Here is a 59852-nt window from a genome sequence, read left to right as displayed (position 1 = left end):
TACTTTTTTTTGTGGAAAAAATAAAACGTGTGTGGTTGATAATTCCCTTGGAGCGCTTGGAGGAATCAACGGTGGGAGCAAAAAATCACCCGTTTTGGGATGTGTTTGTTCAGTGCTAACGTACAACTTATTTAAGCTACTTGTAATTGCATGTTAACTATACCATCTTCTTACCATTTAGCATGGAAATCATAAAGTAGTAGAAAATTTTTAAACAACATGATTTTATTTATTAGAAAAAACAAAATCATTTCTTTTGGTTAAATATTCACCCTTTTTTTGCTGGGTATAATTTCAAGGGATAATATAGATATATGAATAATAAACTACTGCCCGATATTCATGTTAATGAAGTATAAACAATAAAATGTGTTATTTATAAACCACTGATCAAATATTCTTATTATTAACATTAAAGACTAGATTGATATTTGTTTATGGGCCACCAAAAGTACCCAAAGAAAATATGGGGATCAACTCCAACTTGCAACATCTCTTGAACTCTTGAAGAACACAAAAACTGGCATATAATACTTACAAACTGAATATAATAGCATGACTACCTGTCTCAATTCAAATTCGTAAAATTCCATTACCATCATGATTACTTCATTCTCTTTTCTCCAATTTACGAAGAAAAAACTCAATCAATGTCCTAAATTGCATTGAAATCAGTAAACAAACATTGACAAACTTAAAGAGATGCACACAAAATAATAATAATATGAATTAGCTAGAGTACATATGAATTAAGCATATGGTAGTAACATTGATGCAAATATAAAAACGTGCATATTAGTTTGGTTGTCACCACCTTCAATTTCAATCAAAGCATTACAATTCAACTAATTAATTGATGGTGGTGGTTGTTGTGGAATAAGCATTACAATTCAACTAATTTTAAACATCACATGTTTCATAAGTTTGTAAAAAGTAATGCTTATTCGACAACAACCACCACCATCAATTGAAATTACCAAAAACTCACCCATTTACTTAACCGAGATTAATCGGCCTATCTATAGGCTTTTCGAGAGACTCTGATTAAAACTATGTGCTAAAGGACGATAGCAAGCATGTGATTTTAGCACGCTATATTACCATATTAACAGGGAAACTCAAGTCTAGGATGTGGAACCAATCAATGGTAAGGACTAAAGACTAAAGGAGACTAAGGTACCACGAATGAACTGGCAGAAGGGAGCTGATCTCGAACACGAGACCACATGTGGTGTCTTCTCCAACGAAGCTTGGATTGGATCACTGTATAGATCGACTGTGTTGTAGGTCTGTATTCCATTATTCCGTAGTGTAACTACTCAAAAACCAACACGGCCCATAGGGCCGGCCCTGGGCCTATGCAGTCTAAGCCCTTTCATTGGCCCAATGAAACCCAAAATTGAGGGCCCAATTCATCTTAAAAAATGCACACTACCATGTTAAAAAAATAACAAAAACAGCGGACCAATATAAAAACCCATTTCATAAAATAGAAAAGGCCCAATTTTAGAGAGTTTGAATTGGGCCTTTTAAAAGTTAGGGCCGCCCATGAAAAACTATGGTTGGTGGGTCTGAAATTCTGAATAACGTGATCATGTTTACTATATTATTATGGTCAACGAAGTAATCCCAAAGATTCGTAGGCCCAAATAGAATTCCAAGTCAACACTTTTGCATAAAAGAAATATTAAGACTAAAATGCCCTTTCCCCACTACCACACAAGTGACATAATCCCATCTGAGAGATCTTGGAGTAAAGGGTGGAAAAGTAAATTCATTAAGGTAGGCGACCCAGTGTGCAGGTGTGCCAATAAATGCCTTTGGTGTTCAGCATTGATAGGCGAGAGCGCGAGAGAAAAAAAATGCAACAGCAACTTTGAAGTTTGAACATGTTTTAAAAGCTGTGCCTGCTCTGAAAGAAAGCACAGAGGGACAAGATGCAGATTCAATTAGAGAACATAGTGGAATCGATCAAATCGAAGGTGAGATCGTTAAAGAAATCGAAGAAACCATACGTGAAAATGGATAAAAGCTCAAGCGTAAGAGTGGAGATTCGAAGCAGAAAAGCTAAGAAACTCATTGACAAAACCATGAAAGTCGCTGATCGTCCTGGAAAAAAAAGCATAACTTGATATCCATCTTCTTCACTACAGATATTTATTTAAGGTCTTTCGCTATCTCTCTGTTCAAATTATAGATAAAAAGTAGTTCGATCTTGTACTGAATATTTAGTTCATTTGTAAACATCAGTGACCTCTATCCGGTACTCACCGCTGGCATTCAACAGGTCAAAAACCTTGAACAACCGGCAGGTGTTACCCACAAACTGAACAGGCGCTAAGCCACAGCGGTTTAAGAACTCACAAACCAACTTTGAGAACGGTATCGTCATGTACGCCTTCAGCTGCCCCTCACAGATTATCACCCCATGATTCGGTGGGATGTACCTATCGCTATAGAGCGTTCTGGTCGCTCACGGATCTCCAGACCGCTCACGGTTATCCCATATTTCTCTCTTAGATATGGGAACGCGTTCAAAGCATGTCTGTTCACAGCCCTAGGCGGCAGCCCGCTAGAAGACGACCTCTCGCAGCGACCTGAGGTGCTAGCCTCAGCATCTACAGACGCAGATCGAGCCGCATTTTCCTCACTTCCAACCTCCTCAACCGCCTCATCTTCATCATCACCCTCACCCACCCCACACACAGACTCATCTTTCTCTTCCTCTTCGTCATCCCAACCAAGAGAAACTTCGCGAACCTCATCAGATCGCGTGTCATCTGAGTCCGACATCTTTCCTCTAACCCTAACAATTCTAGCCACTAGTAACTAACCGATTATCCTAACAGCTCTAGAACATAAACAAAGCACGAAGCAAGAAGCAGGAGTTCAACAATGACAGAAAACTAACCTGAAGGATGTGGCGGTAGTGAAGTGGTTTCTACCAGACAAAGCAGCCAAATGACGTTTCAAAAGAGCAAGTGAAATTTTTGAACGACCGCCCCTCCAACTTCTAAGGCATCATGATTACACCCCAACCCTAACGGCACACGACTTCCAACCAACTGTCCTGTCTTTTCACATCCCGAAAAATGGGCAAAGACATTTTTCTCTGCGAATCGCGGATTCTCCCCGCGGCCGGTCGCGTGTCAAACATCTACGCCCACCAGCTCACAGGGTACCACAGATCGTTCTCTCCAGCTCGTCGGATATCTCCACCCCTAGCATCACCCACAGCGCCTTAATGTTTTCTCTCGCAAGCGGCTCCCTCGACCAATCCGGACCCTATCATGGAGGGTGGTAAGGGGAGTGATATCCCCTTTTAGGAATATCCGGCCCGTACTCAACACGGTGGAACTATCACACCGACCTGTGGAACTAGATCGCACCTACAAGCTAAGAGAATGTTCTAGCACAGTTCGCACCAGTACGCGAACCAGGCTATAACGTGATTCAACTTGCCTTCTAGAAGCAATCATGAGCAAAGGAGCATATGCGAATCATCGCCACTTCATTTCGACGACCCTTTGCCGCAAGCTACTTGCCCAGACTACTAATCTCCATCATCACAGCAGACCTATAAAGACAGGACTCACACGCCTCCTTGATCTAGACCCCACGTTGGTGATGCACTTTACACGTGGCGGGCAAGGATTCATTCCAAACACCTATAAATACCCCTCCTATGAACTACGCCAGACCTGATTCTTCTCTACCCCCAAACAACCGAGAGCAAGATACGTAGGCAGTTCGCACCCAAAACGAACTCGGTCCTTTCAATAATCCATTCCAGTTCGCACTCAACAGTGTATGTAAAGGAAAGTTAAATCACACCTTTACACTGGTGATGATGCCCAAACACTCATTTGGGAGTTGTCAACTGTTGCTGGTCCCAATGGGATTGATCCCATGCTGGCCTACTCTGCCGACTCCGAAATTAACCTGCTGCAGTGGTCAGTGCTCCAACCAGATTGGATTGCCATTGCATTTTCCTCAAAGATGCAGCTCTTGAAAATCTAAAGGTGCACCCAACAACTTCTTCTATTACTGCACTACAATTTTACATCTATTTTAACCTTCCCAGTTCTATGTCAAATGTGTGCTTAAACAAAATTAATGTTTTCTATGTCTCAGGAGAACTTAATGTATCTAAGAAAGCAGTTTTACTTGCGTATCTAAGATTCTAACACTGTTGATCCTCACATTTTCTGAGCACACTATATATTGTAGTAGAGTTTGTAGGCAGTTAATTAAGCTCAACATTTATCAAGATGTAGTCCTGTAGACATTTGGATGACACACTAACGTACTAAGGTTAATTGGTTGGTTAGATCCATAGATCTTTTCTGTCACCTCTTATTAGGTTGACAGTGGCAATTCAACCACAAGAGTATTCTTGATGGTGAGTCCAATACTCATACATTCATGCATAATGAAAAGAAATTGCTTTTGGAGCCACTCTATCCACCCATACTGAAAAATGTGGCATGTGCTACTTTATTAGCCGAAGAAGCATGGGACTTGGGCTCATCTTTTTATAGCACACCACTTTGAAAGTCAATATATATTTGTTTATACTAATTACTACCTACAAATATTATGTACCAAATATATAATACATTTGTGCTTTGGAAGGTTTCAAGAAGCTATGGGTATTTGCAAAATGATGGAGCGAGCTAACTTAAAAAAGGATGTGGTGACTCATAATGCGCTTATAGGCAATGCCCATGCATAATTTTTGTGTGTTCTGAGATTTGATTAAGTACATACACAATGTCATCTGACTTCAGAGTCGAGTATTCCCTTCGCTTTACATAGAATTGTTAATTGAAATATGGTTTTATTTTGTATGTTGTGTTAGTCGATTGAAAGGTTAACCGGACGATTACCTGGTTCTATTGGATATGGAGTGAGAAGTTTTCATTAAGTCAAGTGGAAGATGTGGTAGATGGACATGTTGCTGCTATGATAAAGGTGGAGCTAGTAAACGATTTTTACTGACGGTAGAAAATGTGACGTCTAACCATGTCTTTGTTGTTGCTGCTATTATTACTGGAATAAGAAATCATTTGTTTAATATTTAGATGGGGTTGCTGAGGGCTTCAGGCTAATGGATGGGTGTCGGTTCTTTTTGCTTGAGTTACATGGATACCATCCACTATTAGTCCTCCGGTATCCATAGCTTGAGAATGTAGTTTCTTCGCTTACACTACTGCCGGTTAGTGACTCAATATCATATAAGCTTGAGTACTACTATAAGTTATACTACATCTTTTACAAACAAAATATTTTATTACAAAATTAGGTGATGCTATGTACTTGAAATGCAAGTTTGGGTTTAATGTGGTTTTTATTTTCTCTTTTTTTCTTAACGGACTGCTTTAAGACAGAATAAGGTTTCCATGGAGTAAGACAGCTGAAGATGCTAGATGCTCAAAAGCTCTTACTACTCTTGCACTAGGTGTCAAGGTATTTGTTTCTAACCCTTTAGATTTCAATTTCATATCTATTCGTGTCGCTTACATACTTTTGATAGTTACTTTAATCTAAGGTAGTGGATCGGAGCTTAATGCCTTTTGCTACTGATCCAAACATCGGGTATATGGAGTTTTCAGTTTTCGTCGGAAATTTTCAATACATTCAAGTTGGCATATCATTATTTTGTAATTCACTTAGTCCTGTTTATAAATTTCATTTATCATAGATAGATGTTAAAATGTACGTTTACGTATTCCATGTAATATAAGTTGTTCATGGTTATAGTCTTATGGAACATAGTAAACAGGTGCATAAAATGTACCTCATTCCCTTTGGTTTGTTTCTTCACTTAGCTCCCATTGTTAATTTTTCCTGACACTATACACTCTTTATTCATAAAATTTAATATTTTATGTTTTGTAAGTTTTTTTTGGTTCTTGATATGGATGTTGAGATCAGTGTTTATTGTTTAATGCTTGAAGAAGGTTGTAGTAAGATTTGGCTTGAAAAAAGGATGTAATAAGAAGCTTAGAGTCACAATACGTAGCTAAGCGTAACCTGAGAAGCCAAAAAAATTACGGATAAAAAGAGAATGTTTTTGGAGGAGGTATTGTAAGCATCCTGTTGGATTGAAAGCTTTCAAGGTTTTGATTTCTTATTCAAATGATATATACTTTAAAACTGTGATAAATCAAAATGAATGTATTGCAATTCATCATAAAGTTTTGGAATTGTACCTTTTAAGGGTGTGATTATTTAACGCAGTTAATACATCCATCCATCTCTATTTTTCTTAGTTGGAATAGAATCCTTTTTGTATTCATAATTCTATCATTCTTTTTCATAGTATTCATGTCTTACTATTAAAAAGTTTATGAACATATTCTTCCCAAATTAAGAATTCATATCTTACTATTTTTCATCTTATTTATCAATTATCCATTACATTACTTAGTCTACTCAACACCTAACATACTTTTTCTACTTTTTTTTTTCCTTTTTTTGCTAACAGGTGTGAAACATGGTTAGTCGTTGCCCTAAACAGACCCATTCGATCCATCTCCATTTCACAGGTTCGAACCTATACAAAGTCTTGCATTGTGCTTCCTTGACCGCTTCAGCCATTCCACAAGCCTATATGTGGTGAGTCACAACCAATCTAGATTCCATATCTACTATATAGTATATACCAATACCCGATAACTTGGATTATGCATACACATGCAATAAGAATAAACCATGCCCAATTTTCATTTGTGCTGGATTCTGAATAGTATTTGGATGTTTGACATGTTTTGTAGCAGTTAAGATACCATTTATATGAATGTCTTGGTGGCTATAATTGGTTTGATAACATTACCTGTCACATTTGATTATCCATGTTTCATATGGATTGCTATTAGGGATTAGGAAACCAGAAAGATTTAGTGCATTGGATTAATTTAACTTGATACTTGAGAGTTTAGGGGTGGTTATTGGTATTTCAATTTTTGCTGGATGCATTAAGAGTGAAATACACACCGTGACACTTTTCTTCAAGCCTTAGTAAGGTTCAAGCATAGTGTAGAAAGGAGATCGATTATAAATTATGTAAACTTTTGTATTAAAAATATACATTGCTTTATTATTTACCTGTGAAATTTGCTCTGACATTTGCATTGTTTTGTTTGCAAGGTCCCAGGCGTGGAACTGCAGTTTAGAGCTTCAAGTGTAATCTATTTTTGTTCCCTCTTACTTTTTTAAGTTTGAATGGATAATGTCTTCTTGATGTTGCGAACAACTATGGCTTCTTATGTCAATGTAAAAATTGAATTTCTGACGTTTGTTTGCCTATTGTTCATGTGTGTCTTTTGTTGGCTTCCTATCTTTATTTGGTTATGTCATATATCCAATTTCAATTCCAGGGTTGAATTATTTCTGGGTGTCTCATTCGATGATTTTGATTGTGAGATGAGAAAAGGAATATAGGACTTTTTTTTTCTTTGGAAATTTTATGGTAGAGTGATGTATTGTTAAGACGTGCAACGCACGGGCATGATGCTAGTTAAGACTAAAATGCCCTTTTCCCACTACCACATAAGTGACATAACCCCATCTGGGAGATCTCAATAACATTTGTGGATATATCATATACCACTCAATAACATTTGTGGATAACATTTGTGGATAAGTCAGAGATCGATATACCACTCAATAAATCACAACACAAACACAATAAATAATCTATATATATATATATAAAAGCTCGCGCACATTCTCTCTCCTCACCATATCGTTCCATTTTGCACTTCCAGCAATATGATTGGATCCTAAAAAAAAGGATGGCTAAATAATTAGAGACACCTCCCTAGATTTGTTAATTTCTCCTTTGTTTATTTTCAAATTATAATAACCTCCCCAAAATCTAATTTTCTTAAAAAGAGATAAAAAATGTGAAAGAAAAAGAAACCCCAACTTAACGCCTACGTAGAATTGAAAGAGTTTTTTTTTTAAAGAATGGAAAATCATCAGAACTCAAAGAATTCACCACGAACAAAAACTATTAATGGTATATAATTTTCGGTATATAATAAAAGTCCAGGTCTCTCTAGGTTCCAACCGTGAAGAACAGTCAAAACATGACTGCATGAACTGCTAAGAAATGCACACTGTGTTGCATCATTATCAACAATGACCAAACAGGGAAGAGGGTGAATTTTGACTTTAGCAGAAAAATCTGAGAGATTACAAACCACTAGGTATTATTCCAAATGAGAAACAAGGAAATCAAAAATTAAACTGAACTATGGCAATGCAAGGTTATTCCAAGTTCCAAATGAGATCTACATATATAATAACACTTGACCATAGTTGTAGTAAAGTTACTGCATATTTCCACCAAATCTGTCGTAGGTTCACAGGAGTGAATAGAAGATAATGCAAGATTTGAATTGTGCATGGCAAACCCAAGTCCGACCCCAAAAAGAAAACGGTAATTTTGCTTTTGAACTTTATTTTGTTCACTGAAAGCCACTAAAGATCGCCTATTATTGTTTCCAATACCGTGAACTCCGCCTCTCATTTAGCTATTTTTAAGTCGTGAGGAACTCCAACTTCAGTCACTGCCACAAGAAATTTGGAAATAGAACTTAAATTAAAGCACATCGTCAACTGAGCATAAGAGCATATAGAAACAAGGATATAGGTAAAATCAAGCTAAAAAGTATTTGGTTTGACACTACTGAATGGGAAATAAGTCGAAATTTGAACTTCACATGACACTGTGTTTGCTGCCAAACATAAAGTTCTACTCATATGTTGCTTCCACAGTTCCACTCGCATTAACTCAGTTACCTTTAGTTTACGGATGACAAGATTCCTAAAGTACAATTTAGACCACATTGTGATTTAACAGTCACATGAAATGGCGAACCAAATACCTTTGTACAATTATGAAATCCACAGACATTGTCCTAATGAAGTTTGCAAAACAATTCAAATATACATAAAAACAACTGAACTTAAGAATTGTAGTTACAAGAGGATCAAAATTTATAAGCCGAATAGTATTTATAAGCACTCAGGGGCTTACATCGGGAAAGGGAAGAGACTCATAATTAAACATGTCAAAAGTAAACTACCATTTGCCAATCATTTTAAAGATTCATACACATCCTCAGAACACTCTCAGATGGAACAAGATATAAGGGTTATCATATGGATTGAGGTCTCTGGAAGGGACTCTCAAGAGATACCAAATCAAAATGAATCAAGACTAGAAAATTCTTCCCATGACCAGTGGTCCATTGGCAAGACCTTGGTAATTGTTTAGCTGCGGTAAGTCTTCAGCACTTTGAAGAGCAGACACTGCTACAAGAAGCTTGCAACCTAGACCCTGAAATACAACTTAAAGCAGATTATGACTTTGCATAAAAAAAACATTTATTATATCGTTAACTCCATGTACAACCGTCAGAATTTATTTGATACTAGGGTTTGCCCGTACCGTACGGCACTTAATCTCTCTTTCTCAAAATTGATTTTACTTCGTTGTTAGCTTTGTTCTCATCAGTTAAATAGAGTTTGCCGCGTTGGCAATTGATTGACAATATTGCAGCTTTGGAGTTCTTTTGGGGTTTGGGGTATTCTTATTTGCTGCAAATTCTGATCGATTATTTGCTTGAATTTCAGGTAGTAGCAGTCTTACACATTTATTCTGCAATACTAAGTTCATATAACCTTTAATTAATGATTGATTGTCTGTACACTCTGGAATCAGTAAAATGTACAATATTATACTAATTTTGAAACCAAGGAATATGCAAAGCTACCCTCTAGCATTGCTTGCTGATTGTACTAATTTTTCGTGGGTTTATATATTATTATGCACCTTGAAATAGTTTTTAAATTGAACCACGTACCTGGATGCAAAACAGGTTTGTTTGCATTAGAAATTAATTTTCTCTATAGGTTATTTAATGATAGTGGACCTTCATTAAATTTACATAGGGTGATGTCAATGATATATGGCGTAACAACTTCAAATGTTGATTTCAAGAGGAGCTTAAATGATTTTGAACCGGAATTTTTAGGAGGTGCTACTTCTTTTCCTGTACATGATTATATAGGTTTCCTTAGTTCAGGCCAAATTAATACCCCGACCGAGTTTTTTATATAATGAGATTACTGTATTTCTATTCCATGAACAATAGTAAGCTTCCTTTTACGACTTAATCATTTGATCAGTGCAGACCTCTTTGTTTACTACCTAAAAGTTAGTGGGTTCTGACATTATTTCTTATAATTTGGTTCTTCTGCGTGGACTTGGAATTGGTTAGTTTAAGAACCTGATAAAGTCTAGGAGAACCTCTCCAGCTTGGGACAATTGAATTTGAAGCTTGCTAAGGATTTAACTATTTGTTGCTCTCTGCACCGTTGTACTTTGATCATCGATATGCTTTATACACCAATTTGCATTGAGCTTTATGTGCCATATTAAATTGTCAATTTGGCATCATAAGCTTCATCGAATTATTTATTTGTATCCCAGGGCTTAATATAAAGACTCTTTATGTCTCTGTGTGGCGAAGGACTTTTAGGAGCTCAAGCTTTTAGTTTCTCTTTTACTCAAAAGTCAAAACCCAAATAAATTCCCTTCTCTAATTACCCAGATTACCCGATCATATCAGGTATGACTCCTCTACTTTCTTTATACTCTTCTTCTTCAGTTCATTTTTACGCGGATAGTCGTCTTTCTCAGTTTCAAGTTGATTACCTTGAACACTATCCTATGTAACTCCTCATGTTCCAAAAAAACAACATATAATTTTTTATTGGAACTTTTGTGTGTGTTTCATTTTGTTTTTCCTTTGTGGCTATGGGATGCAGTTTTCCTAATGATATTTTTCGTGTGAAAACATGCAGGCTTTAGTCCCACCTGTTACTCTACATCCATACACTATGGCAATGGTCAAATGTGTTTTGTTAAGCTTTTATGGTTTTTGCACTAATAAATTCTTGCTAATTAATTTTTCTCTGAACAACAAGATGCAATGAAATTGGTATTCTATAAAAATTTGGGAGGTTTTCAGTTTAATTTTCAAGTGTTGATTAAGCTAATTAGAAATGTAGCTTTGTAGAATTGTGGGTATATTGATTTAAAATATATTGTTCATGTTATGGAATACTTGCAGGTTACTTATTGCTTACTGTTCATTGGTTTAATAGTATGTTACTGTCATTAACTAATGTGTATCTCTGTTGCTTATGTTAAGAAGACAACACGTGTGAAGAAAAGTGAGTGAATGTTATGGTGTGTTGTGTGATCCAAATTACCAAGGAAGGTATGGAAAGTGAGCTGGAAACCACTGCGATAGCCGTGTAGTAGAACCATAGTGAGATCTACTCAGCAAATGGTTAAATGAATTGGATGTAGGGAGTTTTGAACATTGTTGATACTCAAGTTTTTCGTAATTATAAATTAGAGCACCATCTACGAGATTTTCCTTGGTATCTCCATTGCCATATGATTCTCCAGCGTGATAAGGTATGATTATATTGATTTAAGAATGATACTTCTATCCTTAAGTGAAGTTGATTTATTAGCATCTTAAAATGGTAGACTACAACTCCCATATCTAATGTTACATGGTATTTGCTTGAGATCATAAAATGTGCTAGCTATACAAATATCAATGGAGAGATTTGGTTTAATATATTATATTGATGGTTTTAAATGAAGATAAATGGCCGGAGAATTGGAATTTTTAATTTGAGGAATAATTATATTGCTTTTTTAAAATCTGAAATATAGATTATATTGATATGACAAAAGGGACATACTTCTCTGTTAATTTACGGTGATATGTATAAGATAAAACTTATATATACGTTAAGTCATACTGAAAGAGTCCTAGAGCATTTTAGTAGACAATAGATATTCATTTAAATTTACGATATCAATGCCTAAGTTTTTTTGATATTTTCAAGAGATACCTAGAACACAAAGAGATTCAAGGTTCCTCCTTAGACTGTGCTTTTCATTTCATTTGGAAATGTATGGAACCCCTAAACAATATGTAGTCTTCTATATTCAAATGAATTTCCATGAAATTTTTTAGACGACTTCTCATTTCCTAGGCAAATACAACTATTCCAATCGTTGTCACTGCACGTGGATGACACCCCTACTAAATTGGAACTTAGATTCTTTCATGTCAGGTGGGATTCGAGGTTCCTCCTTAGATTGTGTTTTTAATTTCATTTAAAAATGTATGCCACCCCTGTCTGACATTATGTAATATTTTATTTTCAAATGAATTTCCTTGAAAATTTTCAGGCGGATTCTAATTTCCTGACAAATACAACTAATCCAACATTAAATTCCTTTAAATCTACGATAGTCATAGACCTATAGGTTATATATACGTTATCTATTGTAGGTTAAATTCCCCTACAGCAAATGGTTATATATATGTTAAGTCATACTGAAAGAGTCCTAGAGCATTTTAGTAGACAATAGATATTCCTTTAAATTTACGATATCGATGCCTAAGTTTTTTTTATATTTTCAGGAGATACCTAGAACACAAAGAGATTCAAGGTTCCTCCTTAGATTGTGTTTTTCATTTCATTTGGAAATGTATGGAACCCCTAAGCAATATGTAGTCTTCTATATTCAAATGAATTTCCATGAAATTTTTTAGACGACTTCTCATTTCCTAGGCAAATACAACTATTCCAATCGTTGTCACGTGGATGACACCCCTACTAAATTGGAACTTAGATTCTTTCATGTCAGGTGGGATTCGAGGTTCCTCTTTAGATTGTGTATTTAATTTCATTTAAAAATGTATGCCACCCCTGTCTGACTATGTAATATTTTATTTTCAAATGAATTTCCTTGAAAATTTTCAGGTGGATTCTAATTTCCTGACAAATACAACTAATCCAACATTAAAATTATTGTTTCAAGTCATGTGCCCGTGCCAACCAATTATTTTGAATTTAGCCTTATCGTTCTGTTAAAACATATTCTCCTCAGTTTCACAAGTAAATTTATTCTTTAATTTTGAGGCTTATATATCCTCCAATTCTTGGATATATTGTTTGTTGTTGTGGTTGACATTGGTGTTTGACCGAATATATGTATAAATTTTTTCTACTCTCTTGAAATCTGTTTGTGTTCCCTAAAATATTGCAATATTTATGCTTTTGTAAAAGGATGACAAAGTGAAGGATTTTCTTTTAGCTACTACAATGCTATCAGGGATTTTGACTAATCCTCAATTAAACGTATCTATTATATTTTGTAATTTCTATCGTGGAAGATGCTTGCTTAGTGATGGTGTCATTCTTCTTTTAGAAGTTGATTATTAGTTTATTTGGTTTTAAAATTGTTCATTCATCAAATGGCTAAATAGCTATTATATTTTCATCCAAATAAATTAGCTGGAAGGCTCTCTCATTTGCTTGATGATAGCAGTGTGCTTTCTTTTAGTGGTTTTCATGATTTATATGGTAGATAATTGTCTTTTTTATGGTGAACAAGTTGTTTGTTCTTCTAGGTCATCTACTGAAAATATTATCAACAATAGGGTAGTAGACGTGATTTTTATTTTATTTTTCTATGTAGGCTAGACAAAAGGACAATAATTCAGGCACGTAGACTTCTCTTTCAATTAACGCTATAAATACCGAAAGACTTCTCCCTAATTGTCTCTCCCCGAATCTCTGAATATTTGTAATTTCATTCGAGTCATCTCTTTCTGATGGAGTTATATCTAAAATCAATCTCAGCTCCTCTCTCAATGTTATTAATATGGTCAAAATTTTATGTTCATTTTTTTTCTTCTTATTTAAGGCTTCATATTCTACAAGTTAAAGTTTGGAATCTCCATTCAAATGAAGGCGTAGATGTGTAGTTTGATTTTGATTTTGATTTTTCTTTTTCACTTCTCATGATATTATTTTGTGTGTATTGATTAGGACCAAAAATTGGGATCCTTTTTCTAATATACCAAAATTGTTTTGATGTCAATATACCATGTGTTGCCTTTGTTTGGTTGTAGTCTCTTAGTTTCTTCAAGTCATATCCGGCAATCAAGAATAACATACTATATGGGAAGTCCACACATGAATTTCATATAAGATTTCCCAAGAAATCTACACGCAGATTCATTCTTCTTTTCTTCATGAGAGAACGAGAAATTAAAGTTATACCACTCCATAAACCCATAGTGTCACTAGAAATACTTGCTAAAAATTGGGATCCTTTTTCTTATATATCAACATTGTTTTGATGTCAATTTACTCTGCATTTTTCTGCTTTGATTAGTGCTCATGGTGGCAGTGCATGTTTTCTATTGTGTATGATTTTAGTGCTGCAATGCATATTTTTGTTTATATGCTTTTGCATATTTTTATTTATCTGCTTACATGTGCTTTATTATAATGCCAATCAAATGTTTGTCATATATATATGACAATCATGCTGCCTTTTCTAATGCTCGGTTGGTTTGATGAGAGGCACTTTGACAATCTATGAATTCAGTTGTTTGTCCATCTAGATATACTTGCTGAATTTTATCCACAACACAATTATTAACTGTTATTGTCTCCCTGTTCTTTGTATATCCAGTTTTTTGTTTTAAAACTCACACATTTTTGGTGAACTGCATACGTTTTGCATAACTATTTGGAATTGGTGTGCATATGATCCCTTAAAAAGTTAGAAGCTCATAATATTCTTTCTATTTTAGTTATGATGAAAGGATTGCGGCGAGTTTTTGAGGATAGGCAGTATAAACTAACATATTATCTATAAGTTGTCCTATTATTTCTTGATACTTAGAAATTATGGTTTGTGCTTGAATTTCTGCAGTGGACATATTGTACACCATTTTGAATAATAGAAATGGGAATTAGTGGATGAAGAAGGGACATCTATGAACATGTAGTCTCTTAGATTGTGAAGACCTTAGGGCTCTGCTTTCAAACTTTATTACAGGTATATGAACATGTTGTTAGGATCATCTATGACCTCTTAAAGTTTTGCAAATGGCTCCCTTAGACAGTAAAATACATATAAGTTCACTGGGAAAGGGTGATGTTCAATCATCTATGTCTCTAGCATGCATCCTTTCCAACACTAGATAACATTAATTCATGCATAAAATCTCATTTTTACTTTATTTTGGCCTACAAATTTTCTTAATATTTGTTTTTGGTACTACCAGCCATGTCATGCCCATTGTTTTTTCTTTATGAAACATTAGTAATTTGGTTTTGATAACATGTCTTTAAGTCTGCCTATATATTTCGTATATTTCTCAGGAAATATCTTCACAACTCAAAAACACTTTGTGCATTGCCATCTTTACATTCCAATTAGGACCATATATAACTTTTGCATTAGGTTGAGATTTATCAAAGGTTGTGTACTCCATAACATGGATTATTTTGGTAATCAATGCTTGCAAAGTTTGTTTTGAACATTCCGACTAGATGTCTATAAGGAACGGTGCCCAAAGGATGTTAAGATATTTCCCTAGGTAATGTATAAGATGTAGATATTTTTTAGTTCTTTTTGTATGCTATATGTATAGGCTAGGATTGAATTGGTTTCCATACTACATCAAATTATTTAATAAGTTTGGAGTTAAAAAAAAAAAAGCTTAAAACAATAAAGTGTAGCAGCTATATAAGAATAGTATAAGGCATAGGTTGTAATTAGGAGAAGTCATGAAAAATTAATACGAAGTTGATTCATTTAACAACATCGATCACTTGAGTCCTCACTGATTGATGTTTGTAAGTTCTTAGACCCTTATCTATAACAAGTTAAGGTAGGTAGGGTCTGTGCCATCTATGCATATAAAAAGGTTTGTTCCTTAATGATATATATCTTCTGTTTGGTTTATTGCTACACAGTACAACATGATGTCAGTTGAGTTATGTGCAATTTTTTTTGAAATTACTAATGACTGCTAAACAAAAGAAGAAAAGGAATGTAAGAGATATTTTTTGGCTTTTCAGGTTATTTGGAAGAGAATATAAGTATTTCTCGATTGCGTACGGCTTATGATTAATTGGTACTGATTACTCTGTATGCCCATTCTTGATGCATAAAATGATGTTAGCAGTAGGATCATTGTCGCTTTCTTCTATGTCCTTCTGTATTAAATACTTAGATGTGGAATTTTGTGGTTGCAGAATGAAAGTAATGGTACCATACACATGTGGAAATTGATGAGTGATCGATATCTCAGTTTTAACTTATATGTAGGTAGAAATATCACCATTAACATATGTTTTCTCATTCATTTATACATACTCTTGGTTGCAGACTAATCTTGGGTTCTTAAGATCTCACACTCCAGAGACTACCGGAGGAGCAAAAAAAGGAGGTAAAGTATCAAACTTCGGTTGTATGTACCCGGTTGTAATTATCAGTAATTGTTTTTGGTTCAACTATATAATTTCATTTCTAATCCCACCTATCTGAACCAAATTATGATTGATCAACTGGCCCTCATTTGTACACAAGAACCAAGTATGCAACAAAGGTTGGATCAATAAAGAGGTCGATTCAGTGTACTTCGTAAACAATTTCAAAAGCCAGGAAAAGTTCTCACTGAATGGCTATGATTCCAGCTATTAGGATATGCTCCATAATTTCCACTAAGATTCTATACAATTCTCCCCCAAGTTTTTTTGCTTATCAAATCCACAGTCTTTGTAATTGATTCAAGAAATCAATCTTCTCTCTCATAATTTTGAAGGTAATGCAACGTGCTCTAATCTCCTATCTTTCCTCTCATCCAAGTCTGCCACTGAATTGAAGAGAATTTTTTGAAAAGCTAATGAAAAGCTTCCTATCCCATTTCTTGATTCAAGAGATCGTAGAATGCATCGGGTGATATTGGCGGGGATACCATAGGGGTAAAAAAACTTATACATGGAGGCTTTGTGGGGTTTGACTGCCTCTGTTGGCCTTCTCAGACTACTGGTGTTCTATATTGACATAGGGTGCAATGTAGAGATAACAACATCATCATCATCTACAAAGTACTGTTTTCCCCTTACTTTTCTTTTGTCTGAGGGAGTGGAGCTTCAGAGGAAGCTATGTTATTTGAACTATGTATTGGTTTATAGATGAAGAACTTATTCATAGTATTTCTTTTTTGATGCAGGAGGTTTAAAGGGTATACATAGAGGCAGTGCAATCGTGTAAGCTTGAAACAATAATGGCAAGTACACCTAAATGATTGAGAATATATACTCACATTGATTGTAGAGATAATAAAGCAACTGATGGTACATATGAGAATTGTAATTGGGGATGTACTATTAGGGCATCGCTAATGAGAATTGTAATTGTAACTGTTAACTCAAATATTTTAGTAGCATAGTATGTATGGAATCCATTAAGTTTTACCGAATACAGATGTATTGTTATTTATTTTGTGGGAAGAGGTTAGCTAGATGGATATATTTGACATCGTGAACAATAGGTTTTTTTTATCCAATATTTTGTTCTTTTACGTAACTACATTTTTAATAGTTACAGTTCTGATAGAAAATGTTAAGTATGTATTTTTAATTGGTAAAAGAGACTTTGATGTGCTGACAATGATTGTTGGTGCTTGGGTTGCAATTGGGGATCTTCTACACACTGCCTGTATAATTAAAAAAAAACTTTTCTAAAGTCTTTACCTTCCAAAACTTACTATTTGTGGATTCACAAATGATAAGGGTTAGGAATCATGGCCTATTAATGATGTTTGATGAATTAAGTTTCAAGAAAAGCTCTTTGAAGTTAGGAATCATAGCCTATAGTGGCAAGGATGTGAATTTCATATTATTTTTTTATGACAATTTTTGTAGAAACATTGCAGAAGGATCAATAGAAGTGGCTATTACATACCTCAAAGCACACAATGGCCTTAATACATACGGAAAATGTCTTAATATCTTGACAAGTATAGTTATGCATTTGAAATGGTGTTAGCCACTTTTCGTCTAATCAAAATGCATTCCTACGTAGTTTTTGGACATGTCTTTTGGTAGAAGGTTGCAACGAACCATCATTTTGCTTGGTTACAAGTTGGTGATTTTTTTCCGAATGTTATCGGTTGACACTTCGGCAATTTTGAAGTTTTAGAACGCCACTTACAAGCGTTTGAGCTTATTCTATCCAATTAATAACTTGCTTAACAAACAATTTAAATGGCAACTACGATTATAGCATTTATCAATTGATGATTATAAAGTTATTGATAGCACAAACTCATCTTACAGAGCAATGTACTTTGACATCAAAATTTCACCATGATCACTTTACAATTATAGCATATCTTAGTTTAGTACCTGTTTCACACAGTCCCTACTAGAAGTTGGATTTATGGTAAGTTGGAAGAAATTTATGTACGAGCAAATGGTCGTTTATAGCACTATCGTAGCCAAGTAAAATACAATTTTTTTGAGGTTGTACGTTGCACTCTTCAAGTTGTTTATGGTATGTTCTTTAGGCACAATTATCATGTCACACTATGATGAAAGAGATGTTTCAGCACCTCGAGTTGGACCCTGGGGTGGCCTTGCTTGGGAATGATAATGGGGATAGCCTTAATGAGATGGAAACCCCCAAAACTTCTCCATGGGAAAAACCCTCGAAAAATCCTTTGTTCACGTCCATTCTATATAACCATCTTTTGATGATATTGAATATCTCCTTGTCTTTATTCTTCTCATATGCTAGCTTTGAACACTTGAGACATACACAATAGTTCTCTTTTTTATTTTTTTTAAATAAGGGAAAAATGAACGCTTTGATTATCTGACCTAAATTAAAACCGGTTGCAGCTTCTCATTTGTGAAAATATCATTTTAATGTCGGGTTCAAGTATAAGCGGAAGCAAAAAAGAGGTATAATTAATTGCTTTCTTTATCCGGGTTTCTTTCTATATCTTTGTTTAATCGATTTTGATGCATAAGCTCTACTAGCTACATGTAATATTTCAACAACATTTTGTTTTGTGTTTAATTTTATTTGACGATATGAGTATTCTGAGGTTAAATACTAAAAAATAAGTATTCTAAGGTTGGTTCTCTTTTGTAATTTTTTGGAATAAGAAAAAAACAAACTTAGATTGAACCTTTAGATTAAAACCAATTGTGGTTTCTCATGCATATATTAAAATCTCATTTTAATATGTCGTTTACAAGTATAAGTAGAAGCAAAAAGGTATAATTAATTGCTTTCTTTAGTGGGTCCAAATGTTGCAGTTATTGGGGGTTAGAAGCAAGTGTTATAAGGAAATGCCAGTGGAGCTCTTTCGTGTCAGTCTTCTCCACACTGATGACCAACAGCGCAAGTTTTTATTTTTTAATAGATTTTGTTTAGCACTCTATGTTTGTAACTTTGTTTAATAGCCATAACAAATTATTGGCACTGGGAACTTTGATTAATTAATTTACTTAATTTACTGTATGAGTTTCAATATAGTTTGGAAGTAAAAAATTTTATACATAATAATAAAATGAAAAAATTATATAAAAACAGTTCCCGTTCATTGAACGGGTCTAAAAATCTAGTTAAATTAATAATAAACTCATGCTGAAAAGGGGGTAAGACAAATTCAGCACTGCTGCAAAGTTGGCTCAACCCAAATGGGCGGTGGAAATATCATGTCACCATCCATTTGGTAATGAGGTTCAATAGTCCCATCTTCCAAACTGAAAACTCCCAAGTCGTGAGGTCCAACTCCATCGGGCAGACCATTCATGTACACCTCTACGTAATCGTCTGTAAAGTATATGCAATCTGGTTTGCATCCAGGAAACTCTAAAGCTGGAAGAGACAGAGGAGAATTTGCACCTAGAAACACAGAGCGACCACCTAAACTTTTCACCTCAATCCATTTAACCCCAAGTTGATCGAGCTTGAAAACGAGGAATCGATGAGTGAGGTAATGATCCGATTCACCTACGAAATCCCTCACTCTTTTTATCAGTAGCAAGTCACCAGATAATTCTACAAGATACCTCTCGTCAATCACGTCACCTACACCATAAGAATCTGGGGCAGCAGCCACCACTGATAACTTAGGATGGGGATGATTGAGATCACAATTAAAAACAGTTCCGTCGATATTCAAAACGAAAAACTGATTTTGAAAATAAATAACGCTGGACATCAGTCTGTGCATCTGATCTAATCCGGTCCATTCCTTGTCTCCAGGCTTGCAGAATGCTAACCTACCAAATTGACCATATACTGCCATAGCAACAAAATCGCGATTCGATGATGGGTTTGATGACAAAGCAACCCTTTGCAGGTAATGGACACCGAAAATCTCATCTCCCTCATTAAGAGCTTCAAGTGTTTTTAAAGAAGGAAGATGGATCTCATTATCCACAGACAAGAATGGGTTAAAAAGACAAACATCATAATTCTCAGAAACTGTTACCAACCATCCATATATAGAACCAGCGCAATACCTGTCGTGAGGCAGTTGTACTTGGAAATTGCAAACTCTTTCCTCACTGAGGCTGTGAAAACTGCGAGTCTTGCCATCACTGTTGAGTTCAGTAGTAAGCATCAGCATGGGAACTTGGCGGTTGACTACGTAGCTTCTATTTTCTTCGATATAAACAGATCGCCATAACTTAGAAACAGCACCGAAACGTATGAAATCGTTGATGTGGATCAATTTACATGCTATTAAAGCAAGAACGTCTTTTGGAAGTTCTGACCACTCAACCAATCTACCATGATCGAAACCTGAACAAACTTCTGGAGTGTCTGTATACCCTAATAACTTATTATTCTTATAATGTACTAAGATATAGAGAGAATTACGGAAAAACCATACCAATAATTTGATTAGGTCAAATAATAATTTGATCATGTAGACAAGATACTCGAAAAAAAACAGCAAATTGATGGCCATAAAGCAACAATAACTTAAACACTTTTTGATTGCCATGAAACAAAAATAGTTTAAACAACAATAATTTAAAAAAGCAAAATGGCTAGGATGATCAGAGAAAAGTAGACAGAAAAGACGCTGGAAAAGAAAAGAAAAACATTCAACATAATTCAATCTCTAAAAAGGGAATCAGAGCTCAATTAAATCTCTGATTTCCTTACTCCTTAGAAAATAACAAAGAAACAAATTAAAAATATAAAACTTAGAACTTTGATTTCCAATCAAATACCAATAACGAATAGGCTAAGGTATAAATAGTAAACAGAATGAAGGAAAAATAGAGATATATAAAGAGCATGTCTTCAGTGCGCAGGCCCCAAGACCATACCCCCCCCCTGTGTGTGAGTAGACCATACCCCCTGTGTGTGAGTGGTCCAGATTCTCTACACCCTGCGCACCATAAATTTATATCACACATCTGATAAAGTATCACTATCACTATCACTATCACTATCTGATAGAAGTATAGAACTATACAAAACCGGAATACGAAAGGGGGATAACAACAACGTGAGTGGCAAGGGCAACGTTTTGATTTTATATGGATTTTATTTTAAACATTTTGCAATATAGCCCCTGTGAAACTGAATAATTATATACAAGCCCGTGCCACAATTTTTCGTTTTGTAACACCACCCTTCAAAATTGACCAATCCGGAACCTGTTTCTTTTAAAACTTACTAGTATGTGTGGACGATCGATGATCATTTTAGCACTAATGATACACTAACCTACTAATTTGATCTACTTAACGGACCTACTAATGATAATCATTGATTTACCTCCACATGTGTCCATGTGTATTTCAATGCAAACCAACGTTATCCAAATAGTAGGTCCGCATAGTTAAGTGTGGAATTCGAGCTAATCAATCGGAGCTTCACTATTCTCAAGCTTGGCTCACTTATTAAGCGAGCTTTGAAAAAAGCTCACGCTTGGCTCATATAAATATGAACTAGCCCGAGTAGTTTGCTTATCGAGCCGAGCCCGAGTAATTTGCTTATTGAGCCGAGCTTCATCAAGTTCGTTTGTTACACAAGTTATAATATAAGCTCAAACTTGGCTCATGGAAACACTATGGAAAGGAAAGGAAAGGAAAATAAGAGTGGTCCACATTTTTCATAGTTTTTAAGGCGTTTGTTTACCATGGAAAGGAAATGGGCTTTTCCATATGAAAACAAATGGAAAAGGTTTTGTGTCCTTAGCTAACCCCTGAAAATTTTGTGGAAAGAAAAGAAAAGGAAATAGATAGATATGGACTTACTACTAATACACCCATAACCCAACAATACAATTATTCATTTCCATAGCTTTTGCAAACAAACATGATTATTCTTTTCCCCAGTTTTTACTTTCCTTTTCCCAGTTTACCAAACACATACCATTTAAAATTATTTCCTTTCCATTCCATTCTATAGTGGACCACCATGCCCTAAATGAACGAGTTTGAGCCGAGCTAAACGAGCCGATCCCGAGCCGCTCGGCTCAAATTCCACCCTTACGCATAGTTTTAGTTACTCTTGTTCATGCTTGGGGTAAATTTCTCCAAAATAGATTAATTATTCAAATTTATACACTTTCTTTCCCCACAAATAATCAGGGGGTGAGAGAAACGCTTACACAAATATCATCATAAAGGATATAGTAAGCTGAGAAACTATCAATTTAGACACTTAATCCTGCAGAACAATGCCTACTCTTGTTTGTCGCGATCCTGGGCACATTCATCATTCTCAGCTGGATTGGATTCCCTAATACTAGCTTTGGCCTCAACGAGAAAAGTACGTGTGAATTAAGCATGGCAGTAACATTGATGCAAATATAAAAATGTGCATATTAGTTTGGTTATCGCCACCTTTACTTTCAATCAAAGCATTACAATTCAACTAATTTTAAACATCACATGTTTTATAAGTTTGTAAAAAGTAATGCTTATTTGACAACAACCTCCACCAGTGGTGGAGCCAGGAATTTATTCCAGGGTGAGCCGATTAGCACTATAAATTTTCAACGCATCTCAATTAGAGGGTACACATGTTTATCTTGTTTTTCTCTTTAGTTTAATATTTGATAGTCTCTCACTTTTTTAAAATGCAAACAAACAATTGTTAGTTTATTTTGTCAATTTTTAAAATCAAATCATATTATAGTTTAGGTAACGAATTTTTTTTAATTTGAAAGAACGATCATATATAACTCACACCTATTGTAATTCATAGGAGTAAACAAGATTATGAATTGCAAAGGTTAGTTCATTAATTTGTTTGTTTTGTTAATTGATAATTTCCGTAGTTAAGGTGCATCTAATTGTCTATACTCCCTATTTTTTTTTTATCATTTTTGTTTTTCTTTTGTCAGGCTATAGATCATATTCTGAACAAACTTACAGAACTACACCATCTTCAGTTGAAGCGCACGTGTGTGCAATCATAACCTATGTGCACTTGTGTTTTCAAAGCTAACTAATAAATTAAAGTACAAAATTACTTTTAGACCCTTAGCAAATCTAATTAGAGAGTAAAGACACTTGCTCTATTTTCCTTTTTATAGGTAAAGTTGACAATACAAAGAATAATAATATACTCAAGCCCTCAGGGAATGGGAAATTTCCCCGTTTTACCAAGAGTCAAGAGTGGGAAGGGTGTGGTTATTCAATTTCTTGTATTGTCACCTGTTGTCCAACCATTGGTTAGTTATTCAAAAGTGTGAGTACTGACTAATTTCTTTTTGTACCAAAACTCAGAGTGAGCCAGGGTGTACCCTGGACCCCCCTGGCTCCGCCACTGACTACCACCTATAGCTAGTAAATTCGTGGACGGTAAAAGTTCGATACAGAAATTATTCGCCTAAGATTCAAAATGTTTAACAATAATACTTTTAAATATTCGGTCCAATAAAACGCTAACGGCAAAAATATGATATATGTGTTTTAAACGGGTATAATACAAATGCACTCTTTTAAAATTCGGTTATATATTTTACATTTAAAACTTTAAAATATAAGTATATACGTTTTTATTTTTATTTTTACAATTTTATTCATGAAAAAATAATACAAATGTCAAATGTTTTGTTCTACTTACTATTACTAACATAAACAAAATTAAAAACGTACAACCAACACATCCATTCTGGTAAACAAGATTGTTTTTGAGTTTTGATCTTCAAAGCTATGGCTTCAAGAACTAAAAAATGGTGGAATCTGTTTTCTAGCTATATGGCTTAAAACCTTCAAGAACTAAACACATGTTTTTCTTATTCTTTAGTCTAAGCATTTAGGGATTCTTTTATCTTTGAGTTTTTCCGAGTATTAAAGTATATGAGTTTTCATTTCCAGTTTTCAATAAATGCCCTGTTGTTTTTTTTTTTTCAATAATTCGAACATTATTATTCGGCAATAATAAGCCCAACCCAAGAAATTCCCGTATTAAACCGCATTTTTCAAATATTCGCCGTCTTGCTCGTTTTATACAAGAATCCTTATAATACGTGAATAATTCGCAAATTAAACAGTAAATTACTAGTTATGCCACCACCATCAATTGAGATTACCAAAAACTCACCCATTTACTTAATCGAGATTAATTGGTCTATCTATAGGCTTTTTAAGAGACTCTGATTAAAACTATATGCTAAAGGACAATAGCAAGCATGTGATTTTAGCACACTATATTATGTTGTGTAAATATGTTCGTACAACTTATTTAAGCTACTTGTAATTGCATGCTAACTATACCATCTTCTTACCATTTAGCATGGAAATCATAAAGTAGTAGAAATTTTTAAAACAACATGATTTTATTTATTAGAAAAAACAAAATCATTTCTTTTGGTTAAATATTCACCCTTTTTTTGCTGGGTATAATTTCAAGGGATAATATAGATATATGAATAATAAACTACTGCCCGATATTCATGTTAATGAAGTATAAACAATAAAATGTGTTATTTATAAACCACTGATCAAATATTCTTATTATTAACATTAAAGACTAGATTGATATTTGTTTATGGGCCACCAAAAGTACCCAAAGAAAATATGGGGATCAACTCCAACTTGCAACATCTCTTGAACTCTTGAAGAACACAAAAACTGGCATATAATACTTACAAACTGAATATAATAGCATGACTACCTGTCTCAATTCAAATTCGTAAAATTCCATTACCATCATGATTACTTCATTCTCTTTTCTCCAATTTACGAAGAAAAAACTCAATCAATGTCCTAAATTGCATTGAAATCAGTAAACAAACATTGACAAACTTAAAGAGATGCACACAAAATAATAATAATAATAATAATAATATGAATTAGCTAGAGTACGTATGAATTAAGCATATGGTAGTAACATTGATGCAAATATAAAAACGTGCATATTAGTTTGGTTGTCACCACCTTCACTTTCAATCAAAGCATTACAATTCAACTAATTAATTGATGGTGGTGGTTGTTGTGGAATAAGCATTACAATTCAACTAATTTTAAACATCACATGTTTCATAAGTTTGTAAAAAGTAATGCTTATTCGACAACAACCACCACCATCAATTGAAATTACCAAAACTCACCCATTTACTTAACCGAGATTAATCGGCCTATCTATAGGCTTTTCGAGAGACTCTGATTAAAACTATGTGCTAAAGGACGATAGCAAGCATGTGATTTTAGCACGCTATATTACCATATTAACAGGGAAACTCAAGTCTAGGATGTGGAACCAATCAATGGTAAGGACTAAAGACTAAAGGAGACGAAGGTACCACGAATGAACTGGCAGAAGGGAGGGATCTCGAACACGAGACCACATGTGGTGTCTTCTCCAACGAAGCTTGGATTGGATCACTGTATAGATCGACTGTGTTGTAGGTCTGTATTCCATTATTCAGTAGTGTAACTACTCAAACACCAACACGGCCCATAGGGCCGGCCCTGGGTTGTCTATGCCTTTTCATTGGCCCAATGAAACCCCAAAATTGAGGGCCCAATTCATCTTAAAAAATGCACACTACCATGTTAAAAAAATAACAAAAACAGCGGACCAATATAAAAACCCATTTCATAAAATAGAAAAGGCCCAATTTTAGAGAGTTTGAATTGGGCCTTTTAAAAGTTAGGGCCGCCCATGAAAAACTATGGTTGGTGGGTCTGAAATTCTGAATAACGTGATCATGTTTACTATATTATTATGGTCAACGAAGTAATCCCAAAGATTCGTAGGCCCAAATAGAATTCCAAGTCAACACTTTTGCATAAAAGAAATATTAAGACTAAAATGCCCTTTCCCCACTACCACACAAGTGACATAATCCCATCTGAGAGATCTTGGAGTAAAGGGTGGAAAAGTAAATTCATTAAGGTAGGCGACCCAATGTGCAGGTGTGCCAATAAATGCCTTTGGTGTTGACCATTGATAGGCGAGAGCGCGAGAGAAAAAAATGCAACAGCAACTTTGAAAGTTTGAACGTGTTTTAAAAGCTGTGCCTGCTCTGAAAGAAAGCACAGAGGGACAAGATGCAGATTCAATTAGAGAACATAGTGGAATCGATCAAATCGAAGGTGAGATCGTTAAAGAAATCGAAGAAACCATACGTGAAAATGGATAAAAGCTCAAGCGTAAGAGTGGAGATTCGAAGCAGAAAAGCTAAGAAACTCATTGACAAAACCATGAAAGTCGCTGATCGTCCTGGAAAAAAAAGCATAACTTGATATCCATCTTCTTCACAACAGATATTTATTTAAGGTCTTTCGCTATCTCTCTGTTCAAATTATAGATAAAAAGTAGTTCGATCATGTTGTACTGAATATTTAGTTCATTTGTTAACATCAAAGTTTGATATATGTGATATGTCAACCGTAATAATTGGAATAAACCGTTATTATGAGTTGTTTCTGAATTTGTCAAGATGCTATGTTATTGCTTCTTTGATTGGAAATATTTCTTATTTGAATGTTTATATTATGTATTTACTCTTTTGGAGTTTTGGATGCATTTCTAAGATATGTAAATATTTCAGATGAAACTAAATTCGATTATATTTGCAATATAAATGTACAATTTTTAAGAATTTGAAAAAATTCGTTCAGTTTGTAAGGTAAGTGAGGTCCACTGATGAAATGTACTATGGTCTATGGTAGTGTGTTTAGAAAGTCAAAAGTCAATAATTAGAAGAGTGAATTGGCATGAATGGTCGAGGATCCAGTCAACTACTTTTAGAAAGTCAAAACACACCAAGGCCCAAAATTTCGATATCGGTTAATATAGATAAAAAAGCTGAGATATAGGATATTTAGGATATCTCGGTTTTGGTGGTTCAAAGTTTCTAAAATATCGATATCTCACCGATATATTCGGATATTCGCCGATATATATCGGATATTTCGGATATTTGAAATTTCAATATTAAGTTATTAACAATTGGTCAAAAAATTCCGATATATATCGATTATCTTGGAAATATCGATTATACGATATAAACTTTCATATCGGAAATTCGATATATATCGAAAAAAAAGGGTTCGATTATATTGGATATATATCGGAAATATCGCCATCGGTGTACCAAATTGAGATATAGAGAGATGATATCTCGAAATTTTGGGCCATGAAACACACCACCTTGAAGGAGATAAGAGAGAAGGAAAAGTGGACAACAACAACATTTTTTTCAGGGAGTTGAAATGGCGTCAAAAAGAAGTCTGACGACTTGCTGCTAGTGTGCCACCCAAATAGTAAGATGATCTCGGAAACTTGGAACAACATTAAGAATATTCCCAATGCAAGTCACTTTGAAGGGAAATAACAATTTATCACTCTAATGAACCAAAAACAATGACCCAATGCAAGGATGACACTGAGGATAGTTTTTCACTAAATAACAATGAGGTTGCATTTGTTACGAAGATAGCTGTTGAGTTGTGAACTTCGGACGTAATTATTATTATTATTATTATTATTTTATTTTTAAAATGGAAATTATATTGATAATGATAACGAATTTTATAAATAATTAGGACAAGCGTACAATACGAAAGTCCTTTCTGAATAGCAAATTCTATCCTTCTAAAAACAAACTCATTAGAACCAGTTGTCATAATGTTAATGTCCATAACTTTTTGAAGTCTCTTGAAGAGCTCAACATATTGTTGTTCTAAAAAACCAAAAGTGTCGAAACTAAACGGAATGAAACAATGCTGGTTAGCCCTGTAAGCTTCCTCATGCTTCTCCATCTTTTGTTGTTGTTGATCTTTTTTATTTTTATTTTTTGATTGATAAGTCTGTTTTAAATGAGATTAATAACTCTTTGATGCTAGCGGGGTTCGAGCCCTAGACCTCTGGTATCATCACGTAAAGGTTTTACCGACTTTGATAGTCGACACCTGCTTTCTTAGCTGCTTCTCCTACCTCAAAGTCACCATTCCCCAACCCTACCAACGGAGAAACTCCAGTTACATCAACACATGCATGTTTTCCCTCAGACCAACTATAAATCAAGACATTCGCAGGCTGAAGTGTCAATCTGCCTTCATTCGGATCAGTGAGAAAATTAACAGGAGTTTCTTTCTTCACTTATACTCTAGCCCTCCAAAATGCATCACACAAAATGTCTATAACATGATCATGCCGGTATTTAAAACCCGAAAAATATCTACAATGTGCTGCATGGTCTCCATAAGCATTTAATCTACTCATTTTGTATATAAGGCAAAGACCACCATCAAAGTACAGAGGAATCATAAGATGGTATCGGAGAATGGCACGATACTCCGATCCACCTGTGACATACGCTATCTAAGTCCCTCCATCGGAATAGCAAATAGAAAATCTTTTGCATATTCCGACTGCAAGTATCCCATGACTGCTTTCTGACGAGCAGATAACTCAAACTCCATCTCAATTTTTATTTTTTTAATACATAGAAATTTTATTGATAATGATAATGAGTTTTACAAATAATTAGGACGAACGTGCAACAAGTTGCGTTGCAAATTCTTTCTGAATGACAAATCATATCCTCCTAAATATAAACTCGTTAGAATTAGCTGTCATTACGTTGCAGTCCATAACTTTACGCAATCTCTTAAGGAGCTCAATAGCCTGTTGTGTCAATAAACCAAAAGTGTCAAAATTGAACGGAATGAAACAATGCTGGTTAACCCTACAATTTTTCTCGTGTTTGTCAATCTTCCCTGCTGCTCTATTAGTTGCTTCTCCCTTCTCCCAACTCAAAGACTCCATTCCCAAGTCATACCAATGAAGAGGCAGGCTCCAGTTACATCAACACAATGCCTCCCCTCCCCTCATTCACAACCCCTACCAATAGAGAGTTCTCAGTTGTTGTTGTTGTTGTTGTTTTTTTTTTTCCTTCTTCGTACGAGATATTTCATTTCATCCGTCATTTTTTTTTTTTTTTTTTTTTAACTTGGGATAATCAAGAGGGGATAGTTATATGTAATGTTAATGGTTGTTTTTCATGAGTAAGAAGATGTCTACGTATCTAGCACTGTGTTAGTGGGACTAGAATCAAACCACACGTAGCTCTGAAGGGTGGCTTTTATAGTTATTGAAAGTGAGTATCGGGCGCAACACGTGTACTGAAGAGTATTGATGTGCAGTCGAGATGGATCGAGATGTGTATGTGGGAGGCACGTGGATTGGCAGTTGTAGGTCTATCTGAGTTGGCATTGGGTATAATGATGGTGTTCTCTGTAATGATGATGTATGGCTGTAATGGTGCATGAATTACGACAGAAAAAACGTTTAAGGATATATTGGTAATGATGACAGTAGTAAGTGATGATGTCACGAGAAGTTGAGTGACGAGTCACTGATCTACTGAGTTATGCAAGTGTCCTGATCATATAGTGAGTGTGATGCGTGTTCGTATGTCAGGGGGTCCGCATTATGTTGAGAGAGTCGATGTGCGTGCACATCACGTGACTGATGGGATGTCCGTTATAACCAGCATCCGGATAACCTAAATTATTTATCTCATTTAAAGCAGACTTACGACTTACCAATCAAAAATAAGAATAAACAAATAAATAAATATATGTAAAAATCATCTTATAAACATTTTTTTTAGGTGAAGGTGCCCAAGTGTTATTTAACAAATTCATACTCAAATATCCTTAACAACTTTAATGTCCTATATCTTGTCATGTGCATTGGGCACTATCGCAACTGTGAGGCTTTCATTAGTTAATTCAACATTAAGACAAAGTCAGCTGGGCATACATGATATGATGATATTGCTTCATTTAAAATTGAGAAGTTCATGAATATTCAATCAGTTATTACGTACTTTATGCAAAATCATCCAAGCATAACGCCATAATGCCTACAAAACTATATAAAATAATCGCCAGAATTTATTTTTATTAAATTTTTTCAAAAAAAATTGTGTACAAAAAAGAGTGTACGAACCTATTTTTACAAGAAAATCAGTTTCAATGAAGCAGGTGGGAAATAAAGATTGAAGTATGTAGGTTGTAGGACTTGTAGGAGCCCACATTCTTTTTCATACCGGAATGGGATAGACACACAGCCTACTCTTAGACAAGTGGGCTCAAACCTACACTAAGAATAGTCCAACAGCATACCAAGAAGCCCATATAACCCAGGATCTCCTTTGTTTCCTATCTGGGCTACACGATGCTGACGTTTTCCTGCCAAACTTAACAAAAAGACGAAAACCACCATACACATTACAGGGAAAGACAACTGTGTCCCAAAGAAGGGGAAGAATCTGTCTGAACCCACGTGGTAAAACTACCTCGGACAAAAATAAAACAATAACAAACGGACACGTGGAGTCTAGCTTTTTGACGTGGCAACTGCTTAAAAGGTTGCATCACACATCGAACACAAAAGAGAGAGTGAGTGAGTCCTGCTTGTTACCTCGATTGTTATTGACTCGGGCGTTTTTTTCGCGGTTCCTTTCTTCTTCCCCGTGTTTCTCTTCTCTCTCTCCCTCTTGCAAAAACTCTCCATTTTTCTCTGTCTTTCTCTTAACTATTTCGTCGTCCTCGTTGTTGTTGTTGTTGTTGTTGTTGGGCTTTAATTATGTTCCTTCTTTCTCTTCAATATGTACGTGTGGTTAAGCCAGACTATCTTTTGGATGCGTTGATATATACCATGTGAATTACCAGTAAAACTGGTTTTTCTTTCCATATAAAGGTAAACTTTCATATCTTCTTGTAAGCTAAATGTTTTTAAGAAATCACAATGAACTTTAGCCTAAAACAATTATTCTTTCTTAACTTGTTTTAATACATGGACAAGAAGTTTAAGATTGGTTGCTGAGATGTTTTTTTTTTCTCTCCGCTTGGTTTAGTTGTGTTATTTTTTTTTTTTAAAAGTTTGCCGAGATAGATTCCTGTTTAGTTTCCAAGGAAAAAGCCGAAGGGCCTAGAACCATTTCATATTTCGATTTATTCAAGAAAATGTTTCTTGATTGAAAAATCAACTAATTGCATGTCCATGAAGAAAAATGATTATTTAATTGCTAATGGCATGAGACGGTTTAGTTTATTTTAAGTTTTAACGGTTCTTACTTCTTAGGGCTGTGATTTCTTATCCAGTAGTCTAGTACTCTAATCATCATTTTTGTTTTTCTGATGATGTCTAACAAAAATATTTGATGCCGACTTTTAAAGTACCTGAAGGGCCGGGATGTCACATGGTCGGTGAAAGTAGCTTGTACTTATTTCAGTTTCATCGTAGGAGAGGTGGGCCATACAGGGCCCAATGTAAATCTATGATTCTAAGTTTCTATCTTGGATTCTGTCCAGATTTCGTGCTATCAACATATTTTGGTAACTTTGAACATATGAAGTTGTGAAACTTATTATAATGAAATTCCTGAAAGTTGAAAATGAATTCTCCGCACCTGGGAGCTGAATTCTTACACACTCAGTTTTTTCCCTCCAAATCTTTGGCAGCCTCATACTTAGTTTGCGCAACTACTCCACAACAGCTTGAAAATTGCGGATTATGGCCTTTTGTTTCCCTCTTTTTCCTGCAAGGATTAGAAATCCTGTATGTTTGTAAAATTGTAGGTTGCAATTGAGCAAATTAAGTTAACTACTATATATGCAGCTCCAAATAGCTGAGCCTTTTCTCTTTTGCGTTTGAATGTGAGTAGAGCCGTAGAGGGGCAGTGTGTTGAGGGTGGTTGTAGGTAAGAGAGTTTTTGTATTTTTCAAAACTTTTTAGCAGATTTTGGTAAGCAACTTTATGGTATATCGTTCATGTCGATATTTTATTCAGACGAAATTTAAGTGATTTGCATGAAGTGTGAAGCCGCCCCCTATAGATTTGACCACGTGATACTATTTTGTGGTATTTAGCACGTGGGAGTAGCGTGAAAGTCTCAACTTGAACAAAAAAAATAGGGAATTTATGTTAATCGTCTTTCTTGTTTTAAAATCAGGATTCGTCTTTCTTGTTTTAAAAGAAAGTGGACATGTCGTTCTGTAATCCCTTTAGGTTCAAGGAAACCAACACGGAGGGGATAATAAAACCTTGCTGTCAATTCCCTATATTTTTGTTTATTGTTTCTTGTTGCTGGAAACTATTTGCATTTTCTCTTCCATGTATAACTGGTCTTTCTGTGTGCATAGTTCTTATGTATTGAATTTAGCTCTAGCTAAAATCAGTAAGTGTTACAGAAACAATGATGAACAGTGGGTACAAACCGTACTTAAATGCCGAATTTGAAGCACTCATTGAAAGAATCCATCCTCCTAGGTATTTTCTTCTGAATGTTAAACATATTAGTAATGCACTAATGCTGCAGCGTTTGTATTCCCTTCCTTATCTACTTGTCCCTTGGGTACACCATTTTAATATTTGCAATGCCTGCAGCGTTTCTATTGACAACGAGACGTGTAAAGAGTGCACTCTTGTAAAGGTACTATTCTTTTGTCTAATCTATTTATTGTTTTGTTTGTACTATTTATATGTATGTGAATTGTGAAGGTTCTTAAAAGAACAATTTGTTGTTTAATTATTTATATTTAAAACCTTAATGGATGCCAATCTAGTTATGGATAATTCATGTAGATAAGCAGAGCACTAATGAAATAGAAATAGTGTTAGGGGAAGTGGTGATTGAGTCAGAGATTTTCTATGGTTGATAAAGAAAGGTGAGTTGTCCTTTTCAGAAAAAAGTTGAACAAACTTCATTTTCATGGGTGCTAAAAGAAAGGAGATAGAAAACCAAACAAAAAGGTGGGGTGGGATGAATTGAAGGATTTTAGAAGCTGATGGTGGTGATCTTTGTAGGCTTTAGAGATCTGATTCCTGTCTTAGGGTACTAAAGAAAAAGACCGACCTAATTATATTATTTAGTTGCGAGCAGAACTGCATATTGACCCTAGCCTGCTAGGCTGCTATTGTTTTTTGCATTGTCCTTGCATGTGGGCTCCCACTTGTGTTCTTTTTTCCTGCTCCATTCATCCATGGTATCTGCCTAAGTTGTGCTTTCTTCATACCTACTCAGTACTCGTGACTCCCAAAGTCCCAATATATTTTAGATAATTCGACACAACGGAAAAGAAAATAGTTAAATCCAAATTCAGGAATATCGTTAGGAAGTATTGTTAGATCAGTCTGAACATGCAATTTGTGTATGATACACATCATTCTAGTTTTATCGAATGATTGCCACAAGAGTGTTGAAAATTTAAAACACATTTATTTTTCTCCATTGATGGAAGTTTTGGGTTCTTACTTCCCTACAAATTATCACAATCAATCAGTTAGTCGCTCCGTTTGTATTGTCTCCGCCAGTTCCAAGCACACACACATCATATCATACTCCATGTGCATTATTTGACATTTGAGTATACTGTGCTTTCGTTGTCCAACTGACCTCTATACTCCATGTGCATTATGTGACATTTGAGTATACTGTGCTTTCGTTGTCCAACTGACCTCTAACCAAAGCTCATCAACAACAATATGGTGAACGATTGATATAAAATGATGTGTTTGTGTAGGTTGATAGCGCCAACAGACATGGAATTTTGCTGGAGATGGTTCAGGTTCTAACAGATCTTGACCTTATTATCTCCAAATCCTATATTTGCTCTGATGGTGGATGGTTCATGGATGGTAAGTCTCTCTCTTATTCCATCAAAATGAAAAACTAAGATGCTATAAACCCAATTTGAAAAATGCGTATAGATCAGTCCACTTAAATATCACAAACAATAACAATAGAACAATATCTCTAGTAGGTCATGTCAAATATTATACATTTATTTATGCCAGTGTTCATCTACCTATTTCTTGAAAACTACTTTTCTCCAATTATTAAATTGTACTCACCAGAGCTGACGGCAAATTACTTTTGGCTTCCACTTACTGCTATCAGTTCAACTTAAAGTTAAAAATGTACGCTCCCTTACATAAGCAAAGTTGCAAACAACTTGCACGGTTTGACTCACGTCATTGAAGCCGAGTCACAAACCCCTTTGCAAGTTCCTCATATCCATCAGTTCATCAGTGCTGAAAAGCTTCAGTGACACAGAGCTAACTTTTACTTACTTTGTAACTGACATGACTTATTCATGACGTGCTTCTTATTGTCGCCTATGGGCTTTCCCCCTTTACTTTGGTGCTCAGTGTTTCACGTGACGGACCAACTTGGGAACAAACTAACTGACGAGCATCTAATCCATTACATCCAACAGGTGAATATTTATGTATTTCTTTAAACACTTTTACATGTACTGTAATACTTTTGCTCCGTGCCTTGAGTTTTTTGCTCTTTGATAGGCACTGTGTGCTGGAAAGAAGGGAGCTAAAGCTAAAGCAAAATCCAAAGAGGCGCAAAGAGGGAATTTAGTGGACCCAATCCACGTACCAACCGATCAGCTTAATGTATTTGAGATGACGGTAACGGATAGACCAGGCCTCCTATCGGAGGTATCAGCTGTCATAGTGGAACTCGGCCTCCGGGTAGTGTCTGCAGTTTCATGGACACATAACACGCGTGCTGCATGCATAATGTATTTGATTGATGACTCTATCCGAGGGCCCATCACAGATCCAGATAGACTTTCATATGCGGAGGAGCAGCTTGTGAACGTGGTTGGCGCCCATCATTATATAGGTGAGAGGAGGAGGGTGAGTTTGAGCGCCCCGGAGATGGGAAGGACACACACAGAACGGAGACTACACCAGCTGATGTACGCTGATAGGGACTATGACTTGTGTTGTTGTGGTGATGAGGATGGTAAAAGAAAGGCTACTAGCAGCTGTAGCACTTGCTGCGGGGTCCAAGTATCAATAGAAAGCTGTAATGAGAGAGGATATTCGGTAGTGAACGTGACAAGTAGGGATCGTCCAAAGCTTCTTTTCGACACTGTTTGTACGTTAACCGACATGAAATACGTGGTCTTCCATGCGTCTGTCAGCTCCCAAGGCTCCCTTGCTGCCCAGGTAAAATTATGTAAAAACAACATTCTTAGAACCATTCTTTTTATGCGCCATTCTTTTTATGTATACTTTATGCGCCATTCTTTTATAATGCCCGAAAGTCAAAAAAATTCTGAATGTTAAAAGAGTAGTTAATTGTACATGAAAAGAGTCCATATGACTAATTTTGAGAAAAAGTAACTCAGGAGGAAGCAATTCTTTTTTAGTAACTCACATAGATAAATTCCACCGTTAAGTAACCCACCTACAATTTCAATTTTAGTACAAGACAAAATAAGTTGGCTTGGCTTTTTTTTTTTTTTTTTTTTTTTTTACCCATTCCGTGTTATTATAGATGTAAAGTATACATTTTTTTTTTTAAATATTAGTTTCGCCCATCGGTGTTATGTTTATAAAACAAATAAATTTGGTGATTGTTCATACCCAAATAGATGAACATACCTCATACACTATATTGTTGTATGAATAATAATTGTTCATATCGTAAATATGTATGATCATTGATTGTTCATACTCCAATATAATAGATTCTTACTAATCATACATTGTACGTGTTGAGGTATGAATAATGATTATGCATAGCTCATGTTGAAGTATGAACTGTGATTGTTCATACAGACATTGATTGTTCATACCTCATGTTTGAAGTATAAACAGTGTTGAACAATGATTGTTCATACTCTAATATGTGTTTTTACTGATTATGTATTATATTGAGGTATGAACAATGATTGTTCATACCTAACAATACTCCAAATAGGTATAAACAATCATTGTTAATACTATATACACCGGGTCGTTTCGGTTGAGTTAGGTTGGGGCGTCAAGAGTATATTTATCTTTCATCTACCCGAGCCATTTTTTATTTCGCGTTGATATTTCATCTGCCTGGTCATTATGAGTGATTAAAAAAAAAGTGGGGTTGAGAGTTACTTTTCCGGCATTTTGTCCAAGAGAGTCACTCACCACTTTACTTTATTCTTACTCTTAGTGAATGTTCTATTTTGAAAACAGGAATACTACATACGTCATATGGATGGATGCGTTTTGGATACTGAAGGCGAGAAGCAAAGGGTTATGAAGTGCTTAGTAGCTGCTATTGAGCGGAGAGTTTCCCATGTTTGTCTCCCCTTAACACTTTGTTGATTTTGTAATGCTTAGCGTCCTGACCGAGTCAACTAATATAACCCTTGCTAGTTGCAGGGACTGAGATTGGATGTGTGCACTCAGAACAAGGTGGGATTGCTATCAGACATCTCTAGGGTGTTCAGGGAGAGTGGAATGTCAGTGTCAAGAGCAGATCTTGGTACACATGGTGATCAGGCTATTGGGTCGTTTTATGTCACAGATTCATCAGGCAACCACATAGACCCAAAGACAGTGGACCTAGTGAGAAACGAGATTGGGGAAAAAGTACTGAAGGTAAACAAATCATCAGTCTGGGACAGCGAACGTTACGCATCTAGCAGCACCCGTAGCCGTGTAGAGGACAGATCAGAAAGATCCTCATTAGGCAGCATACTATGGTCTCAGCTTGAGCGTTTCTCCAGCAATTTTGGCCCCATAAGATCCTAAGATGAAAATCCCCAACCATCATCGGGTACTCTGTAGATCCTCAGCTAGCTCAACATAGTCTCCATACGTAGGGACTAGATGATTCGGCAATCAAGTTGTAGATAGTGTATGTAGTCTGTCGATTCTCTTGCAACAACAATTGTATATAGCTGTATTTTTACCTAAGACACAAGTTCTTCTGTGATCATCGATTTGTCAACCACTTTAGTAATCAAATGTTTCCTCGCCACCCCCACCCGCTTTTTTTTTTTAACTTTGTGTATCTGAGATCCTACTTACGTTTATTAAGACCATGACTGTTTAACAGATTCCCAAAGTCAGACCACACTTATCAGCACGCAAAACTGAACCCATACACATTTCAAATTAATTTGTAATCAATTTTCCTTTACACGATTTCAATAATATAATGTTACTAATATGGTTTTGAAGAGATTTCACAAGCCAGCTTACAGCTCAGACAACCAAAAGGGGATATTAAGCACAAAATTACACCCAAACGCCAAATAACCATCCACAAGCCCAGAATGGGGGAGGTATAACACATACATATATAGCAATAGGCAGCAAGAAGTTTCTAGATAACATCTATATCATCCACACTGAGCCACTCGCTACAGTCCTTGTTATCATGGTCCTTTCCGTCACGGTCAATGACATGGGCTTGCTCTGACCCAATGGATCCAGTGCCGACTGAGAGATCCCTTCTAGAGTTAGAAGAGCTTTTCTCAAGTTGGACCCAATCTCGAGATTCCTTTTTTGAGGAATCGACTGTGACAGCTTTAGAACTTGTAGGTGTGCTTTTGCCATCATCATCATCCTCAAGATCACTAAATGATACATCCTCTTCATTACCCAGAGGGATACTGTTCTGATTAAAAGATCCCATCACTTCTGAACTCTCATCCTCTAACCACTCATCCCCATCCTCTTCATAATTCGGATCCAAGAATTTGGAAGAGGAGTTGACAGGTATATCTTTATTCTTGTGAACTATTGGCTCTTCTTCAACAACAGACTTATCAACAATTTGCATTTCAGTACTTACAACGGGATGCTTCTCAGTTTCTACATTTGTTGTTGCCAAGAAATGTGATGGTTCACAAGCAAATGTCTTTAGTGACACGTTTTCACTTGGAACATCAGAAAGCGATGAGTAGTGCTCTTCCTGTGGTGAGTTGGTGGAGCCTTTTGAGAACGAAGTTCCTCTTCCAGACAATTCATGTGATCTTGTTCGATTCTGCAAATCTTGTGTCAACATAGCTCTGGCTTCCACAATCTGCATGGAACAAGCGTTCAGTATAAAGTCAACTGCACCTTATACTCAAAACATTCAAGAGGCAGTTCAAATTTTTATACTTAAACAAGATCAATGTCATAGAGAACAAAATGTCTGCGATATATTAGGCCACTACAAGCTCTAGGGAACCTTTGTTTGCCGAAGATATATACCAATGTGCGATTCACACCATGTCCTTAAGCATTACCGAACTTTTGCTTTTAATTTGTTCACATTTTAATTATGGAGACGCAGAAAAAAGAAGGGTTGTGAAACCAATAACACTTTAGTTCTCAACAAATCTTTTCTCAACTGGAACATAATTTTTCCTCGCATAAGATGGAAGTTGAATTTCGATTAAGTCTTTCAGACCATCTAAGTGTTGGAGTTATCCCTCACATGAGGAAGAAGGAGAAATCAACAATGTTTGCGTGAAGAGGTCTGAGCGCGCGCGCTAAGATTGGGCTAAACCAGCGCCTTTGGTACTGGAAGTCACGAACAGGTTGTTGAGGGCATGCGCGTTCGACATTGGCCTTGCCGAGAGCGCACCCACGCCCATGCCTATAATTGCGGTTTCTAATTCGCTACAGTAACCGTGAATTTGGTTTTTTGGTATATAAACCTAAAACAAGGTTTTGGAAAACCTAACACAAGAAGTCTTGAATAGAAACCCAATTTTGAGAGTTATCAAAATTGAGAGAAAACCTTTACAGAGAAAAAAGCTTATAAAAAGAGAGGAGTGATTGTAATTTTCCTTCCCACTTTATAAAATGATTAGTTCTTGTGGAAGTAGGCACTATTGGCCGAACCACGGTATATCTTTGTGTTGTGGTATGCTTGTTCTTTCCTTTACATTATTATTTGTTGTTGATAGTTGTTTAGAGAGTTGGACATGCTAGCTAGGTTGTAGTTGATATTTAGAATTTGTCTGGAGTTGTAGTGTTTCATATTACAAATTATCTGTGGAGTGGGGATCGATTGGTATCGGTATTAACCCCAACACTAAGATGGTATTTGGCCTCAGATTGGCATTTAGTCCTTCTTTCGAGTTAAGTCAGGGTCCCAATGGGGGTAGGCAATCTAGAAATCACTAAATTTTTGCCACTTCAAGAAGAATTGCAATTAAAGCACTAGAAAACCAATTTACAAGAGCAGGTGCCGGGTAGCAAAATCGGTAAAACCTTTGAGTGATGATACCAGAGGTTTGGGGCTCGATCCCCACCAGCATCAAAGAGTTACTGGTTTCATTTAAAATAGGCTTACCAATCAAAAAAAAAAAACAATTTACAGGTTGCATAAAAGAAAAAAAAATGCCACATGGAGTTTTTCTACCTAGCGGTCTGTCCTAGAAAAATAGACCAATAACACTAGCATGGTCATTGAGAAGACTCTAGAATTCTATAAGTACATAAAACCTACTTCAATGCTACACAGAATTATCAAGGTTTCTTCAAATCTAAAAATTCTTACTGTAAATATTATCAAGAAATCAGTAAGTTTTTGCTGTTTTCCTCTAGAAGGGGTGTCGTGGCTTTCCAAATTGTTAGACCCATCGGAGATATTCTTAAAATTGGCATTTTAAGCTTGGGGTTCAGCATGCTAGGAATATATGGTTTACTTAGAGATGCTTTCAGTGGTTCCAAGTAAGTTGTAACACAATCCCAAATGTTGGTCTGAATACTCGTACGCCATTAGCCATATGTTGGTAATGGGGTGGAGTAAATCTATTAAGTTTTTCTTCTTATTTTCCCATTTATTATTACTTATATACCATGGGTAAGCATCCTCAATGGCAGATCATAATATCCCAAGTCATGTACTAATGCCAGTTCCAAATTACGAGCAACGTTTTCAGAAAACCAACCCTTACTGAGACCAGAAAGTAAAACGGACTAACAGAGGACTACGATTCTCAAAAATATCTCAAAAATACCTTGGAGGACCAATCTTTTAGCCACTATATACTAGACAGTAGACACCTCTGACATTTAAATGAATGCCATACTTGCTTACGACAAAATTGAGCTAAATTAATAACTTCAGATTTATAAATAAATGATAAATGGAAATCCACTAACGCAGTTTACCTGTGGGGTTGAGAGAAGTTCAGCATCATGTTTATTGAGCCTAGAATGCAAAAGAACAAAATAAATTTTCCAAAAGCATCCTTCACTCATATATCCCGGGCAAATCTCAATCCTAAGGGCTGCTAATCTTGGTGCAAAACGTTCAACAGCCAAAGCATGCTCTTGTTGGGCATCAGACAAATCAAAATCTGCACGAAAAAAAAAGTTAAAAAAGTATAATCGGAATTCAATATTAACTTCATCAGTTCAATCTGCATTGCATTAACTAGTAATGGGTCGTGTACCATCGGAGTCTTCATCGTCAGCAAGAGGGAAATCAAGCCAAGTTTCAGGATGCATTGCAATATTTCTAGCAAAAGTCAACACCTCTTTAGTAACACCAACAGCATCACCTACAACCAAATCTTCTTCTTCTTCTTCCATATCTTCATCATCATCATCTTCTTCTTCTTTACCAAACGGAAGAAAAGTAGAAGCAATCTTCGAAAACTCACTAACCGCTTTATGGCTCGATAATTTCGAGATCTCATTCTTAAACCTGCCTCCAATCTCAGCGAAATCATTCCGTATTCCTGTAATTCTCGCGGTTTCAGATTCTGAAATATCAGCAGATACCGATTTATCTGATTCCCATTTATTCCAGTCCGAAACAGGCGGGGGAGGTTGGGAAGGAGGAGGTGGGGCGAGGAAAGAAGCAACGCCCCAAAGTTGACGAGTTAGAGTTTTGGTTAGTTCTGATAGATCTTCTTTAACACCACGATTTAAATCATCTGTTGATGATGATGTTTCGATGTCGTCATCTTTTTTATTTTGAGGATTTGAGGATGGGTCTTTCTGGGTGTTGGTTTCTTCTTCGTCATTTTCTTGTTCGTTGTTGTCGACACCGAGGGAGTTGGCTAGATTCGTGAACCATGATGACATTTTTTTTTATTGATTGATCCAGAACCAGAGACGAGGATAGAGAAAAGGGTGCGGAATTTAAAATGGAAAAGGCATGAGAGTTGTATGCACGCAACTCTGGAAGCGTTGGATAATACGCTATGAGAGCATGTTAGGTGGTGATAGCATACTCTTCAAATTTTTTTTGTCGAGATTTTTCCGATATATATTGCAAATTTAATTGGCGCAAATTTTCATAAAAATTCATTGGAGATTTAAGAAATTTGTCTCCTCAAGTTAAAAAGTGGAACATTGAGCCTAAGGGCTCAGTTCCAAATTGAAAAAAAGTAAAAAATAATAATTTAATAGCCAAATTAAAGCTCGTGTAAGTCTTAGTCAAAAAAAAAAAAAACTTGGGGCAACATTAGATAAATAACACATTTACATTATTTTCGCTAAAAAGATCCATGATCCAAACCTAAAATTTGCGAAACAAGAATGCGAATAGGCGGGTTATGCGACCATGAATGAGGGCTAGAGATGGAATTCGAGAAATTCCAATTTTTTTCTTCAAATATGAAGAATTTGGCATGGTTATACTACCACTTGAGATGCTTTCGAAAGAGTATTTTAGGAGAGCTACCAAAACAAGTCAAAATTTTGAACCAAAAACACCAACCAACTTTAACTTAAGAACAATCAAATTTTCACCAAAAAAAAAAACTTCTGGCGGTTTTAGCAAAAACGCTTTTAAAAATCATGTGGTTTGAAAAAAATGTCGGATCGGGATGTTAGATTATCATCCAGAGGCTTTTGATCTCAGCGCGGTTTTGTAAAATCCGCGTCGACATTAAATTTGAAATTAAAAAAATCGAAAAAACGGTTGAGTGAAAAAAAAACATAAAAGCCCAATTAGAAAATAAAATTGAAAAAAACACGTGAGTGATTTGATTCAACATCAAACCCGGAACCAAATATTCAGCGATTTGGTATTTGATTTAGAAATTTTTAGTGTTTTTTAATTTCAGCTGGGGAAAAAAATCACTAAATTTTCACCTCCGCATTGCAAAACCTTTTTTCAACAAAACTGGTGATTTTGCCGATATATATCGCCCCGTTGGTTTTTCAGATTTCCGATATAAAAGAAACTTGTCTGTGTTCGCCCTATGATGATGTTACAACAATGTCCCAAACCAAGAATTGAAAATTTTGTTCGTCCAATAAAAATGCTTCTTCGAACTCGTCTCTTCTTATCTCCTCTACACTCTTCTCCCTCGCTCTTCTCTCAAACCCATTTCCCTCCCTTTCCTCAAATCCTCTGTTTACACAAACCCTTCTCACAGACAATTCATCAAACACCTACTTCAACCCAACATGTCTCTGCTTCAAAAACAACAGGACCACAGCAACAGACAGAACAATTCGTCAAAACCACTTTATTCATACCACCTGGTGTGGAACCAGATACAATAACCGAAGACATGATTCTTCCTTTTTCCAACATTGTTATTGGTCCATATGCTGGTCATTCTCAGATAAAACAAGTGGAGTTTGTGAAAAGCAGTGGTAAGGCAAAAGACTGCCCGAAAAACGGCTTACCCGAGTTTGCGATACTCGGTCGATCCAATGTTGGGAAATCTTCGCTTATTAATACTCTTGTTCGTAAGAAAGAGGTTGCTCTTACTTCAAAGAAACCAGGTTTATATTGTTAAACCTTTGTCTTTTGATTTTAGTACATTTAATCGTTGTTGTCAACTATATTGCAATATATGTGCAGGGAAAACTCAACTTATAAATCACTTCTTGGTGAATAAAAGCTGGTACATTGTAGATTTGCCTGGCTATGGGTAAGCTCGCCTTCGTGTAATGTTTGGATACATTGATTGACGCTTAATAGTAAGAGGATTGCAACTCTTACTTTGAAACCTTGTAAACAAATATGCAGACACTGAAAATTTTCTGGATTGGAAATTGATGAGAGTCTTTTTGTTTTTAAGGTTTGCAAATGCTCCAGAATCTGCACGAAATGATTGGTCCTCGTTCACCAAAGGCTATTTTTTGAATAGAGATGGTCTGGTCGCTGTGTTACTATTAGTTGATGCTAGTACACCTCCAAGAAAGATTGATCTTGATTGTGCCAATTGGCTTGGCCGCAACAATGTAGGCTACTTCACCGTCCCCTCCATATTTCTTTACGTTTCCATTGCACATAATTAGAGTGTAATTCAAATTTTGCTCAGGAGTTTCCGTTCTTACCGCCGCTATTTTATCCCAAGTTCTACTTTCTTGGATCTTATTTTGCCCATTTGTGTGATATTTCAGATACCAATGACTTTTGTATTCACCAAATGTGACAAGTCTAAGGGAAATAAAGGGAACCGACCTGAGGAGAATATCAAGGATTTTCAACAGCTGATCAGAGAAAACTACCGGACACCTCCACCTTGGATCATGACTAGTAGTGTCACTGGCCTAGGCAGGGATGAATTGCTTCTTCATATGTCACAGCTAAGAAACTACTGGGATAATTAGGTACTGAATTAAAGCATTTGTATGATAAAGCATTTTTGTAACGGTATTCCACTTTCCTCTACTGCACTGTATATCCTCTTTCAGTTTTCATTTCTACTTATTTTTCTGGTATTCCTTTTATATACTAAAATTACATTTCTAGTGTCTATATTTATCCCCTGGTTTTGCGACATGTTAGTTTGATTCACAAATTGGTTCTCTGTCTCGATCAAATGGGAAGGACTACTATTTCCGTTTGATGGATAGGAAACCATTTATTGTGTTTCATTCCTTGGGGCAAAAAAACAGTATATGATATTATTGTGCATTCATTTTGAAAAAACATAGAGAACATCATATTTATGTTGTAATGGTAAATTACATTTTGCTTTTTGCTATTGAATAATGACCAGAGAGTACACAACAACTAAGAGAAGCATCCCTTGTAATGAACTAAGTAGTGCTTCAGTTATTAAAATCATCACACTCTGAAGAAAGGGATGGCTGCATATCAGAGGAAAGTCAGTCTCACTTCGATGAGCAATATGACCGTACAAAGCGAGTCAAAGATTACAAAATGGATAAGTGAATATAGATTCAACCCGGAACAGACTAAATAACAGAACTTGGCTCCATTAACGCTTGAGTTCCCGGACTCAGAATTGGGGGAGAACACCAAGAATGCCAAGGAGAAAACATTTCCAAGGAAGTTATTGCACGTGGCTCTATAAGTTCCTCATTCTGAGCACCCATTGAAACTATTCCCTGTGACCGAAGTGGTTGTTGTGGGTCTGTAGCATTGTAGTTTGACATTATTTGTGGCATGACCGTATTCAAAGGTGGTGGTGCAACAATTTGGAGATGTTGCGTCTGAAATTCCGGTGCACCAGTCAACTTCTGAACAATCCGTCGGAAGTCGGAGGATAGCACTCTATAGACTTTAGGCTGTGGTGGTGTGACAGGTTTCCTCCATGGTTTCGCTGGTGGTTTACGTATTGAATGTAGGGAGCTTGTTTGTCTCTTACTTTCTTGTGAATCCATAACTTCAGTACGAGAAGAAGATGGAGAATAGTCCATGACCTACAGTGTCCTCTTGTATTTAGAACTGTGATTCAGATAGATGAGAATTGTTTTTTTATTTTGCCGGAATAGATGAGAATTGTTTGGAACGACCATGTATATTTATATCTAAGGAACCATGAGAAGAATGAGCAGTTGAACACAGAAGGTTTGAAAATTCATACAAGCCGTCTGAATTGATGTGGCTGCTGCTGATGTGTCATGTGTGCACACTTTGACCAAATATTCGTCTTACAATCTCATTATACATGAACTTCTGAAGTATCATGCACAAAAGAATCTCATTATTACTTTGCCATTTTCACTTTAATGTGCGTTCCGTAGATTTTTCAACCATCTTGCCGTCAAAGGTAATCGTGCTGGTGGGCTCCTAAAATCTATGGTCGTGTTAGGCTCAAAAGAAGTGGCAGGTGATAATTGTATATTTTACTTATAATAGCTGCTTTAGTCCCTTTCAGACCATGTCCCCCAAATAGCGCATTTCCTCTCCCATTCGGCCATTCCTACTCCACATTTTCATTAGGCTCCAAGCCTCCAAAGGAGTCACTCTAAATCAAAATTAAATTGATATAATTCGTCACGCACACACAAGAAGGACTATAGTAATTTCCTAAAAGTTTGCTGTAAGAAATGATTTGAAGAGGTTTCTAACAGAAGTAATCTTAATTCTTGAGCTTGGCCTCTAAAATCTTGTTTTAACCTTTTGCTTAATTGTTTTTCCTCGTGTACTCATTGTTTGATTTCCTTTTGCTTGTTCTTCCTCTAATCCTCTTGTACTTATTGTTTGATAATTAGGAACTCCTAAATGAAAAAGGAAAATTGGCAATTTAATTATTCCTACACAATATCACCATTTTAGATTTAATTTTGTTTATCTTGTCTAGTAAATTAGGACCACCTAAAGGACTCATTTAATTTTATATACTAAAAGTCTCATTTCCATGACTCAAAAATATTAGAGGAGGGAGCATTGGCACGATATGAAATAACCAACTAAAGGAATATTTTATCTTTTAAAAAAAAAAAAAAAAAAAAAAAAAAAAAACTCCATTAAGTGACAAGAGTGACAAAAAACAACAAATGAACCGCGGGTGTTTAGGTCACTTGAACATAAAATTGGCTCTTGAAATATCTGTTCAAAATAGAGAAAGTGATGAATAATAATTAGGGTAAATTTCTGATTCGGCTATGATAATGTCAATGTGTTTCCAATTCGGTCACAAATTGCAACTCAGTGCATTTTGTCAGCAACTAGCGGGATAATGTCAACAACTTTTGTATTGAATTGCTGACAATGGCCGGATTAAGAACAAAATGACATTATTATGGTTGAATTAGAAATTTACCCTAATAATTAAATATAATAAATCACTTACTTTTCAGGCTTCTTTGACCGTATGATTGTAAGGGTTTAATAGTTTATATTGTTTGTTGTAACAAGATCTCTAATGGGGTAAATGTGCATAGAAAGTTCGATTGTGATTAATTTTGTGAAAGGGGAGATGTACTTGGGTGAGCTATTAGTATATATATATTATGGGCTTTTTGTATTATTTCCCAATGTCAAGGAGCGTAGACTGTGAACCAGTCAATATGACTAATCAAGCTACTGCATCTGCATGAAAGTAACGCCGTATCAGTAGTAACAAGCCATCAACAATAAATCAATAATCAGTGTTCAGTAAGGACAGGGTATGGGTTGGATTTGGATTTGGATCCATTATATCATCATATGTGATGAGTTAACTCTGATCGCAGAAACGGCCTTCGGGAACGAGGGATAAGGCTGTCGACCCTGCCAAGCTGCACTAGCGGGAGTTGGTGGAGTGGGCTAGCCCTGTCATCTTTTTTTTATTTTTTTCGGAGTCCTATTTATATTGAACTTATAAATTCATCTCCAACATACAATTTGGAAAATCTGTCATAGGTAGTTGTTGGATAGCCTACCTAACTAACTGATGAGCATCCCCATTAACAATCCTATTGATCCAATTAAAAGATGGCGGACTCTAAGTTACTTAACAGGTTTGTTACATAAGAATTTAACGCAATCAAAGGCCATTTGCATCCTCCACCATTGAAATCTTTTATGACCTCTGTGCAGTCTTTTGGAACACAAAACTATATCTACCCAGAAAACAAGCCTATAAGGCAGCCACTTCTGTCGCTACCATTTCTGTTTCTTCAGATTCAGTAGTTTTGTATCTCCTAACAACTGCTCCAACTAGCTTTTCTACACCATTCCAAGCCATACAATCTGCACTTGTCCATCCGGTATCCCTATGGAAAATAGCATCAAACCGAATCAATATGCAATCATTGGGGATTACTGGAAAGATAGAATCCAAGTTATTCATATGGATAGGAAAATTGGTAATAGAGTTAGAAATATCTTCTCTGAAAGCCAGGAAGCATTTTGCTGCCATAGTGGAGCATTTCCTTAACAACTTAGGCCCTATTATATATTTTGGGTTCAAACTTTATTTCATTTCTGACTTCCCAGATAAAGTGAAGGGCATAATATAACAGAAAATATCAACCTGGTTAATGTCATCTTTTTAATCAAATGTGCATGATGCCTGAAGCTATACTCTTCATTCTGAAGTCAAATACATACAATAGCACTTGGCACAATTCAATTTATACCCACACTTCAAAGTAAGGCCTAAGAATTCAGAAACATTAGTGGAAACCAAGTCAAAGTTAAGCTCCATATGTAGCATTGCATTTACTTCTTTTGTATGTTTTGGATGATTAAATTACCCGGTCGTTCTCAGGGCGGCTCTGAGTTTGTGAGGGGCCTAGGAAAGCTCTTAGATTGGGCCCTTGTAAAACCCAAAAAAACTAGTAAAAAATCATTTGCAGATTGTTGATAATAATAATTAAACTTTTAAGACTCCAATAAAATCAAAATGATAGTAGTCTAGCGGTGACGACCTTCAATATTTTCAAATCTAACCTTGGTTCAACTCCTTCCAGTAGCATCTTGTCACTGAGATGGGGCCTTTTTATTTGGCAATTATATAGGGGACCTAGGAGGCTGCCTATGGTGCCTACCCCTCAGAGCCGGCACTGGTTGTTCTAGGGGAACACATGGTATGACACTATCTAGCAACGCAGCAAATGCAAATTGGCCTTTTTATTTGGCAATTATATGGGGGACCTAGGAGGCTGCATATGGTGCCTACCCCTCAGAGCCGGCATTGGTTGTTCTAGGGGAACACATGGTATGACACTATCTAGCAACGCAAGCAAATGCAAATTACATACTGCCACATGGAAAATACAACTTGATACGACCATAACCAGTCCCAAACAAAAAAATTAGGACAACAAAAAAGAAGAAGAAAGTGCAAGAAAGTAAACAGCTGTCTCTACCAAATTGAGCACCTTCTTCTCTACCTTCTCTTGTTTCTCTTATTCTACTTCTCTCCATCATTAATTTTGTTATTGTGGCAATCTCTCTCTCTTTCTCTTCATTATTCTATCAGACAATAATATTTAATTAGAACAAGTTTACACTTTACCCAAATTCATAAAGTTAATATATTTTTATAACTTCAATTTAGAACTTAGCAAAAAACAAGGTTTTTTTTTTTGGAATTGAACGAATTATTTTAAATATTTTGTTTTAATACTCAATTGATTTGAAAATTCTCATATTAAGGACCCAAATCTTTGTTCTAACATCACAAAATTTCATAGTCATGGTGGGTTAGAAAGGAGAAATGATTAGAAAGAAGAACTAAAAAGAGAAACAACAAATAAACAAGAGGAGGAAAAAAAAAAGGTAAAAGAAGGGAAAACAATTGCAACGACAACTAATTGGTATCTTAGTGGTGGCTGGTGGTTGTGGTTGTGGTCTTGTGGAGAAGGAGGCTCTCTTTATTGGTTTACCAATTTATCCAGTTGTTTAGGTTGTATTCTACGTAGATTGTTTCTATTGGTCGTGTTACACTTTTAGCGTCACACCTTGTGTTACACTATAACTTCCCTAAATTACCACCATTTATGTTTTCCAAAACATCTTTAAACTCTTTATTGGAACTTGGAACAACGGGAACTTCAACTACTACCGAGTGATTGTGCATGCCTTTTGACCATGAATAATTGTAAGAGATTTGAACTTATATTTTAATACATTCTATCTTGTTTACCTATTTGTCTTAGCTTATCCAATTCAATTAAGCGACAAAACTTTTGCAATTTGCAAGCAACTGCTACTAAATTACTTGTTACGGGCAAATATGGTGTATATATATATATACACAAGCAGGTTCCGTTTACCATACTTTTTATACTATAGTTTATACCACACCCCTCTACAAGATGAGTTAAGTACTAATAATTTATGAATATGATCTACTAACCATAGATAACATCTCTACAAAAATTCATCTCATTTAGAAATCTCTAACCTAGTTAAAAATCGTTATCAATTTTGATTTTTTAAAAACAATTCAAATTTTTCGATTTTGCAATCATCTTTTGACATATTTAAACATTATCAAATGAGTTGAAATTTTGTAGATGTGATCTTCATAGTTAGTTAAACACATCCACAAAAAAAAAAGTTATAATTTACATTGTACATAGAGTTATATGGCATGGTATAAATGCTAATTAATTTTATACCACACCCCCCCCCCCCTACAAGATGATCGAGTTAAATGCTAATAATTTGTGGATATAATCTACTAACCATTGATAATATAAATCACTCCGCCTTTGTTTTTTCTTGTGATGAAGTTGTATACAAATTGATGAACATACTTACAGTAAGGCATGAAATTCCAACGTACTATAACTAATTATAGAAGTGAAGAAAAGGCTTGGTAAGGTAAATGGAGATGGTATGTTAATTTCAATTTGGGATAGTACGCGTCTACACTCTACACATACACATACACATACACATACACATACACCAGGGCCGGCCCTGAGGACAACCCACACAGGCGGCCGGCTGGGGCCCTAAAAGTTGGCCAAATGTTAGGGCCCCCATGGTTGAAAGCAGTTGTGGTCAATTATTTTTTTTTCGGCCCAAAAAGACTTTAGCAAACAAACATCCTACTGTTCTTTTTTCGGCCCAACATTGGCTCCAAATTTGGCCCAAACATAAATCATTAAACATCGATACTAAACTGTACAGAAACTTGTTCTCCACGACTCCACTTCTCCTCTCAATCTCTTAGTCTCTGCAATTCCCTAAGGTCTCCCCAGTTCTCCAACTTGCACTCCACAATCTCCATTCCTCTCTCTTTTGTTGACTATACCAGTTACCATTGCATCTGCAGAAAGAAGTTTTTCAAAGCTGAAGTTGATCAAATCTTACCTTCGATCGAGCATGTATCAAGAAAGATAAAATGGATTAGCTATGTTATCTATTGAAAAGTCTTTAGTAGAAAAACTTGATTATGAAGACTTAATTAGTGATTTCGCAGCTATAAATATAAAAAGACTAGCTTTTCAATAGTGTTTAGTTTTTGTAATTGAATTTTGGTGTGAATTTGTTAATGTTAAGCACACATTTGATTCCGTAAGAGTACGAAGAAATTTGGACTTAATTTTTTATCAAATAAGAAAAAAAATTGACTGATGTATTTTTCATCATTTATCAGAAGAGCCCACACTTTAGGATCTCGCCTAGGGCCCCCCAAAACTTAAGGCCGCCCCTGACATACACATACACATACATATCCCACATTGGTTTTGTTTGAAACCAAGACAACTCAATGATCTTTGCTACTCTAAGTAAAACTATGGTTGTCAATGGCCTGGGACAAGTAGGGCTGGCAATGGGTTGGATCGGTCCGGATATATGCAAATCCAAAACCGATCCGCTTTCCAACAATACAAACTCAGAATCGGACCCGACCTGAATGGATATTTGAGTTAGAGAACCAGAACCGAACTGAAATTTTTTTTTTGATTCCGGATCCGATCCGTTCCGAACCAATAAGCTCAATTTCAACCCGATGAACTGAGTTTTTTTTTTTTTTTTTTTTTCAATTGAATCATAATTTTCGTTATATAAATATTAAATAATTTTTTTTTGCTAAACACAAAAACAAGGTACACAAATCCAAAAGGCATAATGAATGATTTGAAATCCAAATTTGTAAAGGAGGATTCTACTTTAGATAGAAACCATATTTTTATTATGTAAAAAAATATCGTAATATTACATATATATTTGGCATATCTTATTTTGGAACTTTAAATATTGCAATGTTGCATAAGGTAATAGAAATATATGGTGGAGAAAAATTATGAAGAATAAGACTAAAATTTTTAATCGGGTCATGCCCATAACGGTTCGGTACATACTTAATCCAGAACCAATCCAATAAGAGTCCGGTTCTTATTTTGAAGACCCAGAACCGGTCCAATATGCTAACTACCTGTCTCAGACCCGTTTTTATTGGTTCGGACCGGATCGGGTATCGGTTCTTACCCGACCCATTGCCAGCCCTAGGGACAAGTCCGAAACCCGATTGAATCCGAACCGATAAGATAAGGACTTAGACTTTACATTTAGTCCGATAAGATTATTGGGCCAAGTCTGGATATACCTTTGTCCGGTCCAATAAAAGTCGGTCCGAAATCTATGGTATATTTGTATGTTTTATAGTTAATATTAGTAACATTGAGCCCGTTATATGAATTCCAAATGAACTCCTCCACCAAAAGTGGATTTATAAGATGAATTTAGGGATGATTTTTTGTGAAGATAGTCTTCTCATAATAGAGAATCTTATTACAAAAATCCCAAACAAAAATATTTAACCTTGCCAAAAATTGTTTTGAAATTTGAAAAATATGGACCGTTGGATAATTTTATAACACTATAAGCAAATTTTGATACGTCTAAACATCTTCAAATGTGCTGATTTTTTGTAAGTATGATATATATTGTAGGAAAAACATCTCCACCAAAAATCAGCTTCTAATTCATTATTTTTCATGGTGGAGTTTCTTTGGAGTTCGTATAAGTGGAGTTCATATAACGGGCAGGTAGTAATATATTTACTAATAGTGTACATTGAAAATTGGAAACAATGTTGGTCACTGTTGTGCCCCAAGAGATGGGGGTTCAACTCTTGCTACTTACAAATTTGATTGATTTAAAAAAAAAAAAACAATTTTCATGTATTGCTAATGGACCTAGGCCTAGCCCAAATCCGAATTTGTCCAATAGGACTTAGACTAAGTTTGGACTCGAAAATTCATATATGTTCTAGGCCAGGCCTGGACCTAGGTGTGTTCCTGTTCAGGTCCGGCCCATTGACAGCCCTAAGTAAAACCTACTAATTGTTGCATTAGCAATGCAAATGATATGTCATATTTTGATTATCCGCATCCGGCATTCTATGAAATACTAAGTAGTTGCAACTCTAAAGTTGCTTACAAGTATATGTTAGCTCGTCGATCTTATTTTTCTTGTAACCAATTAATGTGAACCAGTATAACAACCACACTGTGACTTTAAAGAACGAAGTTATGGTATCAACATTAACTTTGGTCCTGGCCATTTAAGAAAACAGTATAGAACCGGCCTCCAGTCAGGTAATCAAGTTGCAACCTTCATTCTGTTGCCCTCTCTGTATTTAACTTTGTTGCCCTCAATCTTCATTTATTACTCGAGCAGTCGAGATTAAACCTGGATGCAGGTAAATCAAAATCTAGAAGATCCATTTACTTAAAAACACTTAACTTGACTGGATTTAGGTATTCCTGCATTCCAACAAACTAGTCAAAGCTGGCTCAGAATGTTATCTAATAATATGTTTACAGGCATAGTCTCGAACAGATATGCTTATTCCATTCACTCTCAAGTCTCAACTCCTTCTCTTTTTAAGATAAGGGTGGGTTAGGCCGTTAGGGTAACATCGACAATTTTACTTAATAGTTACCAGAAAAAACAAAAACAATTTTACCCAATGTATATTTCATTATTAAGAAAATAAAGATGAAATGTATGGACGCATGGTTGAAGAAGAATTATAGCAGTACAAGACTGAGCATCAAGAATTGACACTTCAATGGTGGGTGTCCCCTACATGGGGTAAGTGAGTAACCCACCAAAAATCAGAACCCAAACTAAAGTCCAAGTAAATATGGGGCAGGAATGCAGGATGACAAGGCCCCATCTGATTGGTTTCAGGATTATACATCTTCAGTTCTTTCCAGACAGTGCAAAATGCCACATGTCTTCATATATATTGAGATAATAACATTTTTTTTTTTGATAAACTAAAGATAATACCGATATTTCTACTCTATAAGGCCTATAAGAGATGCACAGTAATCTACATTGAATAGATTTTGAGCTATACAAAATTACAAAGAAAGGGTACTCTCAAAACATTTTTTTTTTGAGCCGAGACCGTTGGATCCGAGATCTAACGGTTCGAAAATAAAAACAAACTCATATTCTCTCTCTTCTTTTTTGTTTTTGATTTTTGAACCGTTGGATCCGAGTCGAAACACTCATCCTTATAGGAATATCCTCGTGGTAGCCCAGATCTTTTTTTTTATTATTGTTTATAATTCGTAATTGTACTTTCAAACATGGGTAGTGGAAGTGTGGAATCACTTGAACTCTGGTGTGCATTGGTGATTGGGAATTGCTTGAGAAACTACCAAGCAACTCAACAAAGTCAGCACTCTGATCAACTTTCCATCAAACATCATTTCCTTCTCTCCAGTGCAGTTCTTGGCAGATTGAGTGAATGACAATTGACAACGGGCGTCCTCGAGTACTCCCAGAGTCCCAGTGCTCCAACCCTTCCAACAAAAGAGGAAAAGAGTACGCTCAAAGGCAAAGGCTAATAATCAGTCTCAATGGTCATCCCATAAACAGAAACTAGAGCACATGTCCGTAGAGTCGTAGACACCAGACTCAACACTCCATATTAAAAGTTTAAAACCAAGTAACGGGTGAAAACTGAAAATTGGCAGCCCCACCTGGCACCTCACTCCTCACTGACTTTGTGTAAACAGGTCATTTTCTCATTTCACAATCATCATCACTGAACGAGACCCCAGTAATAATTCAAGCCAATCCCCTGAACTGAAATTGGAAATATGACATAGCAAAGTGAAGACAGAAAATCATCAGAGGACCCAAATGAACAATAGGCAAACAGAAGTCAGAAATTCAATTTCATTTCTACATTGACATCGTCAAGTGAGGTGAAAGAAAAAAATGAGTAAATCTCATTGTACACATTGCATTGATATTGAAAGGTACTAACTCTTACAGTCTCTACAATTGGGAAGAAGATACCATAGCTCTTCGCAGCATCAAGAACACATTACCCACTGGAATCTCAAAAATTAGGAGGGAACAAAAATAGATTACACCTGAAGCTCTAAATTGCAATTCCACGCTTGGGACCTTGCAACAAATTCCCTCCTTTAATATCTAGTTCAAATCAGTAAAACTTCTCCTGTTTGGGCAACGGCCAGACCCATCCAACTTTCTGTCAACTCCACACACGCTTTACATTTCTCTTGGACGCAAGACACAGTCACTAGAATTGGCGTCTGTGCAAACATGCTTGCTGGGGCTTATTGAAAAATCTATTGCGGGTGCCACACTACCACCAACTATATGGGGGTAGTGAATTGAATCCACACGTGTGAAATTTTCTTTATGTATATGAAATCAATCGAGAAAATTACAGGATTTAGTATACACAGGAGAACAATCTAAGTACCTTAGCTCCGTCTCCCAATAGTCACTTGGCTCAATCAATTGCTTGGCACTGAAACTTTCATCACAGCCAATGAGACATTGAAACCTTTTACCCCCCAAGATGAAAGGGGGTGATCAGGTGTATACAACCAAGTACAAATTCAGCTTCATTGGATCGTTCTCGTGAGCTTGCATTTTGAAATGAAGATAGTGGCAGTGTAATTCAAACTACACAACTTCAATAGCTCGGCTGACCGTTGCTTCAAGCCAGGATTGCAACCACTCTGAATGACTAACAGAAGTTTTGCAGCAAGACCGGCTTCAACAGCTAGCGATGCACACTCCTCTGGTGCTAGCTTGCAGACTGCCCACAAGATCGACAAGGCATACTGCGTACAGCTCTCTGAAACCCGCATTAAGAGCTTCACTAGAACTGGTATTGTTTTCGGGCAATCCTTCAAAGCTGACTTCCCTTCTGGAAGGGTGGCCAGTGCGTCCAAGATGTAAAGAGCATACTCCAAGCAATCAGGATGTAAACTGGGCAGAAGTTCAATTAAGTGAGGAACAGCACCAATACTTACAACCAAATTCCTTAGCTGCTTATGCGAACATATCGTCCTTAGAAGGCTAAGACCAGCTGAGGTTCCATTCGAATGCCGCTTATCCTTGACCAGTCTCATTAATCCAACTAAAAGACTCAAACTCGATACAATTTCCGACCGGAAATCTTTCTCATCCATCAACATTTCAATTAATCTAGTACAACTAATCTTCGTCTCAAGTGATCCTTCATTCAACATATCAACCATTAACGAAATTTTCGCGGGCTGCATCAAATTCGTCTTCGATTCAGAGTCAAGTGACAAATTCACAAGAATACCAATTGCTTCAGACCCAACAGCATGAGAAGTAAATGGACCCAATAGAGATGAAATTAAAGAAACCCCACCTTCATCCACAACTGTCTTCCTTGCAGAAGCATGATTAACCACAACTTTTTGAAGCTCTTTCAAAGCCTGAACCCTTGCTTGGCCTTTGACCTTCTTCAGCGTCTCCAACAACTCAGATGCTCTCCCTTGCACATCTTCTGATCTCTTCTTCATTAGCAAATACTTCTGAGAAAACCAGCTATAGATAAGATGGTAAAGTGTCTTGTTTGGTGTGACTGAATCATCCCAAAGCTCTTGCATAGTTGTGGGGCAAGTGAAATGGCCTAAAGAAAACCATTTCAAGATATTGGATCTCTCGTAAGTTTGACCAGTGCAGAGAGTAACTGGATCTTGCATAGGTTCTAAAGAGATTGGGCAGATGAATACCGAAGGAACATCCGATAAATCGAGTTCTTCAATCATCTTTTTTAAATCATACTTCTCACCACCAACCCCAACCCCACCAAAACCTCCTCCACAAACACCACCCAACACCCCATCTTTCACTGCTGTATCCAGATCTATCACATGCCCACCTCCACCTACATCAAACCTTACATCCCCATCTCTCCTTCTACTAGAAACATCCAACATGGTCATTCTTTATAAAATCGATAATAATAATAAAAAAGACTTCTTTTTCACAATCTGATTACCACTATTTCTAGTGCTGCCACACACTACATGTGTGAAAAGGAGAGGAAGACAAACCGAGTTCTCTAGCCATTGACAAAATATCCTTTCAATGGGGACAATTTTTCTCTTGTCTTTTTTTTTTTTTTTTTCCTTTCACTTTATCTCTCTTTCTCTCAGTCAAAAGACCATATCAGTATCTCACTACAGTCATCATCACACACATCATAAACGTATAATCAAAATCTTCTTCCCAAAAACCAAAGCCCCTCATCACTACTCATTTCTCTTTTACTTCCTCTTCAAGCTCAAAAAGTACGAAATCATCAATCCCAGATCAATATCAGCAGTTTCCACTTTAAAATAAAAACCCCACCAAAAAAACAGAAAAAGCCCACCAAACACAAATTTAGAAATGTAACTAAATTGAAGATAGAGAGAGAGAGAGAGAAGAGGGTGCAGAGAAAAGGTTTATGTATCTCTCCTGCTGTAGAGCTCTTCTTCTTCTTCTGCTCTTCTTTTTGGGGCTATTGCTTAATCTCTCTTCTCTCTCTCCTCTCAAATTCCCAAAAATATGATTTTTTTTTTTTTTTTTCTAAAAAATATAATTAAGATTATTGTTATCGATATTTGACCGGTTATAGCCAGTAAATTTTCTCCCTCGACTCGCGCACCACACGTGTAGTCATAACACTTTTGTTACCCTATTTGTGTGAATTTACCTTTTGGCCCTATTTGTGTCAAAGTCTCCCTTTAACTACTTTTCCTATTGTTTGGCTGAAAAGACTCGCTTATTGTTAGTGGACTTGTTAGGTAAACCGTAAACCTCATTTGTAAATATTATTAATAATAATAAAAAAAAATGTTAGAACATTTTATGTGTGATGCTTTTTAATTAACGGGCCAGGGTGTAAGTAAAGATTAAATCTGGACTCTCATTACGAAACTACATTACTCTCTTTTAAGAATTTAAATCTTCTGTTTGCACTAAAAAAATTAAAAAAAAATGGCTTGGGCTACCCGAGAAACCGTTGGATGTATAATTCAACGATTCGAAAATAAAAAACAAAAAGAAAAGAGTTTGTTTTTTATTTTCGAACAGTTGAATCACACAACTAAAAAAAATAAGGCTTTCTAATGATTGATTTGTCATTTATCAAAAGAAAAATAATCACAACCAGATGCATTTCAATTTCCAACTAACTCCACTTTAATTTTCACAATACTGATAAAAAACTCAAAATATAAAAAAACCTACAAATATGGATATATACCCGATTATGGCTTATGCAATTATGCCCAACTCCGCCATAATTAAAGAATAAATAATACGCAGTTACGCACACGGTCAGTCAACCTCCACACGACCTAAAAAATCAGTCCTCTTTCTACTTTTCCACTGCTAGTCAAGCCCGTGTAACCGTGAGTTGCACCAAAATAAACGGCTAGCTTGAATGAATGAACTTCTCGATATAACAACAAATAAAAGTAATAAAAAAGTGAATAATAATGTGAAGCACGGGACCCACATGACTGCCACTTTTTTTAAAGTTGCCCTAGATCAGCATTTGACCAAAAATTAGGTGTTTCTTTGACTGTACTTCTCGGGTGGCTTATCTGGTCTGTTCTTTGACTGCTTTGCATGGGGAGTCTCCTCATCTCTTGCATGCTTTAAGCAATTAGCCAATAGAGCAATGACACTTGGGGATTCTACCCTGTGCTACCACTGTATTTGGATTTAATTGTTGAAGGATTAAGATTAAATTAAGTAATATTATAGCCTGTAAATTGAAAGGGAGTGGGAGTGTATTTGAATTTCTATTTGTATATTCTGTTGGTGCAGTGGATACAGGTGGTGTGATTGTTGATGAAATATTTAAGCTGGAATATCCTCTTTTTGTATTGGATATTGTGCTTTTGAGTGTACCAAACGGTCCTATCGTTGACTAAAACAGGATACATACATTCTGCTCTACCATTCTTTTCTTATGAGCTTGAATGGATCTCACGTTTGGGCCAGTTATCTGCCAGGCTCTCCAAGATTTTAACTGTTATGATTTTACTACAACTATATTTTGATAGAGCTTATCATATTAAACATCAGATTTTACTACTGGACGTCTAATTTTTTTAACATCAATGAAATATGTGGATCTATCAAAAAGTCATGCTAAATATTAAAAGTTTACGAAATGATGAGTTATTATGATGTGAATTGCAGTATGGATTTCGGTAATTTAGTTCCAATCTGGAGCGTGTGGATAACACAAGCGAATTACCTTTTCCAAACGACAGGGTTGGAGCTTTTTATTAGAATACACGTTCACGTGTTGTCTTCTTTAACGAAGAGGAGAGAGTAGTCAAAGTACTTCATTAGTTGCATCACGTAACACAAGACGTATTTTGCTCAATGAAGGACGTATTTTGCTCAATGAAGGCATGGATAAATTTGTTATTTTGAGTTTTTGACTAATATACACGTGAGTCTCGCATCTTGGATACTGGTTCGGAAGAAATAGATTTCTTTACGTGTGGTGGAATAGAAATATAGAAGGAGAAAGTGCAGAGTAGCAGAAACATGGCACATGTGAAGATTGGGGCGGGGACTTGGACGACGACTACGTGACGCCCTCTTTGTTTGATGTGACATATTACGCAACTACAGTCCCCCAAAGTTATTTATATTTGCTTTTGGACTTTTGACTTCAAATTTTACTCATGATTTATAGTTCAATTCTTCAATATGACCACCCAGAAACATAGATGAACAGTTGAGATTCCAGATTGGTCGAGGATGAAGTCCTAACGAATAATTGACTAGACAATGGATTAGGTATAAATTTGTTGGAACCGTAATCATTTGGTGCAATGTTATTATGTAGTATGATCGATTTAAGTGAAACTTTTGAGAATGGCAAACAGTAGTTATCCTGGTGACAGTCGGCTCTTTAAAGGATTTTAAATAAAGATTTTAAATAAGTATTAAATTTAAAATATTTATAATTTTATCTACAAAATAATTTAAAATTTAATTTTTTGTGTATATAATATACTAATCATAAAAAACATTTCTACAAAAATTTAACTCGTTTGATATTATCTAATTTACATAAAAATTGTTGTCCACTTTGAAAAAAATATTTAATAGCCTAGAAATGTCTAGTTTTTGCAATAATCTTTTGTCAATGTTAAAAATTGTCAAATGAGTTGAATTTTTGTAGAGATATTATTTATGGTTAGTAAATTATATATACAAAAGATTAGATTTTAAATCATTTTATAGGTAAAATTGTGGATGTTTTAGATTTGGTATTTATTTAAAGCCCTTTTAGGAGTTGGGCTGTGTGTGTGAGAGAGAGAATCTCCGTAAACAGTATCATTTTCGCCTAAATGGATTCTATTATTACGATTCCGGTCAAAAAGATATTATGTAATAACATAAGTGAGGAAGGGGTAAAACTATCAATTTCTATAGTAAAATTCAATCGTGAAATTTAACTTTTTCTTCTGCCCTGCCAAACCAGCTGACTGAAATTAAGACATTGCCCTCGATTTTACAATAATTTGCGATAATGCCACTGACTAAATTTTAATTTTTTGTTCTGCCCGCACACGTGACATAGCTCAACTCCCAAAAAGACCTTAAAATAAGTACCAAATCTTAAACAATCCACAACTTCACCTACAAAATAAATTAAAACTTAATTTTTTGTGGATATGCGCTACTGACCATAAAGATCATCTTTACAAAAATTTAGCTCGTTTGATAATTTTT

General features: G+C 35.8%; 8 protein-coding genes across 11 annotated transcripts; 4 read left to right on the top strand and 4 right to left on the bottom strand.

The window, feature by feature from the left end:
- The first annotated feature begins 1823 nt into the window (after nucleotides 1-1823).
- LOC147520956 (uncharacterized) lies at nucleotides 1824-2243 on the top strand. Its single transcript, XM_086592480.1, has one exon. The coding sequence runs from the start codon at nucleotides 1938-1940 to the stop codon at nucleotides 2130-2132; it is 195 nt and encodes a 64-aa protein (XP_086448606.1). The 5' UTR covers nucleotides 1824-1937; the 3' UTR covers nucleotides 2133-2243.
- A 17354-nt stretch (nucleotides 2244-19597) lies between these two features.
- Nucleotides 19598-21178, bottom strand: LOC147520955 (F-box protein At2g26160-like). Its single transcript, XM_086594994.1, has one exon. It carries the CDS (start codon nucleotides 20946-20948, stop codon nucleotides 19599-19601), a length of 1350 nt encoding a protein of 449 aa, XP_086451120.1. The 5' UTR covers nucleotides 20949-21178; the 3' UTR covers nucleotide 19598.
- A 5212-nt stretch (nucleotides 21179-26390) lies between these two features.
- Nucleotides 26391-26851, top strand: LOC147520954 (uncharacterized). The gene has a single exon (XM_086592479.1). It carries the CDS (start codon nucleotides 26467-26469, stop codon nucleotides 26659-26661), a length of 195 nt encoding a protein of 64 aa, XP_086448605.1. The 5' UTR covers nucleotides 26391-26466; the 3' UTR covers nucleotides 26662-26851.
- A 3915-nt stretch (nucleotides 26852-30766) lies between these two features.
- Nucleotides 30767-37163, top strand: LOC147520953 (ACT domain-containing protein ACR3-like). Of its 4 annotated transcripts, none has more exons than XM_086592478.1 (8): nucleotides 30767-31132; nucleotides 32598-32704; nucleotides 32822-32867; nucleotides 33958-34072; nucleotides 34586-34653; nucleotides 34739-35404; nucleotides 36416-36520; nucleotides 36605-37163. In XM_086592478.1, exons 2-8 carry the CDS (start codon nucleotides 32631-32633, stop codon nucleotides 36974-36976), a joined length of 1446 nt encoding a protein of 481 aa, XP_086448604.1. In that variant the 5' UTR covers nucleotides 30767-31132; nucleotides 32598-32630; the 3' UTR covers nucleotides 36977-37163. The 4 variants fall into 4 exon arrangements, with proteins under 4 accessions (XP_086448604.1, XP_086448603.1, XP_086448601.1 ...); XM_086592477.1 differs by having other exon boundaries at nucleotides 32578-32704; XM_086592475.1 differs by having other exon boundaries at nucleotides 30773-31132; nucleotides 32626-32704.
- Nucleotides 37164-37321: 158 nt separating this feature from the next.
- LOC147520952 (uncharacterized) lies at nucleotides 37322-41392 on the bottom strand. The gene is made up of 3 exons (XM_086592474.1): nucleotides 40627-41392; nucleotides 40343-40530; nucleotides 37322-38255 (listed from the first exon to the last, which is right to left on the bottom strand). The coding sequence occupies exons 1-3, from the start codon at nucleotides 41261-41263 to the stop codon at nucleotides 37554-37556; spliced, it is 1527 nt and encodes a 508-aa protein (XP_086448600.1). The 5' UTR covers nucleotides 41264-41392; the 3' UTR covers nucleotides 37322-37553.
- Nucleotides 41393-42364: 972 nt separating this feature from the next.
- Nucleotides 42365-44886, top strand: EMB2001 (P-loop containing nucleoside triphosphate hydrolases superfamily protein). Its single transcript, XM_086592472.1, has 5 exons — nucleotides 42365-42919; nucleotides 42999-43068; nucleotides 43219-43381; nucleotides 43544-43753; nucleotides 44146-44886. Exons 1-4 carry the CDS (start codon nucleotides 42388-42390, stop codon nucleotides 43751-43753), a joined length of 975 nt encoding a protein of 324 aa, XP_086448598.1. The 5' UTR covers nucleotides 42365-42387; the 3' UTR covers nucleotides 44146-44886.
- Nucleotides 44065-44809, bottom strand: LOC147520951 (uncharacterized). Its single transcript, XM_086592473.1, has one exon. It carries the CDS (start codon nucleotides 44807-44809, stop codon nucleotides 44345-44347), a length of 465 nt encoding a protein of 154 aa, XP_086448599.1. The 3' UTR covers nucleotides 44065-44344.
- Nucleotides 44887-53967: 9081 nt separating the features above from the next.
- On the bottom strand, nucleotides 53968-56934 carry LOC147520949 (ARM repeat superfamily protein). Its single transcript, XM_086592471.1, has one exon. It carries the CDS (start codon nucleotides 56042-56044, stop codon nucleotides 54683-54685), a length of 1362 nt encoding a protein of 453 aa, XP_086448597.1. The 5' UTR covers nucleotides 56045-56934; the 3' UTR covers nucleotides 53968-54682.
- Between the last annotated feature and the right edge of the window lie 2918 nt (nucleotides 56935-59852).

Source organism: Coptis chinensis, chromosome 2, assembly GCF_015680905.1.
Source record: "Coptis chinensis isolate HL-2020 chromosome 2, ASM1568090v1, whole genome shotgun sequence".
Classification (NCBI taxonomy): domain Eukaryota; kingdom Viridiplantae; phylum Streptophyta; class Magnoliopsida; order Ranunculales; family Ranunculaceae; genus Coptis; species Coptis chinensis.
This window is presented reverse-complemented; position numbering and strand designations above follow the sequence as displayed.

Excerpts from the sequence above, each read along its gene's own strand:
- LOC147520956 (XM_086592480.1), top strand. The coding sequence starts at position 1,938 with ATGCAGATTCAATTAGAGAACATAGTGGAATCGATCAAATCGAAGGTG.
- LOC147520955 (XM_086594994.1), bottom strand. The coding sequence starts at position 20,948 with ATGGCAATCAAAAAGTGTTTAAGTTATTGTTGCTTTATGGCCATCAAT.
- LOC147520954 (XM_086592479.1), top strand. The coding sequence starts at position 26,467 with ATGCAGATTCAATTAGAGAACATAGTGGAATCGATCAAATCGAAGGTG.
- LOC147520953 (XM_086592478.1), top strand. The coding sequence starts at position 32,631 with ATGATGAACAGTGGGTACAAACCGTACTTAAATGCCGAATTTGAAGCA. Across the intron at positions 32,705-32,821 it reads GAAAGAATCCATCCTCCTAG|CGTTTCTATTGACAACGAGA; the intron begins GTATTTTCTTCT and ends CAATGCCTGCAG. Across the intron at positions 36,521-36,604 it reads TTGAGCGGAGAGTTTCCCAT|GGACTGAGATTGGATGTGTG; the intron begins GTTTGTCTCCCC and ends TGCTAGTTGCAG.
- LOC147520952 (XM_086592474.1), bottom strand. The coding sequence starts at position 41,263 with ATGTCATCATGGTTCACGAATCTAGCCAACTCCCTCGGTGTCGACAAC. Across the intron at positions 40,531-40,626 it reads TGACGATGAAGACTCCGATG|ATTTTGATTTGTCTGATGCC; the intron begins GTACACGACCCA and ends TTTTTCGTGCAG. Across the intron at positions 38,256-40,342 it reads AACTTCTCTCAACCCCACAG|ATTGTGGAAGCCAGAGCTAT; the intron begins GTAAACTGCGTT and ends TGTTCCATGCAG.
- EMB2001 (XM_086592472.1), top strand. The coding sequence starts at position 42,388 with ATGATGATGTTACAACAATGTCCCAAACCAAGAATTGAAAATTTTGTT. Across the intron at positions 43,069-43,218 it reads GTAGATTTGCCTGGCTATGG|GTTTGCAAATGCTCCAGAAT; the intron begins GTAAGCTCGCCT and ends TTTGTTTTTAAG. Across the intron at positions 43,382-43,543 it reads ATTGGCTTGGCCGCAACAAT|ATACCAATGACTTTTGTATT; the intron begins GTAGGCTACTTC and ends GTGATATTTCAG.
- LOC147520951 (XM_086592473.1), bottom strand. The coding sequence starts at position 44,809 with ATGGACTATTCTCCATCTTCTTCTCGTACTGAAGTTATGGATTCACAA.
- LOC147520949 (XM_086592471.1), bottom strand. The coding sequence starts at position 56,044 with ATGACCATGTTGGATGTTTCTAGTAGAAGGAGAGATGGGGATGTAAGG.